This window comes from Bos indicus x Bos taurus, chromosome 5 (assembly GCF_003369695.1).
Source record: "Bos indicus x Bos taurus breed Angus x Brahman F1 hybrid chromosome 5, Bos_hybrid_MaternalHap_v2.0, whole genome shotgun sequence".
NCBI classification, from domain to species: Eukaryota; Metazoa; Chordata; class Mammalia; order Artiodactyla; family Bovidae; genus Bos; species Bos indicus x Bos taurus.
In genome coordinates this window covers 54,678,140-54,737,073 of record NC_040080.1, presented here as the reverse complement: position 1 = coordinate 54,737,073, position 58,934 = coordinate 54,678,140, and the positions used below count along the sequence as shown (strand labels likewise).

The window sequence follows — 58,934 nt, the reverse complement described above, 5'->3', positions numbered from 1 at the left end:
ATTTATCAAACAGGACCTCTCTATGGGCCAACGGATGGGGCCCTCAAACCAGTGACCCAAGATGGGCAAAAATCATGTTCTCACACAGTATCCCGCAGACCCCGGGTCTGCAGGCAGCGGCGTCCTTCAGTTTGGCTGAAGACCAAGGCGTTCGCCAAAGAAGAGAACCGAGCTGTGCACACCGCACGAGTTAGAGGAACCCGCTACCAACTGTCCCGCGGGCGAGACTTCCCTCCGGGGAGCGTCACCAGCGGTCCCGGGAGAAGAATCGGACCTTATAGGCAGGTGCATCGGGATCTTGGGGGAGTCTGGGCCCTTTGTGCGCCAATTAGAAAGTGACGGTCGGTGGAGCACCCCGAGGTGACCCGGAGGCCTGGGCGGACCGGTCGCGCCGGCTGGACCCCTCACGAGGCGGCCCCGCCCCCTCCCCGCGCACCCCCCCCAGGCCCCGCCCCCTGCGGCCGGCGGCTCTAGGGGCGGGGGCCCCGGGACCAGGGGCGGCCCGGCCTGACCTCGACCTCGGCCGCGGGCTGGACCGGCGAGTCCCACCCGGCCGGCGCAGGCCCGGGCCCGCGAGCCCCTCCCTCCACCTGTCCCCGCCTTGGAGCCCCGCGCGGGCTGCGCTCGCTCGCAGCGGCGGGGCCCGCAGGCGGCCATGGCGGCGGGCGCCGGGGCCAGGCCGGCGCCGCGCTGGCTGAAGGCGCTGACCGAGCCGCTGAGCGCGGCGCAGCTGCGGCGGCTGGAGGAGCACCGCTACACCGCGGCGGGCGTCTCGCTGCTCGAGCCGCCGCTGCAGCTCTACTGGACCTGGCTGCTCCAGTGGATCCCGCTGTGGATGGCCCCCAACTCCATCACCCTCCTGGGCCTCGCCATCAACATGCTCACCACGCTCGTGCTCATCTCCTATTGCCCCACGGTCACCGAGGAGGTAGGGCCCGCCGACCGCCCGCCGCCCGCGGGCCCCCAACTGCTGCCCACCTTGAGCCGAACCCCGGCGCAGGTGCGGCCCTGGAGGCTCCCGGGGCGCCGCACTCCGCCAACCCGCGCGCGCGGCAGAGCCGCCCGGGTTCGCGGAGGGGTGGACACCGCCTCTACATCCGCGCCGCGGCCGCCGCGAGCCTTCTCCGCTCTGCCGGGAGACTATCACGCCCCTACCCAGTCCCGCGTGTACCCCCAGCCTCCTCCGGACGGCGGAGGGGCTCTCAAGGTCACTGCCCAGTCCCGTCCACCCCCGGGGCGGCGGACGGGCTGTCTCGGCCACTGCGAGCGAGGGGCCTGCCTGTCTGGCCGCCGCCCCATTCTGCGCCAAGTTGGGGGTGGGGGTGGACAAGCAGTCGGTGACTTTGCACACTGGTCACTGAACACCCCCAGCTCCGTCCCGCCTGGCCTTAGGGCTTGTGGTTTGGTTGACCAAGCCCGAAATGCCCTTTGGACACTTTTATACTTAACCGTCTGTTTCTCAAAGGCTGTGCTAGTGATCCTGTAATTACTGATAGCGCTGATCAAAGATAAGTTACTTTTAAGAGATTAACTACTTCCTCTTTCTTCGTTGACACCTGTTAATCAGAAGCGTCCCTTGGACTGAGTGTGATGGGGGGAGCAGGAAGCAGAGGGGGCCACTCCCATCTATGGCTTTTTAGAATACCTGGAATAAAGACTACATTGCACGTTCTGTGACATTGCTTTCTTTTCTTTGCCCTCCACATAGAGATTCCGTTTATAATCGTATTTGAGTATAGGTCCTGGTTCGTTGGTTGTTTTAGTGGCTAAGTTGTCTACGACTCTTGCGACCCCGTAGACTGCAGCCTGCCAGGCTCCTCTGTCCATGGGATTCTCCAGGCAAGAATACTAGAGTGGTTGCCATTTCTTTCTCCAGGGAGTATAGATCCTGTGGAGAACTAATTTGACTTGAGGTTGGATAGGAATACAGTGCCCTCCATACATGGATCCTTTTTTTTTTTTTAAGTATTTGATGAAGCCTACATTTTAAACATAGATTGATGGATGTTAGTTATATTAATATTTGATTTTTCGGCAGACGTTCCCATTGTCAATTCATTTACATATTGTTTAAAAAATGTAAGTGGAAGCCTGTTTGCAGAATTCCCCAGAGGCAGTGTGCCAGAATGGAAGGTGCACTGGGCCAGAAGGGAAGGCTTGGTTCTAATGTGGCTTTGCCACACTATGGAATGACAGACAACGTGGGCATGCTTTCCTCATGTAAAATAGAAATAATACTTGCCAATACTTGCCAAATTTCACAAGAATGCAGTGAGGACTAAATGATATATTACATGCAGATAAATGTAGAAAATTAGAATTTGTTCAACCTGTTAAAAATATTACTTTTATGAAAAATGTCCTGCAAACCTATAATAAAGTTTAGTTTTTATTGGGCCTTGGTTTCGCTGACAACATTTGAATGTTTCTATTTGCCAGTTAAATCATGAACTTTTCAATATTAATTTAATAACCATCTGTTGAGCACTTCCAAAGAGCAGGACAGGCAGAGAAGTCCAGGAGATTCTGTTCAGGGATGACAGGGGATGGGGCCTGATGGAACAGGTTAAATTATTAATTTTTAGGCTATGCCTCATTCATTCAAAAAAAAAGGAAAAAGGTGGCAGATAGGGAGGATCTGAGGGACTTAAAAAAAAAGAAATCAGAATGATCTAAAAACAGGAAGTAAAGTTTGAAAAAACAAGATGAAACTGAGAAGTGTTTCTGAAATGTAATTAGATCCTGAACATGTTTCTAAGTGGCTGTAGCCGTGAGGGGAAACACCGTTACAGGAGTTACGCTGCCTGTCTGATAATATCCCGGCAAGACCACAAAAGGAACGTCGCAGTTCATAGGCCACAGAGACAGGGTCTGACAAGGTTCAGATCTAAGAAGGCCTGACTACAAAGCCCGATTCTTTTTACCATATACCACCACCGTCTCATCTGCAGTTCTTTCTTTTCTGGGTGATATGCAGGAAAAATACCTTGTGTTTTATGTAATGCTTATCAGGTGTGTAATATGCTTTCACATTCATTGTTGCATTTGTGTCTCATATCAACCCAAGGAGGCTGGCAAGTTTTCTCCCTTCCTAGAAAGGCCTTCGCACCATTTTAGTATTTCTTCTGTCCAGCCATCCTGAACTAATAGTGGCATACATTTTATTAAGAGGAAGTTGAGGCCTGGAATGTCTTTAACCTGGCTTGAAATGTGTTTTCTGATTCTTAAACTTAAGAGTTAGTACTTTTTCAGACTTGGTGGATTCCTTCCAGAAAGGGTCAGGGAAAGCCCATACAGTTGTTAGACTCTGATGCTTGGGTTAGTCTACCCATTTATGATTAATGCTCACTACATATCTATGTTAATAATATTTGATCTACTTTTTAACTGTATTGATATTCTAGGACATGACTGGGGATGACGAGAAATTAGGAGAAAAAAGTTAAGTGATTTACATTGTTGTGCAATGGTGCTCTGAACTGCATATCACGCCACCATTTCATTAAGGAACTTTCTACTCCAGCCAAATTGAACTACTTCCTATATCAAGGGTATTTCTTGGGACTTCTCCTGGCAGTCCAGTGGTTAAGACTGCATGCTTCTAATGGAGGCTGGGGCTGGAGAGGGGGGTTCAATCCTGGTTGAGAAATTAAGATCCCACATACCACGCAGTGCAGCCAAAAAAAAATTTTTTTTAAGATTTCTTTCCTTCTTGTCCCTCTCTTTTCTCCTTCCTCTTTCTTTCTCCTGTCCCACTTCATCTCTCTGTGTCCATTCCTAACACTACCTCCTTAGGAAATTTTTCTTCCTTCTCTGAAGTCAAATCAACTACTTAATCCTATGAACTTCCATAATAATAGCAATGATAACTAACATTCTGGAGAAGGAAATGGCAACCCACTCCAAGACTCTTGCCTGGAAAATCCCATGGACAGAGAGGAGGCTGGCAGGCTACAGTCCATGGGGTCGCAAAGAGTCAGACATGACTGAGTGACTTTTTAACTAACACTTACCGGGAATTACTTACGTACTTGGGGCTTCCCAGATGGCACTAGTGGTAAAGAACTAGCCAATGTAGGAGATGTAAGAGACATGGGTTCGATCCCTGTCGGGAAGATTCCCCTGAAGGAGGGCCTGGCAACCCACTCCATTATTCTTGCCTGGAAAATCCCATGGACAGAGGAACCTTGTAGGCTACAGCCCATAGTGCTGCACCGAATCGGGCATGACTGAAGGAACTTAGCATTCACACGTACACACTTAGGTGCTGGGCATTCACTTAAACTGCTTTTGTCTATTATCTCATTTAATACTCTCCACAACTTTATGAAAAGGTACTACTATTATCCTCATTTTATAGATGAGGAAACTAAAGGGAAATAAATTAACCTCTTTAAACTGAGTCCAGGATTCCAAGCTGGAAAACTATACTTCTGCTGTAGGTCTTTGTAGCTCTCCTGTGGAACTTCTCCATTTATTTTGGTTATGTGTGTGATGTGATGTTTGGTTATGTATGTCCTTATTGAGTAAGACAGTCTACCATATTTTAAGTTCAGACAGCAATTGCCCATTTATTTGAACATTCTTCACAGCATAGTGCCCTGTGTAAAGTAGACACTTGGTAAATATTTGCTAAACTATTGACTGCGTGCAGGAAATAGCAATTTATAATCTTGGGAGATTATGTTTTTCCATCCATATTCAGTTTTAGCTTGTTTCAGATTAAATACTTATCAATTTGGTCCAGGGAGTTTTGACATGAGTATGCAAGAGTCAGGGCAAACAGAAAACAAGAACTGAATTGCGTCCCCTCTCGATGAGAAAATTTGGTGATTCGAGTCTGGTTCTTTGGGCTCCAGCTTAGTAGCATTCTCTGCTTATTTTTGACTGGCATAAACTGTGGCTCCATTCCCTTTTCGGTTTTCTTGAGTAAATGTTTTTGCTCTGCCCTCTTGCTATCTGTATATAAATCCATGTGACTGCTATTAAGAGTGTGTTTATAGCAGATTGGTGCCCAGCATAGGGCTGGGTCAAAGGGCCTTGAATAATTTCTTTCCCTTATGATATGAATTGAAAGCAAGTGTATCTGAGGAGATATTTACAACCTTAAGAAATGGTTTGTTCCCTGTCTAAATATTTCAGATTCGAGTGGCCTTTGGACTATCAAGAATTATTTGTTGGAGGAATAATAAGAAAAGGCAATAACCTAGTCAAATTCTGTTACAGGTTTGGTTTCTTTGAAATCTAGAATATTTCCTTCTAGTTCAGTAACTTAAGAAGCATCATTTATGAAGGCAGGACTCTTGTGAGAGAGTGGCCTCTCATACTAAAACAAAATACCTCGCAGGAGGTGAAAGTTCTAGAAGCAGGGCAGGGAGTAGAGTGAGGCAGGCAGGCACAGACAGCCCTGAGGGTCGAAAATGCCTCCTTGAATCATGCACCCACAGTGCCTTGCTGGCCTCACCCTAATCCCAGTGCTGTCTAGAAGGAGCTTCTGCCGGTGATGTAGAAGTAGCTCTGATGCCTGTGGCTTTTCTGTGCTTGATTCCCAAGAAACAGACTGTTTCCCCTTTAGAATTCTGGTTCAAGTGTGGATAAAACATGGCCTTGTGAGTATGGAAGGAGCCTTAAATCCTGCTCCTGGTGGGTTTGACCTGGGCAGAAGCGCCAACCACCTGGGTTCTGTGAAGTTACAGTGCGAAACAGATGTGAAGGTACCCAAAGGAGTTGACGGTGACGATAGATCTGTCTAGGGGTTCTCTTCGCTCCCCTCCCTGCCTGTTTCCCTTTGCCTAGTGAGAGGCTGGCATTGTCAACAAGAATTCTAGTAAGTACTCAAAGAGGTTTTTAAAAAGAATACGACTGTTTACACTAAACTTAAGAGAAGGAATGCTGTCTTTCAAGTACAGCTTTCTACTGTCCTGAGAAAGTCCCTCTGGCCCTGAAGTTGGTTGAACGCTGTTGGGTGTTCGTGCCCTGCCTGGTTTCCACCCGCAGCTGGTAACCTGCCTCATTGTAAGAAGGTGGGTGTGTTCCTCTCAAACGCTGGCCCCTGCCCTGAGCTGAGGCCACAGGTTGGGGTAAACCAGTGAGCTGCTAGGGCCTTCCTGCTGGGAGGGATGGAGAGTGACTCTTGGCTTCCTGTCCACCAAGCCTCTGGAGCCTCCCCAGCCTTGGTTCCAGTGGGAACCCTCCCTTTGTAAACAACGAAATGCCTCTGGTCACAGGCTCAACTGTGTCACGGGCACATAATACAGGTTAGAGCAGTCAGATTAGCAGTCTATTAAAATTCCATGAGTTTTCTCTCAAAAATCACTGCTGCTGCTAAGTCACTTCAGTCATGTCTGACTCTGTGCGACCCCATAGATGGCAGCCCACTAGGCTCGGGTATACCCGTGGCTGATTCATGTTGATGTTTGGCAGAAACCAACACAATACTATAAAGCAATTATCTTCCAATTAAAAATAAATAAATTTATTATATTAAAAAAAATCACTAGACTCACCCAACTGGGTACAAAGTCCACCTTCTAACACTGTACCAGCATTACAGTTTTTCACACATGCCTGATCTTTGTCTAAACGCAGTTTTTATTTTTTATGGAGAGAGAAGTCAACTGATGTTTGGATAATTGAAGTCTCTCCATTACCAGCTGACCCAGTGGTTACTGGTTATGTAATATCTTTTGCATCTGTATCAACTTACATCCAAGGCCATTTAAAGCAAAGAGGACTTTTTAAGTGTGAAAATTCATATAAGCAGGCATGTATAGTTTCAGTATTTCCTAAATTTTAATTTGGGAACATTTTTGCTTTTGTGTATTACCTATACTGTTTTTCTTTACATAAACTTCAAATCTACTCCTTAAAAACTTAGACTTAAAGCCTTAATATCTGTACAATTATAGGTTTGATAGCTATGCTAGCTAGTTTTAAAATTATTATTTTTAAAATAGATTAAAGACATAAGTATTAAAATGAAAAGTTTACCTAAGAATCACTCAAAAAGTATCTTATATAGTATCAGAAATAATAATAACTAAAATTTACTGAGCTCTTCCCATAAGCCAGGCACTTTTCTAAGCACTTGACATGTAATAATTCATTTAATTCTCACAATGAGCTGAGAACAGTGATTATTCCCATTTTTCATAAAGGGAAACTGAAGCACTGAGAGGTAAAGTAGCTCATTCAAGGATCATTTGCAGGTGGAGTACAGAGTATATACTCCTATCCAGTCTGCAAAAAAGCCCCAAGACATGTATTTGTAAATTTGGAAACCATTTTACTGAATAGTTATGAGGTAACCTGTTACTTAATCATCAGTTGATTTTAATCATCTAGTTATTTAGCTCCCATGGTATATATAGCAGGTTTTAAAACCAGAGAACATACCTCCTACTCTGGAGAGGATTCTATTCTCATATTAAAGATGGGGCCTTGGAGACTACCTAGGTTAGCCTTTTCATTTATAGAAAAACCTAAGACTGTATTCCCCCAAAATCCAGTATTCTAGGGTCTGAGCCAAAAGTTAAATTTGTCCAGTGCACAGAAATGTGTTCACTGATCACTTTCTAAGTCTCTTTTTCCTTTTCCTGATGTGTGTGCTCATTCAAACACACAAATAAAAAGGAGTATGATACCTGGAATAAATAATTGATCTATATATGAGTGTTCTCTGATCCAGAGTTATTTTGAACAAAAACAGTTGCCACATGTTCTAATGTTTCTCTAATCCTTTAATTCAAGTAGCTAGAAGAAGTAAAATTTCCCAAATACTTAAGTTTTATATAGTTCTTTTTTTGTGGTGTAACTGACAAGCAATTTAAATTTATTAGTGTTTTTTTAATTACATGAAAGTGAAGGGGAACTAAAAAGCCTCTTGATGAAAGTGAAAGAGGAGAGTGAAAAAGTTGGCTTAAAACTCAACATTCAGAAAACGAAGATCATGGCATCTGGTCCCATCACTTCATGGAAAATAGATGGGGAAACGGTGGAAACAGTGTCAGACTTCATTTTTTTGGGCTCCAAAATCACTGCAGATGGTGACTGCAGCCATGAAATTAAAAGATGCTTACTCCTTGGAAGGAAAGTTATGACCAACCTAGATAGCATATTCAAAAGCAGAGACATTACTTTGCCAACAACAGTCCGTCTAGTCAAGGCTATGGTTTTTCCAGTGGTCATGTATGGATGTGAGAGTTGGACTGTGAAAAGCGCCAAAGAATTGATGCTTTTGAACTGTGGTGTTGGAGAAGACTCTTGAGGGTCCCTTGGACTGCAAGGAGATCCAACCAGTCCATTCTGAAGGAGATCAGCCCTGGGATTTCTTTGGAAGGAATGATGCTAAAGCTGAAACTCCAGTACTTTGGCCACCTCATGGGAAGAGTTGACTCATTGGAAAAGACTCTGATGCTGGGAGGGATTGGGGGCAGGAGGAGAAGGGGACGACAGAGGATGAGATGGCTGGATGGCATCACCGACTCGATGGATGTGAGTCTGGGTGAACTCCAGGAGTTGGTGATGGACAGGGAGGCCTGGCGTGCTACGATTCATGGGGTCGCAAAGAGTTGGACACAACTGAGCGACTGAACTGAACTGAACTGACTGAATGACATGCTGCTACTGCTGCTGCTAAGTCGCTTCAGTCGTGTCCGACTGTGTTCGACCCCGTAGACACCACCCCACCAGGCTCCCCCGTCCCTGGGATTCTCCAGGCAAGAATACTGGAGTGGGTTGGCATTTCCTTCTCCAATGCATGAAAGTGAAAAGTGAAAGTGAAGTCGCTCAGTCGTGTCCAACTCTTAGCGACCTCATGGACTGCAGCCTACCAGGCTCCTCCGTCCATGGGATTTTCCAGGCAAGAGTACTGGAGTGGGATGCCATTGCCTTCTCCGAATGACATGAACTTATGATTATTTCTTAGTAATTATTTTATTTTCTAGAATAAACATATAATCTTCCATACAATCATGTAAGATTCATCATTAGTGAAGGTATTATTTAAAATTGTGATTTACACACATCATTGAATACCATGCAGTCATGTAAGCAAATGGTGTAGATCTTTATGCTTGACTTGGAAAGATTTCTATGATGTATTATAAAGTTCTGATCTTAAAAGATACAGTAGATTTTTTTTTTCTTTTGGCCACACCACATGGCTGTGGGATCTTAGTTTCCTGACCAGGGATCAAACCCATGCCCCCTGCAGTGGAAGCATAGTGTCTTAACTGAACCATCAGGGAATTCCCAGATACAGTGGATATTATAAAGATAATATAATTTAAAACTTTAAATGTTAAGGAGCTTATATGATCTGGAGAAGTTTTACTTTTTGTAATAGCCTCCTTCTATAGAAGTATTCTGACATTAACATATTGCTTGCTGCTGCTACTGCTAAGTCACTTCAGTCATGTCCGACTCTGTGCGACCCCATAGGCAACAGCCCACCAGGCTCTGTCGTCCCTGGGATTCTCTAGGCAAGAACACTGGAGTGGGTTGCCTTCTTATGACTTTATAATTCTATAATTCATAATCCATGCCCTGATTTTCCTGGGTTTACATTTGAAATTTTTGAAAATAAGTTTTTTTTTTTTTTTTTTTTTTAACTGGAATTGAGTTGGGATAGCTCTGGAAATCCTGCATCCACCTGGAGAACTTTCTGGAGTGACCCGCATTTAAAGCAGACTCCTGGAAGGAAGAGGCCTGCTGTTCCTGGCAAGAGGATCTCCCCCCTGGGGCCTGTTTTACAGAGATAACAGATAATCTGCAAACTATTTCATAGCTCCCGGGTGGAAATGGAGGTGATGACTGCAGGGAAGAGAAAAGATAGGTCCAGCCCCTGTGGTCTTGGGAAGACTGGAAAGGGAATGAACTGGCAGCTGGTGGACTGGTGCGCCTTCGTGGGTTTAAAAGGAAGGAAGTCTCTCTCAGCTTGCAGCCAGTTTCCCACCGCTCGGGTTCACTGAACTTGAAATTGTATTACTCGGCCATTAAAAAGAATACATTTGAATCAGTTCTAATGAGGTGGATGAAACTGGAGCCTATTATACAGAGTGAAGTAAGCCAGAAAGAAAATCACCAATACAGTATACTAACACGTATATATGGAATTTAGAAAGATGGTAACAATAACCCTGTATACGAGACAGCAAAAGAGACACTGATATATAGAACAGTCTTTTGGACTCTGTGGGAGAGGGAGAGGGTGGGATGATTTGGGAGAATGGCATTGAAACATGTATAATATCATATATGAAACGAGTCGCCAGTCCAGGTTCGATGCACAGTACTGGATGCTTGGGGCTGGTGCACTGGGACGACCCAGAGGGATGGTATGGGGAGGGAGGAGGGAGGAGGGTTCAGGATGGGGAACACATGTATATCTGTGGTGGATATATGTTGATATATGGCAAAACCAATACAATATTTTAAAGTTAAAAAATAAAATAAAATTAAAAAACAAAAAGAAAAAAAAAAGAAATTTTATTTGTGGGGGCAGGAAAGTGCTTCTTAGCAGGTTTGAAAGAATAGATAAGAATCCAGATGGGAAGCTACACCTAGTCTGTGTAGCCTGCAGGGCAATAAATATGATAGATCTCGTCTCATGGGCCAGGTCATAAAACTAGGGTTTGCTTCCTGGATCCAGTCTAACTCTCTTCTTGATGGAACTTTATCACCCCTCCCTAAGTTTCACTTTTATCTGTAATAAAAAGAACATAATAGCTGCCTTGTCTCTGTGGATTGCTGTTTCAAACAAAATAATGCATTTTTGAAAGTCCTTTGTTGTACTGTTTAAGATAACATTACTACCTTTCCAGTCTCTCTTGTAATGACCTGTGGATCATCTGTTCCAGAAACATGAGCTGGTCATGGACTCATGAATAAACCTTTCACTTTAAGGACTCTACCTTCATTCCTGCTTAGCCCTTCTCTCTGTCTTTTCCTGTTGAAATTCCCCTGCCCCTCTTTCCCCATTTAAACTGTAAATCTTAACTCCATTGATATTCTAGTGAGGTCATGTTAGGCCAGCAAGCCAGTTTTCATTCCTTTCTCCAAATAAGGGGCAGAGTCCACCTCCAACCATGGTATCCAGGAGCAGCCAAATTTATTTCAGCATGGATTTCTGTTAACACCTTGACCTTTAGACTTACCTGCTGCCAGGCTCCCAGATCAGAAGTTAGAATCAGGAGCTTTTTAATGTGGACCTTTGGGAGTTGCTTCTTGAGAAGCTCCAAATTTTCCATATAAGAAGTTTCTGTATAAGAAGGGAGAATTGGAACATCTTCATGTAGATTATTTACTTTCTGTCATTTAGGGGAAAAGGATTCAGTGGAAAGGAGCTTCCCAGGTGGCACTGTGGTAAAGAATCCACCTGCCAATGCAGAAGATGCAAGAGACATGGGTTCGATTCCTGGGTTGGAAAGATCCCCTGGAGGAGGGCATGGCAACCCATGCCAGTATTCTTGCCTGGAGAATCCCATGGACAGAGGAGCCTGGTGGGCTACATTGCATGGGGTGGCAAAAGAGTCGGACACGGCTTAGTGACTAAACAACAACAGCAGTGTAGCTATTAACACTGGGTATCTGATATTAACAAATGATGAAATATTTGTTAAAGTTCAAAGTAAACTTTTGTTTACTTTGAAAGATTGAGGAATGAGGTGGCGAGTTGATTGGTTATTTGCAGAATTGCCACATAAGCCATACCCACATTGATATGTCAAATATCATTTTAGAATGTTTAATGACAATAGCTAAACTTCGTTGAGCACTTATTACATGCCTGGTGTGTGTAAAGAACTATCTTAAGAATTTTTTCATTGTGTACAACTACAAGTTTTATTTGCATCTTACAAATGAGGTAACCAAAGTTTAGAAGTTTAAATGACTTGCCCAGGGTCACTTGGCTATTACATAACAGAGCCAAGAACTCAAACACAGATCTAACTTTGAAACCCTATGTCTCAACACTTTTGCTGTACTTCATTTCTGAGGCAGAATTCTGGGTTGGCCATTGCTTTCATCACATGGGTCCCTGAGGAAGTAGAATACATTTATAAAGTGCTGAAAGAAAAGAATGGTTGTTTTAAAATCCTTTTTCTCAAAATAAATAAATAAATAAAATTCTTTTGCTCTCTTTTGTTGAAATTGCATCATTTCTATTGACCCACCTTCAAGTTCACTGACTCTCTGCTCTGTCATTTTTATCTATGGTTCTGTATGTAATGTGTCTTTTTCTTCTGGCTTCTTAAATGATTTTCTCTTCATCACTGGTCTTCAGTGATTTGATTATGTTGTGCCTTGATGGGTTTTTTAAAAAAATACTTATTCTGCTTGGGGTTTGCTGAGCTTCATGGATATGTGAGTTTATAGATTTTATCAAATGTGGACATTTCCAGCCATTATTTTTTCTTGTATTTTCCATGTCCAACCCTTTCTCTCCTTCTGAGACTGTAATTACATATATCCCACAGGTTATTGAGGCCCAGTTCAATTATTTTTAGCCTTTTTTTTTTCATGCACAATATTGGATATTTTCCTCTAATAGTCTGTAAATTCACTGATATTTTCTTCTGCAGTATCTAATATGTTGTTAATCTCATATAGTATATTTTACATTTGAAATATTGTACTTTTCATTCTAGAAATTTCACTGGAGTCTGTCATGCTTTTCTTCCATCTTCTTGAACATATGAGGCATATTTATCAGAACTTTTAATGTCCTCTTCTGCAGATTTCACTCTCTCTGTTATTCCTGGGTCTGATTGTTTTGATTGATTTTACTCCTAGTTGTCAGCGTATTTTTCTGCTTCTTTGAGTGACTAGTAGTTTTTTAATTAGATGCCAAACATTGTGAATTTTACATTCAGGGGTACTAGGTTTGGTGGGGTTTTCCTTTAAGATGTACTTTGTGTTGGCTATAGGTAAGTTACCTGGAATCAGTCAGATGCTTTTGAGGCTGGATTTTACATCTGTTAAGGCTATCAGAGAAACCTTTAGTCTAAGGCTAATTTATCCCCACTGCTAAAGCATTACAGTTCTGAGAACTCTACCCAGTGCCACAAGTATTACAAGGTCTTTCTGCTGTACCTGGTGGGAATGTGGTTCTTTCCCTGGCCTTCATTAGTAGTTTTTTCTCATTAGGCACAGGTCACCTCTCAGCCAAAGACTCAAAGATCCCCTCTGTAGATCTCCACAACATGTGCCTCTCTCCTTACCAGTGCCCTGAGCCACAGATTCTGTCTGCCTTGACCTTCCTGAGCTCTGCTCTGTTGCTCCTCAACACAGCAGGATCACTGGGCTCTTCCAGGTCCCCACTCCTGCACTGCGGGCTGGACACTGCCCGTCGGCACTAAGCTGGAGTACTTGGAGGGCTCATGTCACTTACTTCCCTTCTGTCAGGGATCACAGTGCTGCGCTGGCTGCAATGTCTGAACATGGTTGTTTTGTTTATTTGATCGCGTTTCTAGTTATCCAAGGTGGGAGAGTAAATCCAGTCCCTGATATTCCATCATAAATGGAAGCAGGGGTCTGTGGTTTGTCTTTAAGTTCTTCTTTCACAGTGGAAACTTACCGAATAATTTCAAATCCAGTGCCATATATGAATAGTATTATATTAAAGGAGCTGTGGACTAAGAATCAAAATCAGGGTCCTAATCCTCATTCAGTTGTTTAACTTCCTGCTTCCCATAATATATTCTGTGACCTCCTACCCAATCTAGAGCAATTCATTTCTTAGTTTAATTCATATCTGTAGAAAGAGGGTTATGAATGTTCTTTATATCATGCTGAGGTGCTATAAAGCGAGAACATAAGCAAATGTGTTGGTTGGCTTGGTTGAGCTGTTTTCAAACAGAAGCTGGCTTATTGTCACTCACCAGTCTTCATTGTTAACATTTCATGTTAGGCACCATACTGGACATACCTTTTATGTGCATTAGGACTCTTCATCTACCAGTCACTGGATGCTATTGATGGGAAACAAGCCAGAAGAACAAATTCTTGTTCTCCTTTAGGGGAACTTTTTGACCATGGTTGCGACTCTCTTTCCACAGGTAAGTTAGTGGAGATTTTTTTCCTACAGTTGTTTTTTGTTTGTTTGTTTTTTAATGATGGCTTAAAAAATGAAATGAACTGAGCTGTTTGGTTTGTTTTGGTTTACATTTGGGAGCAATTTTGCAAAGTGTATTTTTTTGTAAATACACTAAAAATGTATGTTCAGTAATTTATTCTTGCCTACTTTTAATGCCAAGATTATGCACCTTAAAACTCTACATTGCTAAACATTCAGTGGCAATTATTTAACTTATTTTAAATACTTAATGGTTTCTAAACCTTGTTTCTCTCAGTTTTTATGGCAGTTGGAGCTTCAATTGCTGTTCGCTTAGGAACTCACCCCGACTGGTTGTTTTTCTGCTCTTTTATTGGGATGTTCATGTTTTATTGTGCTCACTGGCAGACTTATGTTTCAGGCGTGTTGAGGTTTGGAAAGTAAGTATGTATTTTAAGTTGTATATTTTAAGATATAATCAAATTCATTTTCACTGTCATACTTCATTTATTCATAATAAAGGGAACAAACTGTCAATCATGAATTTAAATTACCTTTTAATTTATTGAAGCATCCATAAATGTTATATCTTAGGTTTAGTCTTTTAGGTGTTCTTCTTGTTATAGTTACATACTTGATGATAATTTTATTTTTTCTCCCTCTCCAACTTACTAGCCCAAGTTTACATTGACAAGAGAAAAAGAAAAATAAGGGATGTGAATAAAGTAGGAAAAGAATATAAAGTACCTAAAAAAGAAGCATTTGGCTAAAAGATAAAATATTGAGATATGGAATCTAAAGGTCCTTTATGGTCAAATTTTTGTGTGTCCATAAAGGGGAACCCCTTTACAGCAGTCCCGAACAACAGTAGTCATGAGAATCTCAGCTGTGGTGTACAGTTGGTGAGATAGTGTAAAAGCATCTTGTACTGTTTGCCCCTGATGCTTTATTCTTAGACACCAGGAAACAGTGCACAAGACTGGAACTCTGTTCTCTCTCTTTCTCATCAGCTGCCTCTTTGCCTGACCCTTTAGTAGCCATCTCCCTTTGGCTCATTCTCAGCTTTGGCTTCCCCTGTCTTCAGATTCTTTCCTGCAGCACTTTAGTGCTTCCTGGGAGAAGCAGTAGCTCTGGAAAAAAAAAAAAAACTTCTGATAATGATAACTGAAAGGAGAAGCTCAAAACAATGGATCATTTAACAGAGTGAAAGCCACTGGCAGTTTTTCACATTGACTTTAAATTACAGAATAGTCACAGCTGTCAGCTGTTGAGCACTTGTGTGGTTCTGGTGGTGTACTCAGTGCTTTACATGCCTTTTCTCATTTATTCCTCACATTAACCCTGTTGAGGGTATTACTGCGACTGTACCAGTGAGGCGGAGAAGTTCTGTAACTTCCTTATACTTCTAAAAAAGTGTGGAGCCAGGGTTAAACTCAACTCTCCAAACCCCACACTCTTAACGACTGCTGTTCAGTAGCAGCAGTTATTTAATGACTTAGACTTTACCTCTTTGACTTTTACTTCATTAAAAATCTTTCTGAAATGAATTATTTTACATTCCTGGCCTAGTTGTACACTTTATACTCATTTACTGTTGACTGAGAGTGTCAGTTGAGTGTCAGTTGACTGAGTGTGCCTAGAATTGGACATAGAAAGATGAGTCACTTGTGGGTGGGATATGCCAGACAGATTGGGGCAAAAGCATTGTAGGCAGGAGGATGAGGAACAGAAGTACTCAGAACATTAGGGAAGTGGTTGCTGTGGTTGAGCACCAGACATGTGAAGGACTGGAGGAGATCTTGCACTGCCCAGGGTTTGAAGCATGTAAAATGCTTACTCTCTGTGGCACAGATCCTCCTCTGTATGGTTTCACTTTATCAAAGTAAAAGCATCATTGAGCATTGAGTAGGATACACATGGATGGTCCAGCTTAACACTATAAGAAGGATCTATATGTGGGACATCAGCCAAGCTTCTGTAAATACTTCCAAAGTCAGTCAGTATCAACTGTCAATTGGCTAGGATGGATGTCCTGAAAAATCTGTCAATAAACAATAATAAATTTCCAAAAAAATTTAGTCATTTATATAGTTTATCCTTAAAAGAGGAAGAATGACGCTTTCTGTGGTATGAATGATGCATGTGTGAAACCAAGGTTCCTAGCTCAATCCCTGTATATGTCATTTAGTTACTGAAAGTTTGTCCTGTAATTTCTGTCAGCTTTCCTAGTTGCTTCTGGTCACTAGTCATACCCTGGAAAAATTACAGATTAACTTAATGGAATTCTGTACTGTTACTTGAAAAAGAGTACAAAATCCTGATAATAAATCATAGGTGTAGGGGAAAGAATGTTGGCTCTGAAGTCATTTTTCTATAGCAGTATCCAGCTGTTTTCAATACAAGCGTGGAAAAATCTTTTCATTTTCTCTTTCCCAAAAGACAGGTATAATGTATATATAGCTCATAAGACTCAGATGCTCAGTAAATGTCAGTACTTCTCCTCTTTTTTCTTCACAAAATACCATACATTATATTACTTAGTTTACCTTTTTCAACTAACTTGACTATTTCTCCATGCAGTCTGGAGGCCTTGATTTGCCTATCACTGATCTTACAAATACTGGATGTCATTACATTTTCCTTTTATTTGTGCATTAATGTTCCAGTCACCTTCTCCTTCTGCTGCTGCTAAGTCACTTCAGTCGTGTCCGACTCTGTGCGACCCCATAGACGGCAGCCCACCAGGCTCCCCCGTCCCTGGGATTCTCCAGGCAAGAACATTGGAGTCGGTTGCCATTTCCTTCTCCAGTGCATGAAAGTGAAAAGTGAAAGTGAAGTCACTCAGTCGTGTCCGACCCTCAGCGACCCCATGGACTGTATCCTTCCAGGCTCCTCCATCCATGGGATTTTCCAGGCAAGAGTACTGGAGTGGGGTGCCATTGCCTTTTCCCTCTAAATGCCCTTAAAATAACTCAGCTGAGAAGTCTTTTCTTCCATAGCTGGATCTATTTTATCATCTAATCCCTACATTTTTTGTATTTGCAGAGCAGTAAGTATTCCTCTAGCAGGGCATCTAAGAGGAGATGCAAAGGAGATAGACACATAACATCTGAAGCTCAGAAAAAAATATATGGATTTGGAGAAATGGATTTAGAGGTCATTGGCATATAGATGGTAGTCTTAAGTATAGATATAATATTCAGAGAACCTAAAAAGAGAAAAGAGGAATCCTGGAAACAGTAGCATTTAAGATGTGGAAGAAGGAGCCTGGGAAGATCTTCCAGAAAGGCAGGAGAATCACGAGAGAACATGGCATAAAAACAGCAAAGCTTTTCAAGAAAGAGGGGTGTGGTCAGCGATTTAACTATTGAAAGGAGTTATGTGAGATAGTAACCAAAATGTATCCCTTTCATTCAACAAATTGAAAGTCACTGTTTACCTTAAACAGTTTTAATAGAATGAGGCCAAAAACTGGACTGTAGTGGATTATGCAGCAATATGAAGAGAGGAGGAAATTACAGATGTGGACTATTTGCTAACCTGTTTATGGAGCAAAGGAGAGAGGAATCGGTAGCTTCAGAGGATGCAGATTAGAGACTGATGTTGCTTGGTTTAATGCGTTTTTAAAAGAAGTTTATGTTTAGGGCTTCCCTGTTGGCTCAAACAGTAAATAATTGCCTGCAGTGTAGGAGACCTTGGTTTAATCCCTGGGTCAGGAAGATCCCCTGGAGACGGGAATGGCTACCCACTCCAGTATTCTTGCCTGGAGAATTCCATGGCCAGAAGAGCCTGGCAGGCTACAGTTCATAGGGTCGCAAAGAGTCAGACAAAACTGAGTGGCTAACACTTTTACAAGTATGTTTATATAGAGAGGGGAAATGTCTGTGGAAACCAAAAATTATAATGACTATCAGCAACATAATGAGAAAAACTATTGGAATTTTCCCTACTTTTTAATGAAATTGACTTGAGAGTGTTTATGAATTTGCCTTAAATCATCTGGTTGTTTTTATGTTACTATTAATTTTTCCTGATTACAAGAGTAATACATGATTATTATTAAAAATTCAAACTTTGCAGAAGTATATAAAGTAGAAGATAAAAGCTTTCTGTAATCTCAGCGGTAACTGTTACTAGCAATTGTATATATGCTATACAAGTTTTTTACCTATATGTGAGCACATTGTTCCTGTAGGCTTTTTCACTTAACAGTGTAGTTAATTGATGACTCAGTGATGGAACTAAAGGTAAAAATAAACTAAGCCTATGTAGATTTTTACATCTTTGATTTCAATATATGGTTAATGAACCTTCATATTCAGGGATTTGATTTACAAACCTCTATTATTTATCTTTCCTTTTTAGAGTGGATGTAACTGAAATTCAGATAGCTTTAGTGATCATCTTTGTGTTATCTACATTTGGAGGAGCAACAATGTGGGACTACACGGTAAATCTAAGTGTTTAAATTTATATTTAAGTACTTTTTTTTAAACATTTGGGGAAAATATTGTATTGTTAATTTTCTTCAGATATTCTTAGAGCTACATTTAATATTCATTACATTTCTTAACCTTTTTTCTTCATTTTATAATTTTACTATTCTATATACCTTATTACAGCATGACTATACTACCCTATTCATGAATGTACTACCACATAAAAGAAAACGACTCCATTTCCCAAATACACAATTAGACTCACTAGTTGAACTACCTTTTCAGGCCAAAATTTATTTCATAAAATAGATTTATAAAAAATAAATTCAGTCAAACACTTTATGTTTGAAACTTGCCCCTCAATATTAGGAAAGATGCTAACTTGTATTTTTTATAATTTACTATGAGTGAAGTTTCTCATGTTGAATGTTTTTTTATTTTCTGCTTGGTTGGAGACCTCAGATAAAAGCTGACTCTCAAGGAGGCCACTGTTACAAATTCATGCTTTCCACAGGAAGGAAATTTATGAAGAAAAATTATTTTCTCACTACAACCTAAGTATACACTATTGGCTGACTCAAAACTTCATGCCCGTCGAGTTAAGAAGAATAATAAGGATAATATCAGCTGTCAACAACTAATGCTTATTCAATACTTACTATGTTCTTAAATATTTTACTGTCACTCTTTTCATCTGACCCCCAGAACAACTCTATGAAGTAGATACTGTCATTTTTCTGATTTATTAATAAGTCTTAGAATGATTAAGTAATTTGTACAAGGACACATAGCTAGTAAGTACTGGAGCTAGAAATTAAACAGACTAATTCCAGACTCTGTTTTTAATCACAAAGCAATATACCCCTGGTAATACAAACAGTAAGAAATACAAAGCTAAACATATTCTTACCATAGGATCTAGTGACTATGCTCTTTAGTATTTACCCAAATACATTAAAAATTATGTCTATGCAGAGAATTCCCTGGTGGTCCAGTGGTTAGGATTCACTTTCACTGCTGTGGGCCGGGGATCAATCCCTGGGCAGCGAACTAAGATCCCACAAGCCACATGGCATAGCCAGAAAAAAATTATGTCTATACAAAAAACTGATTACGGATATTTATTGCAGCTTTATTCATAATTACCAGAACTTGGAAGCAAGTAAATGGATTAACTATGGTACATCTAGGCAATGGAATATTATTCAGTGTTAAAAAGAAAGAGCTATCAAACCATGAAGAGACATGGAGGAAACCTAAATGCATATTATTTAGTGAAAGAATCTAGTCTGAAAAGGCTCCATGTTGTATGATCCCAATTATATGATATTTTAGAAAAGGCAAAATGATGAAAACACTGAAAAGATCTGCTATTGCCAGAGGTTATGGGGTTAAGGAAGGATGAATATTTTAAGGGACGTGAACCCATTCTGTGTGATACTATAATGGTGGATACCTGTCCACCTGTCATTATACATTTGTCATTTATACATTATGCATTATCACAGAATGTACAACACCAAGAGCAAACCATGATATAAACTAGGGTGATTATAAGCGATAATGATGTCGGTGTCAGTTCATGGATTGTAACACATGGATTGTATCGCTCTGGTGGAGAATGTTGATAGTAGGGAAGCATGTGTGAGGGCAGGGAGTATATGGGAACTCTGTGTACTTTCCGTACAGTTGCTTTGATCCTAAAACTGCTTTAAAAATTATATCTATTTTTAAAAACTGTAAGAAATTTCTCTGTGTCATTTAGTTTCAGAATTGCCAATTGTAATTCATATTACTAGGCTCAGAAATAGACTTTGAGCATATTTTTAAGTAGTGGAACATTCTCTGTGATATTCACATTCCTTCTTATCATGTAAGAATAAATAATAGAATCAAGGATGTGCTACATAGGCCTCTAAAATATGTAGATGTGTCTTTCGTGGTAGCTGCTCTGCCAATACCCATTAGAAGGTAAATGTGGACTTACAGGCAGTTAGGCAACTCTGGTCATTGTCAGATGTGGTTGTTTTAGTTTGGAATTCTGATTTAATTATACTGTGGAAGAATTTAATCTTAAAATCATTTCATTCAATATTTTGGCAATACCATAGGAAGAAAGCATACCTATTTATTCTCATCAATAAGAATACTTGTTTTAGATATAGATTTTCTAAATTGAATTATTAATCTGTAGTTTTCACAAATTTTGGTACAGTATTTCAAAGTATATTTTCAAACACAATAGCCTATAGCTTTTGGCAATTCATTGTTACTGTTTTTTAAATCCTTTGCTGCCTTTGGAAGTTTTCTTGAACAGCAATTGACCAACAGGTAAATATATATTGCTAAAGAGATTTAATCCTGGATGTTAACTACACAAAATTTTTGCATGCACACACATGGTGATATTTGTCACATTTGTGATACAGATCACAGATCACAGTGTCTGACTCCTAAGATGCTGCCTTTTAGAGGTACTAGAGTCAAGTGAACATCCTTTTTCATGTTTCCTCTAAGTCAGATGAAGGCTTGTGAGATGAAATGCTTCATCACAGTTATTTAAGAAGATTTAGCTAAATTTGGTGCATTCATTTAAGAGATAAAACCATTAGAAGAAAAATTAACACTTCAGATTACATTCCAGAAGTTAAGGTTTGATTATAAGAAAATGGGTAGCTTATTATATAGGGTTCTATCGTAATGTTTCTTTACTGTTTAATAGGAAAATAAATTTTGTTTTCTTAATGAAGTGTTTCTTTCCTCTACCCTAAAGATACCCATCCTAGAAATAAAATTGAAGATCTTACCAGTTCTTGGAGTAGTAGGTGGAGCAATATTTTCCTGTTCAAATTATTTCCATGTTATCCTCCATGGTGGTGTTGGCAAGAATGGATCCACTATAGCAGTAAGACATTAATTTCATCATCATTCAGTATTAATTTTATGATACATTTTCTTAACACCCAGCTATAGAGATACTAAAAATATGATGAATTTTAAAAATAGGGAAGGAAACTAAATATCTTAAAAGAATCCTTTTTAGGCACATAATACAAAAAGGCATTTTTGAAACAGTTCAGACTGATTTTACAGCATTTTTCCTCTTTCTATACAGCCTTTCTTCGAGCAGGCTTTGGTGACATTCCACGTAATCGTCTGCTGTTTATTGTACATAATTAAGAGCTGCCATTTGTTTTCTTCCTTGTTGTGCCTGGCCCTGATATAGGAGAGGAGGAGGCAAGAGTGAGTTCCTGACTGAATGTCAGGAAAGCAGTCCAAAGTCATGGTTTCACATATGGGACAATTTATTATGCATGAAGTAAATTTAATTGAAATTTCATCACTGAAATATAGTTTTAAAACTACCCTAATATTTTAAAAGGTAAAAACTTCAGCCTCAGTTCTTGAGTGGGTACACCTTGCATTTGTTGTGTTATTTACACTTTGCTCATCTATAATTCTTCTGTATTTATTCATATTTGTTTTTTAAAAAAAACTCCTTCAGTACTTTTGCAGAGAAAAGAGGCAGAAAGAATTCTGCTCAGTTTTTAAACAAATATAATATCTATGTTTTTTTTTAAAAATGTCATCTTCAAGGTAGTTGAACATTATGAACTTATTCCAGTGATGCCATCTTCTATCAAAACATAGCTGGAATGCCTTTAAGCTGTAGTTCATTCTCTTTAATTTGCTGTAGTTCAGAATTTCTGTCCTGTAAGGATGGGTTTGATTTTGAGAAAAATCAAAGTCACTTGAAGCCAGACCTAATAAATAAGAGGAGTAAAAACCTGAAATATAGCATTTTTACTTAAAAAAAAACACCTCATTCTTTTAAATGACATATACTGGCTCTTAAAACAATTTGAAAGGAATCATAATTCATATATTATTGACATTTATGAATATATTTTATATACATAATTCAAAGGCAAAGTATAGAACTCAGATACATAAGTTCTGATATATTTGGAAAGTTAATTGGTTGTTTTTTGAGGTGTTTTGTCAGTTGACTTCAGAATTGTTTTAGAAATGTTAGAATACTCTGCATAAAGGGCTTAAGAGTACTTGTTGCTTGACCATGGATGATAAAATACAGCACTAGCTGGAAAGTGAGTTCCACTAAAAATGATAAACTTAGCGAGGATCAATGTCCATTTTAGAGAATATTTTACTAAGAAATAATTGATTAAATATTTGAAGGGAGACAAGAAATCAAACACTATTTCTAAGAAGTGGTTGATTTCAAATTCTTGAACCAGTGGTTTTTCAGTGTTTTTTTTTAGCAGCAGATTTCCCTGAATAAAATTAACAGATAAAAGCACCATTTTAAGGGCTTCCCCTGGTGGCTCAGTGGTAAAGAATCTGCTGCCAATGCAGGAGACACAGGTTCGATCCCTGGTCCAGGAAGATCCCATGTGCTGAAGTACAGCTAAGTCCGTGTGCCACAACAATTGACCCTGTGCTCTAGAGCATGGGAGCTACAACTACTGAAGCCCACATTCTAGAGCCCGTGCTCTGCAACAGGAGAAGCCACCACAATGAGAAGCCTGTACACCCCAGCTAGATAGTAGCCCCCACTCCCCGCAACCAGAGAAAAGCCCACACAGCAACAAAGAACCCAGCACAGTCAATGATTTTAAAGCAGCATTTTAGTAGCATAAATATTTATAACATTACTATATAGTGTTTTATTGACATGACTTTAAAATATTCATAACAGTGTAAGTTCTAACTTATTACATATAAACTTAATAAAGAATAAGGCAGTTTTAACAGATACATTTAAATTGATGGTTATGTATTTAGTAAGCCTTAATATCAAATTTATTACAGTATTTTGTTCAGAATAAGCAATCCTGACAGAATCCCGATTCATATAGATAAAAATATAATGGGTTCAGTTGTACAATGCTACATAAGAGGGCACTTGTGGTCTAAATGTAAAAGGCTGGGCAGGGTGGGATGTTGGTATAGTGAGTGACTAGAATTAAAGTCCTCCTAATCAATGATTAAGATATTGTATAAAAGTGGCAGGTTAAGCTTTATTTCAGTATCTCACAAAAATATGTTAACTTGGCAACTGGACTGTTGATGGGCTTTCACATGGTAAAATTTAGTGTAAGATAAATGATGTCATTTTTTTAGTGATTATTAGCTTAAAATGTATATTCATATAAAATTGGAATGAAACATCTGTAGCACTGTATTACCTCTTTGTAACCCTTGGTAGGGTTCTGTAGAAGTTTGAAAAGCACAGCTAAGGTCTATATACTCCTTTAGGCCATATACCATCATACTCTTCTCTAGGTCTCTAGTTCCTAACACAAAGTAGATGCTTAGAAAATATTCGCAGTGTAATAAATGCATTGTTAAAATGTGGTGCTGATTTTCTGCTTTATCCCTTAGGGTACCAGTGTCTTATCACCTGGACTCCACATAGGAATAATTATTATACTGGCAATAATGATTTATAAAAAGTCAGCAACTAATTTGTTTGAAAAGCATCCTTGTCTTTATACCCTAATGTTTGGATGTGTCTTTGCTAAAGTCTCACAGAAATTGGTGGTAAGAAATTCTTTTATTATTCATGGTATAAATAATGTATTTGTTCCTCAAATACAAAACTGGAAACTCTTTCATATAATGGGTAGGTTTTTTGTGGTGTTATCACAATAAATAGTTAGCTATTTGTGCTCCAAGTAATACTGTAAATGAACGTTTTATTCAGAGACAAGACTCCTTAGTGTAAGTTCTCTTTTTTGTTTTAACAATTATTATCAGTTATAACCTTTTGATATCAAGGAATTTAAATATTGGAAACTTTAACAAGCTACCTGTCCTGAATTTGAGAGATTTTAGATTCAATATTCCCATATCAAATGTGAGATTAAATGGTCTCTTTGGTGGTGGTGGTGGTAATGGTTTAGTTGCTAAGTTGTGTCCAACTCTTGTTGATACCATGGACTGTAGTCTGCCAGGCTCCCCTCTGTCCATGAAATTTCCCAGGGAAGAATACTGGAGTGGGTAGCCATTCCTTTTCCAGGGGATCTTTCAGACCCAGGAATCAAACCTAGGTCTCCTGCATGGCAGGCAGATTCTTTACTGACTGAGCTATGAGGGCAGCCCAAATGGCCTTTTTATCCTTATCTTAACAGTAAATTAAAGATTTAGTTATTTCTATCCTGAAAATAAAACATTTAAAATAGTGAAATTCTTTTGTTTACTTTTTTATAGATAGCTCACATGACCAAAAGTGAACTGTATCTTCAAGACACTGTCTTTATTGGCCCAGGTCTTTTATTTTTAGACCAGTACTTTAATAATTTTGTAGACGAATATATTGTTCTATGGATAGCAATGGTAAGTACCTTTTTGCTAAGATTTTTTATTTATTTTCAACAAATGTCAGATAATACTATGCTTAAGAGTCATTTCAGTGAGGTATTAGGTAGCCCTGACTTTCTAATCTGTTAAGCATTTCTGAACATTTAAAATTATTTCTTTAAAGTTCCTTTTATATGTTTGAATATGGCCCACATATACATCAAGATACAGTTCCAACAATGTAAATCCTTAAAAACAAAACTGTGTGCCTTAAAAAATATAGTACCAGAAAACAGTACAAATGGCCTGAGGTGACCGCTAAAAATGGTATACTATTCACTCAACCCAGAAAACCCCACAAAATCATGCAGATCAAGAGGTTCAAATCTTCGTGTTCACTTTAAGAACACTCGTGAAACTGCCCAGGCCATAAAGGGTATGCATATCCGACAAGCCACCAAGTATCTGACGGATGTCACTTTAAAGAGGCAATGTGTGCCATTCCGTCGTTACAATGGTGGAGTTGGTAGGTTTGTACAGGCCAAACAGTGGGGCTGGATTCAGGGTTGGTGGCCAAAAAGAGTGGTGAATCTTTACTGCACATGCTTAAAAATGCAGAGAGTAATAATGCTGAACTTAAGGGCTTAGATGTAGATTCTCTGGTCATTGAGCACATCCAGGTGAACAAAGTCCCCAAGATGCAGCGCAGGACTTAAAAGAGCCCACGATTGTATCAATCCCTACATGAGCTCTCCCTGCCACACTGAGATGATCCTTACTGAAAAAGAATAGATTGTTCCTAGACCAGAAGAGGAAGCTGCACAGGAGAAAAAGATATCCCAGAAGAAACTGAAGAAACAAAAACTTATGGCCTGGGAATAACTGCCGCAAAAAATAAACGCAAATAAAAGTTAAAAAAAAAGTACAAAATTGTCAAAAATCACTTCACTCTCTGGCAAAGCTTTACAAACATGAATTAGTGTCTTATTTAGTCCAGGTTATTAGAATTACTCTGAACTTACAGCAGATAACAGGTAAATTAAATGGAATTTGGGTTAGCAGAGGGCACTACTTCATCAAGAAATGTAAGCTAATACTGAGGAAACAGAACAGACGGTACAACCAAGTACAGGATTCCAGGACCATTTGTGCTAGAAGTAAACAACCATATATATGTGTATGGCCCTTGAGGATAGTGCAAAATTTATATTAATAATGATGATTCTTATCAAGCAAATTCAATTCTCATAGCTTGCATCCTGCTTAAAAAAGTGATACAGATAATACATAATTTCTATTTAAAAATTATAAAATATAGGATTATGGTGCGTAAGAAAGCAGCTTTAGCCATCTAAGGAAAAGAAAATCATTGTTTCTAACATTTTAATCACAAAGAAGGCAATTTTAACATTTAAAAAATTTTTCTGAGACATTTATGGCTAGGCTTCAACTAGTGCTATTTCTGGACAATTTTGCCTCATTTTTCCTCACCTCCAGACCTCACTAGACTTCACCAAATTGTTAGAGATATACAAAAATGAATATTAAAGTGAGCTAAAAGAAACATTGAACCTTTTGATAATTTGAATGATCTCACACTATTTACTAGAGACAGGTGTTTTTTAAAACCTATCTGTTCTGTGCATGGATCAATGGGGTACATGTGATCATCCTTTATTCTAGGTTTTATAGTATACTTTTTTGGAGTAAATTAATAATATTTATTCAGAAGTCTTCCATTCTTCAAATAGTGGTGAGATATAAATCTTAATCCTTGAAAGGTTCTCAGGCAATATTCTAAAAGATGTTTGAAAGAATTATTTCTTTAAAATTACTATCCACTATAAATATTATTAGTGCTACAAAATAATCTAAATTTAAGAAATAGGGGGTGATTTTTCAAAGTATCTGAAAATTCAATGTAGGGTTCCTTTTGGTGAACTTAAATAAGTATTACCAAATAGAATGAGTGTAATTAAAATATCAGGTGTTAAAAATTCAAGCACCTAACTTGTAATGAGTGAGTTGGCCTGGTTTTACATCAGTGGTGGAGATTATGCTAAGGAAGTTTAATTCAGTTTAATTGTGGTTAACAAAGTGTTAACCACAATTAAAAACAAGCAAACAAACACCGGGTGGACCAAAACCAACATATTGTGCCCTTTGGCATCCTTAAGAGAAAAGGTTCTTGCTTCAGAGAGAGAAAAGTCAGATGGAGTTTTTCAAGTAAATAAGATTTTCCTCTTATCAGTGAGAATATTCTCCCAACAGAGCCACGAGGCTCCTTTCTATGAAAGGAAGCATTTGCCCCCAGTCTCTGGGAAAGTTCTTAAATAGTGTGCCTTCCTCCTTAATTTTGTAAAGAACACAATTTTTGTATGCCTTCCCTCAACTATGGTGTCTTTTCCAGGCCTTTACTGTCTTACAACTACTTTCACAGGAATAAGAACAGTATATGATGGAGTGATTTCAATTTTAATGACTGACAGCCCCTTCTAGTAGAAAACTGGTGGCTTTGTTGCACAGCAGAAAACTGAAAGAATGTGGAGTCAGAAGACTTGAGTTCTGTTGTTTTTCAGCTTTTGTAATTTAGTTAAGACCTTTTATCACTCTGAGCTCAGTTTCTGAATCTGTGAAATACCCTGCATATTCCAGAGGACTACAGTGAGAGCCAAATAGAAACTATAAAATGTAATATTTTTGATGAAGAATTTTTGGCTAAGGTTTGAGATTAGGGGATGGAGGACAGAAAAAAATAGCTGCTACTTCAGAAAAGATAGACCATAATCCATTTTATATTTTCTTTTTTTGTTTCTAAAGGTCATTTCTTCACTTGATATGATGAGGTACTTTAGTGCTTTGTGCCTGCAAATTTCAAGACACCTTCATCTAAGTATCTTCAAGACTTCATGTCATCAAGCACCTGAACAGGTTCACAAGCATATTGACTAATATCCCAAGGAAAAGAGGAGAAGCAGTTAGGGGAACCTATGAGTGAAGGAATCCCTCTTTGCAGGAGGCTAGTATATTATCAAATAAGGTTATATTTTAATATAAAAATTAAGTCCTATAGATCCATTGTATCTTAGTTGCAAAGCCCTCATTATCAACATTTCTTATCAAGGTATTATCAGAGTAATACAACCTATAAATTAATTCTAAACAAAACCAAAGAAGGAAATTTCAATTTTCTAAGTATAAGAAAGTGAACCACTACAGTTCTAAAGAGCAATCTGTTTGTCTCAGAAATCCTTATCAGACAGTTGGGGTTTTCTCTGCCAAAGGATTACATAAAAATTCAGGACAGAGGATTTTAGCCATCTTGAGGGAGATGGTTACTTTGATTGCTAAGAATTGATAAATGAATTCATAATATTGCATAAGTGCATAGACTTGTAATTGAGTCAAATGTAAGCATCTTTACAGTGAGAGCCAATTATTCCTTGATATTCTAAGTTTCATTGTCACAAAAAAGTGGATATTAAACATTTCCATTTGTGAAAAATAAAAACAGTAGCCTAAGCACAATTGACATATAAGAAAATCAGTAATTTATGAAACCATGACAAAAGTATCTTTCCTTTAGAATATCAGCTAAAGCTACTTAAAGTACACTTTCACTCAAGATAAAATGGGGATAAAATAAGTATCTTTTATTCAGTCACTAAGTACATTAAATATTGATTCTTATCTTTCCACTCTCAAAATGTTTCTATTGCTCATTATGAATAATAGAACTGTCATATGGTTCTTTGGTAACCCAGATCCTCAATTCTCATCTTACCTGTTTGTAATTTTTATCTAACAGTTCTGTAGACCATAAGCCATATGTTGAAAACATTTCTTTAAAAAAGAAATAATGAACATGTACTGTATCTTAAGCAAGAAAAAGGCATGTTGTAAAAAGAGCAAAAGTTGATATTCCTTAAAAGGAAATATGTTAAGTACAATGAATATACTCTGGAGTACTTATTTTGCTTCTAAAACAATTGGTAAAAATTCAGTACGAACAGCTTAATTTGAATAGTACTTAAAATTTATAATCCAACATGTACTTTGGCTTAAAAGGGAAATCCTTTACAAAATGCAAAAATTTAGGAAGTAAACTGTCCCTAATGTCAGATATTTGTTAATGATGGAGGACTAATTTCTTCCAATATAACTGATCACAGAAGAAGAGAATCAGTATGTATTTGTTTTTTAAAATTTGGAAAACCTAAAATAAAGGTGGATTATGAGACAAAAATTAGAATTTTAAATATGGAGAAACAAGACAAAGTCACTCTTCTCTCCTTCTATTGGGCATATTGTTTTGAATAACTCAGGGAAAGTATTTTCAGCAAAAAATACTAAGTTTAACCCAAATATTTAAAATTTATTTTGCTGAAACAATATTTATTAAGTGTTCAATATGTTTTTCTCTGTTTAAAAAGTGCACATTTTAAAATACCAGGTATAAGAATTAACTGTTAGTTTGGAAATAAATGTAAAAACTTCCATATATTTACTGAATATTGAAACTGGAAAACAAAACATTCTATGTAATTTATAGTTAAAGACCGATGTGAAGTACTTAAACCATAAGTAATTAGGTATGTTAATGAAATGCTCTTAATCCTTACTAAGGGCATATGTCATTTAATTATGGACTGAGCCCAGTTAAATGGCATTTTGATGTCATTGTAGAAATGACATTCAAAAATCCATGCCTTAAAACAGTATTTATATATCCTGTTTGGTTTTTTAAAATGGATTTTAGCAGTTTAATTTATTCCAGAAGGGAAACTTAAGTTGCTTTTAATAAGTTTTATAAGTCAATAGAATATATTTTTGAAATCTTATTTTCATTAGAATTGGCAGTGTAACTTCATGAATATGCATGAAAGGATGTACATATAATAGATTTTATGTTTTTTTTCCTTAAATAAGAACATTAACCATCTATACTTGTGTTTTCTACCTTTTGGAAGTGATACAAATACACGAAGCCAAAACTTGCAATTAAATCATTTTTATTGCTAAAAGTTAAATGACAAATGTTAGAAAAATTCACTATTGCTATATTATCACTAGCACTATTAAAGAGCTGAAGCAAAGTGGTACATATAATTTAGGGATTGCTGCTCCTCACACAAGTTCATATTTGGAGGTGAACAAAAAGAATGGTCTTGCAATGATTAATACTATATAATATTTTAAACCAGAATCTTAAATCACTCTAACGACTTATTAGCTAATGTTATAATTGTATCATGTTACTTAGGTTCAAGTTCTTCCTCCAAAGAGTCATCAGAATAACATGGATTGAAGAGACTTTCGGACACTTGCCATCTCTTGCTGCTGCTGTTACATGAGAGAAGATATTAAACACTGGTTTAATTTTTAGATAAGTGTTAATACATATTTCAGCAAATAAAATATTTCAATGCTTACATTAATACTTTCTTTTACAGTTCTGAATAACAACTTACAGTTTCCATCATAATTTTTTTTTGCAACAAAGCCATTTCTTTTTTAAGTTCATTTTGTGCACCAGTAAGTAGATTTTCATGATTCTTCTCCAAGTCCTCCATACTCTAAAACACAAAAAGCTAGGTCAGTTACAAACCACCACTTTTCATCTCAGTTTCAAAACTTATGCAGTTAATTTTCAAAAGTAGGAACTTTTTAATATTCAACAATGCACATTATTTATCTCAAATAAAAATATTCTAATACATGAAAACCAAAATATCCACTAAAGGAACAGAAAATACCATCATAAATCAAATATTATTAAAGGAGTTACAACAGTGGTGTACCTTCTCACTGGAAGAAATAAACAAAAAATAACAAAATTTTATAAAAGGAATAGAAGCACAACTTGCTGTAGCTATGTAGTAGAAAATGGGGATTAATTCCAATTTAGTTGCCAAAAGAATAAGATTGAAAAGGTAAGGGAAAAGGAGTTAAAAGTATTCTAGGGCAAGCACATAAACAACAGCACCAAAGTGCAGAGTTCAGAGAAAGCAATTATGTGAAAGGGTGGAAGCAAAGGATGAATGTAGTAACTGAAGCATAAAAAAAGGATCATATTATTGGGGGGTGGGGGTAAATCTTGAATACCTAAGAATTCAGTATGAGAATCTACTGACAGTTTTTCAGGAGGGAAAAGATAATGTTTTCAGAAGACAGTATGGCAGACCCATGAAGGATGGGTTGGTAAACAGAAAAATCAGTTAAGAGTGTTTATAGTATAAGCAAAGAATAACAAGGTTCTGAACTAGGGCAGTAGCAGTGGTGAAGAATAAGGGAAATGGAGGTGTCAAATATAGTACTAAAGTTCCTACACCAAGTGATAATGTCCAGTGATAGCATTTAGCACTTATATAATGAATTCAGAATGGAAAATAGTTAAGAATTTAAAATGTGTAAGCAAAATGTTTTCCCCTTAAACTGAGAAAAAAATTATATTCTACTTCCACATATAAACTATATTTTATAAGAATGTATTATGTTAACAAATACAACAAACCTTTATGAACTGCTCATATAATTGTCTAATTGTTTTCAGTCTCTGGCTCTGAACAATTCTAGATTGTTGAAAAACCTTTTGTTGCTGTCGAAACAGATTCTGCAAATGTAAAAGAAAAAATTATGTAATAACTATTTGGATAAAATTTAGGAAAAAATAATTCTATGTTAAACTTAAAAGGAATAGTTTTTAAATCAGTATTTTTCAGATTTTATCTTAACATTTACTATGAGTTTAGATAATGTGTTCACCACTTACATACAATAATAATCCAGCTAGTCACTGAATAGGAAATCTCAACAGTGCTCAAAACATGTCTTAATTCTTCTTGAGTTCTACGTCAACACAGATGATCCTTCCAATATTGCTGATCTTTCAATTTCTTGGCCTGTTTTCAACCAATGGTTTTTGCCCTTCACCCTACTTTATCTATTACTTACATATTCATAACCTAGATTTTGTCATTATCAATAACTATAACCTCTACATAGTATTAATAGCAAACTTCATATTAACAAAGTGTTAGGTAGGAAGCAAATACCAACAGCTTTTATATATGGTATGTGCCTGTACTTATGGTTTACCATTCAGCAGAACCAAACTCACAGCCAGCAATAGGTAATGGAACCTGACTGAGTTCCATGAGTGTACTACAAGGCCAGGCTCTCCACTTCTACTTGAAACTTGGTTATAATAGATTAATTATAAAGCTACAAAGCTAAGCATAATACTAACAGCAAGTTTTTCTTCTTGTTCCTCAGCTTTCTGCATATCCATATCCCACTGCTGGAACAAAGTCAGAAACTGCTGAGAATATTCTTGGTTAAGCTTCTGCCTGTAAAACAATATTATTATATTTCATATCAACGTGGAACAACTATCAAAACAAAATTGATTTGACGTAATTATTCTATAATAAAAGAGAAAGTATCAAATTTCCAGATGTGAAATCAAGAAGTATGACTTATGCTGATTCCAGAAATATTTATTTTCCTAACCAACTAACAGAAAAACCCTCAAAATCCTCTCATGCACTTTAGCTCTTGAAAACTAGTGGAGTTTTATTATATATATACATTTTCCCAGAAAAGTCCATTTTATCTCCAAGCAATTTACTTTTCATTTTCTCCTACTGAATACAGGTTATGATATGATAGATTCACTGAAGTTACTATAGAAGATTTTCAAATAGAAATATTTCACTTAATTTTTCCCCATTTTGGTACAATGATTTTGTACAAAAGAACAGTTAATTCAGCTAAAATATACAAATTGTTTATAATATATAAGGTGATCATTTTATATATTGTTAAATAGTTAACTGTTATAAGATCAATGGTTTATATGACACTTTTATTCAGCTAGCATATTTTTAAAATGAAAATAAATTACTTTTATTGTTTAAAAAAAGTCTCAATCATTATTTAAAAGGGGAAAGAGGTCACCTTTATTGATTTCTAGGAAATGTATTTCAAGTCTGTGAAGAAATAAAGTTATAGGACTAAAAGACTTAGAGGAAAATCAAATATAATTTTTACTAGAGATCCCAATAAATTGAAGATGATAATACTTCTCATAATTTGTACCCATGAGTAGTAAGGAATGATACAAATGTTGTGGCAGTGAAAAAAACCAACAACTTTACCTTTGCTCTTGTTGGATTTTCCAAACATTTTCAAGTTTCTGGTTACTGGTTTTGAGAGAAGCCTTGGTATACATTTCTAGTCTCTTTCTCTTGGCAAGAAGAGACTTGTTAATATCAGCTATAATGAAAATAGATATTCATTAAATTTAATGTGAAAGTATGTTATTTATTCCCACATATTCAAATAAATATGGATAAAGCTGGTTCAAGAATTTTGAAGATATTAAAAAAAAATACACATACTATCAAAAAGCATGATTAGTTGCTTGCTTTTTTTCCTGAGAAAAATTTTAGTTATTGGTATCTCAATTCTTATTTTCTTAACTAGAGATAATTTTAATTTAGAGATGACTAAAAAGAGCTAATAACTGAAGAAAAAGGTCTCAAGGACAGACTAATTTTTTCATAAGACACTAGACTAAATTTAGAACTCATTATATAAAACACAAAACTTTTTAAAAATCCTAAAAAGAATAAAAACAGTTAAAATGTTTTTAAAAACATAGTGATACTATTAAATATATTTTTTACTAAGAGAGACAAAGCATAGGAAAATCTTAATTTAAGTAGGTATCTAAATAAATTAATTCAGGAACTCTTTTAAATATGTCCATGGAGCTTTTTACAGGCCATTTTTTGCCAATAAGTACTGCATTTCATAAAAATTTTAATACTTCTAATAATTCTTTGCTAAGCACATGCATATGGATCTACTATCAATAGTCATTTTCATCAACCATGATGAGGTTACCTATACTATCAGATATTTGGTATTTCCAAGTGAAAGTGAAAGTCAGTCAGTCGTGTCCAACTCTATGCGGCCCTGTGGACTATACAGTCCATGGAATCATGGAATTCTCTAGGCCAGAATGCTGGAGTGGGTAGCCTTTCCCTTCTTCAGGGGATCTTCCCAACCCAAGGATCGAACCCAGGTCTCCTGCATGACAGGTGAATTCTTTACTAGCTGAGCCACAAGGGATTTCCAATATCCATCTCCAATAATACATTTATAAGGTCAAGTATTTTGCTACTACCAAATAAGGCAAAGCTTTAAAAAAATATTTGATTATATGAATGATCTATAGGGAAGAGCCAAATATTTATTCTTTTTTCAGAATACTATCCCCAATATAGTTAATGTAACTAATATTTGACATACAATTTAATGATTTTTTTATTTGATTATACATCTCTTTGGAGAAGGAAATGGCAAACCACTCCAGTATCCTTGCCTAGAAAATCCCATGGACAGAGGAGCCTGGCGGGCTGCAGTCCATGGGGTCACAAGGAGTTGGGCGTGACTGAGCGACTAACACTTTCACATTTTCATACATCTCTTACTAGCAACACTGTCTTTAATTCTCAATTACATAGTTTGATAATGTAAAAATAACAATAAAGTTATTTTAAAGGTTTCAGTTTACACTGCATTTAGTAAAGAACACAAGAATGTCATAGAAAATAACAAAAGAGAGAAAATGAAAAACTGACACATATACAGATATGCGTGTGTTTGCATCACTTAGTCAATGAAAGTCATACAAAAAGGGATATTTTTCCCATCCATTTTTGTTCTAAAATTCCATAATCTATTAAACCCACACATGTATAAAGTAACAGGACCATTCCTAACCCATTGTTAGTACCATTCTCTTTTCATATCAACAAATGGAAAAGGTTAATAAGGAAATCTATGAAGCTGAATCACATATATCTGTGCAAAATCTTACATATAAGAACAAAGCATTAAAAAAGTCTTACAGTCCACTGATTATTATTTACTATTATACAAGTTATATGGTTTAAAACAATGTTGAACACATATATCTCCTAAAACATACCTCCAAATCTTTCCAGCATATTCTGTACTTCACCCCTATGAAAAAATTATATCAGAAAAGTTTTAAGGATCCATAAAATATTTATTGTTTTGGAAGGAATATCACATACCCAGTATTTTACATGCAATACTCTTGGGACCAAATAGATGGTTCTTAAAGTCTAACAGGTGAAAATTGTTTGACCATATTACCCCATATCTTCAACTGCTGCAGAAGTCCTTTTCTTCCCTTGTTTCTCAAGTGTTGGGGTCTTCTCTGCATGACAATAAAAAAAATATTTGAAATTAAGTGTGTTATTTTGGTAATTTTTTAATGGTATATCTTAATTTTGAGGGTTTGTGCTTTTTTTAAGCTTTCTGCCAAGACAAGTTTTTAAAGCAGATTTATAAATGCAATACTTTCTCTGCAGGTTTGTTGTGTTGTTGTTTAGTTGCTAAGTCATGTCTGACTCTTGCCATCCCATGGACTGCAGCCTACCAGGCTCCTCTGCTCATGGTATTTTCCAGGCAAGACTTACGGAGTGGGCTGCCATTTCTTTCTCCAGGGGATCTTCTCCTGACCCAGAGATCAAGCCCTAGTCTCCTACATTGGCAGGCAGATTCTTCACCACTGAGCCACCAGGGGAAGCTGCCTCTATGTAGGTTGCTGCTGCTGCTGCTAAGTCGCTTCAGTCGTGTCCGACTCTGTGCGACCCCAGAGATGGCAGCCCACTAGGCTCCTCTGTCCCTGGGATTCTCCAGGCAAGAACACTGGAGTGAGTTGCCATTTCCTTCTCCAATGCATGAAAGTGAAAAGTGAAAGTGAAGTCGCTCAGTCGTGCGGGACTCTTAGCGACCCCATGGACTGCAGCCTACCAGGTTAGATGGAATTAAATCAGGATCCAAGACCATTTTATACGAACAATTTTGCAAGTCTTCCTGTGTTAATGTCATAATAATCTCTGTACTATTTATCAGACATCAGGTGAAAGATGCTATAGAAGCTTCACTAGCCCCCAAACAGAAACATGAAATACATGAAAATGCAGGACGTGGTCAGTAAACGTTAGGTTTACTGTACCTTCAATGGCATCCTCCTCTGAACCACTCAGATCTTTTTTGTCTTCTTGCTCAAATTCATAGGCTCTTATAGCCTGATCCCCCACGGATGGTTTTGCCAACTTCCCGGAATGTTTTCTTCCAGAGGGCACCATTTTTCAATGTTTTCTGATTTAAAAAACAAACAAAAAAACACGAAAAAAAACCCTTCTGAATCCAAAGACACTATTTACACAGACTGGCAAATTTCAAAATGAGAGATATCAAATAAAGATAATTGAATTCCACTTTAGGATTCTCTTCATTTACTTTGTTGGAGCAAAAATTAACAAGATAATGACAGCACTGCCCCTGATCCCTGGGGTGCCTTAATGGAGAGTTCTCCTCTGAGGATGGGGAGGGCGGCAGAATTCTAGATCCGCTTTTGCCAGCTTCTGGCTAAATAAATTGAGGCCCATCTAGATTTTGCATTTCAGTCACAGAGTGAAATCAGCGACTGACAGGATCAACCACGACCCCACCCCAAACTGCCAGCAACAGAAATACAAAATAAAATCCGCAGAAAAACACATCCAGTAAGAATTCCACGACCCAGGCCTCAAGGATCAGTGAAGGGGAGCCCTGAGTTAATCTAAATGGTTTCTGTGGATTAGCGGCGGGGGTGGGGGCGGCGGGGGGGGGGGGAGGCGCGTGTGCGCGGAGACTAAAGACCACCCTCTTCTCCTGCGGTCAACCTGTCCACCCGCCACGTTCAACCCAAGTTGCCCAACCTGGGCCTTCCCGCCCGCTCCCCGCCATTCACAGCTCTGCCCACTAAGAGCTTTAAGGCCTTCAAATTCCTGTCAGAGGCTCCCGGGAGAGCCAGCATGAAAATTTTACCTGGTCAAGAGTAGCCCCTGGCTCAGACTCCCACTCAGGATAAACGCTTCCCTCCTCACGCCCGAAAAACACCCCAATAGCCGAGGACCGCAGTTAATGTCTCCGGACAGGCGTACCCTCCACTCCTGCTGCCCAAGTACCTTACCTGAAGTGTTCACTTCGCAGCCGCGACAGTCCTCTGAGGAAACTCCGAATTCCGGCGGGAGAAAAGCCAGCCTCGCCTCCCAGGAGCGTCGCTGATTGGCTGGCTGGAAGGCGCATGCTTACAGTGGTCCCGGGGCTCCGCCCCCTCAGGTGACGAACTCTGTGAGGCTGCTGACCCTGAGTGCGTTCTGAGCGGCAATTTGTGGCTAGTAAAAATGAGGCGTGGCGCTTTCCAGTAGCTTTTTGTAATTTAAGTTAAAATTTTTCCGAATATTTTAATAAAATGGCGAAAGAACAAGTAAATTATGAAATGTGAAGCACATACGTCTTAATTTGCAAAGTAAAATTTTACCAGAACCCATTGAATCGTCTCAGGAAGTCCTTTCCATCCCACTCACACCCTCATTTTCTACTCAGAGGTTTTTAAAAACTTACCTTAAATTCTGTGTGAATCATTGGACCCTCCCATTTTCTAAGTTTTCTTACCACATATATGTGCCCATAAACAACCCTTCTAGGTTTTGTTCGTGTTGCTGCTGCTGCTGCTAAGTCGCTTCAGTCGTGTCCGACTCTGTGCGACCCCAGAGATGGCAGCCCACCAGGCTCCCCCGTCCCTGGGATTCTCCAGGCAAGAACACTGGAGTGGGTTGCCATTTCCTTCTCCAGTGCATGAAAGTGAAAGTGAAGTCGTTCAGTCATGTCCGACTCTTAGCGACCCCATGGACTACAGCCTACCAGGCTCCTCCGTCCATGGGATTTTCCAGGCAAGAGGACTGGAGTGGGCTGCCATTGCCTTCTCCTTGTTCGTATTGGCATAGTACAAAAAATTGTACCATATTCTATAGTTTTCAGTCACTCGCTTTTTTACTTAACATTGTCACTAAGAGAATCTAGATGATTATACCTAACCAAAGTTCTTTCATTTTCACTGCTGCAATACCCCATTGTGCCTCTATTCCACAATTTATTAGTTTATTTTCTTGTCTGTGGACTTGTGGGTTGTTTTCAGACTACAGCCTATATAAACAATACTACTATGAATATTCTAATCTCCTGTGTATATGCTAAAGTTTTTACAGAGGATCTGGGTGTGAAGTTGTTTGGTAATAGGCTAGATGAAATAAGGCCAAAGTGGTTTCCAATTTATACTCCCACCAACAGAATGAGTTTCCATTGTTCAATGTACTCATCATCAGTTGGTATACTCAGATTTCTTAATTTTGCCATTCTCAGAGGTGTAAAATGATATTTCTTTAGGCTGTTCTTTTGTATTTCTCCAATCACTCATAAGATTAAGCTCTTGTTATGCTTATTGGCCATTTGCATTTCCTTTATCCTAAAATATCTATTTTAGTTTCCTGCTCATTTTTCAATTGGGTTATGTGTTTCCTATTGATTTGTAACTTTTTATATATTGGGTGAGTGTTAATAAACATTTGTGACTGCTTTCTGTATCTTTTATCCTGAAGCCATAAAAAAACAAAAGTTTGAAGGCTTTATTTTTCATTTTTAAGCCTTTATTCATATGGAATTTTTGTGCCTGACAGGTAGGATCCAATTACTTTGCCTCACTCCTCACTGTGGAAAACAGTTTACTGAATAGTGCATCCTTTCCCTCTAACAGCTACATCATCTGTCAAGTTTCCATATGTCCTTGAGTCCGCTTCTCTAGCCAGTTCCACTGGATCAGTTTGCCTATCTCTGTGCCATCATTCCAGCTTTATTAAAGGTTTGGCATCTAATAGGGTAAGTCACACCTAATTTTTTTCTTCAGGAGAATCCTGTGTATTCTTGAACTTTGCTTTTCAAGCACATTTTATAATCAGTTTTCCAAGTTCCAGGAAAAAACAAAACCAAACAACTTACTGGATTTTAATTGGAATGGCAATAAATCTATAGATCAATTTAGAGAGAACTGAATCTTTCTATTCTTGAATGTAGCATATTTTCCATTTATTTAGAACATCTTAATATAATTCAATAAAGTTAAATTTTTTTCTCTGTGCACAGTTTTGACTTTTATTGAATTTTTTATACATAACTTATTTGTCTCTATTTTGCTCTAATTGTTCAGTTGCTCAGTCGTGTCTGACTCTTTGCAACCCCGTGGACTGCAGCCTACCAAGCTTCCCTGTTTTTCACCATCTTCCAGAGCTTGCTCAAACTCATGTCCATTGAGTCACTGATGCCATCCAACCATCTCGTCCTCTGTCGTCCCCTTCTCCTCCTGCCTTCAGTATTTCCCAGCATCTAATATCCAACTGATTTCTGACATGGGTCTTATTTCTTTTAAAATCTGCATTTTAAAAGTTTATTTATCTGTTTATATACAACACTGTTCCAGAAAGGGATTAAGGTGGCTTAAAAGACTCCATAAAATACATGAAGGAATTAGTAATAGAAGAACCAGGAATGAAGCATATACAAAATGCATATACAATCCTACTCCTTTACTCTGGGTGAACCGACCACAGATTTGGCTCTAAGGTTTTTATCAGGCAGTCAGAAAAAGAAACTTAATTACATCATTTGCAGTATCCAAAAAAACAAAAATAAACCAATTACTCACGCAAAGCAGTGTTATTCCTAATATTAAGACAGAGAAAAATTTCTCTTGAGAGGGTTTATAAAGAGGTCAGTGAATGATGTAATTAATAATCAGTGTTCTCAGTAGCAACCTGATGGGAGACCAAAAATTAATTTCATAGGGTTCTTTCTTCAATACAGACTGATGGCATCACATCACATCAACTCTTTCTTTTTTCTTCAGGGAAAGCAATTTTATCATGACTCCATAGAAGTCCTGAAACCCTAAAATTCTATTCAACACTTTCTAAATAGGTGTGTTTATTCTTCTAGGCAGAGCAAACATAGTTTATAAAATGCACGCAAGTTAGGAATCATTTCTTTAGACAATTGAGAGAATTAGACTACAAATCATCCATGCTATTCAGATACTTAACGGTTTTTTCTTAACAGCCAAGCTTTTTTTTTTTTTTTCCCTCTGCAAAAGGAACATTTCTTGTTCCCATTTGGTGCCACGGCTTGGGTGAAGGTTTCAGAGTGGTTAAAAAGTTGCCTCCTGGCTGGAGGCAGTGGCTCTGGCAGAGATTTTGGGACCGGGGAAGGCAGAGGGGTCCCCCCAAGGCCACCAGATTCCGGAGATGCCTAGTCGCGCTGGCAGGAGAGCCTCGGGAAGAGATACTCGCCCAGCCTGGCCTGGGGGCGGCCAGCCTGCACAGGTTGGTCAAGTGGACGTCCATCTTGACGAGCTTCTTGACGAGCTCCTCCTCCAGGAAGTGGTGCTCCAGGAACTCGGAGAGCTGGGCGTCTGCGTTCGCAGAACCCAGGACGTGTAGATCCTAGAGAGAGCCTGGTTCGGGCTCTTCTCGGGGGCCGTGGCGGCTTCTGTGGCTTCCAGGGAGGTGCTCCACTCCTCCGGGGCCAGCACCTGCCGGTCCTGGACCAGGGCGCGGCCACCCCACTGCTTCCGCCCCTTAAGGAAAAGCTCGGCACCCTTGCACTTCTCTTCGGCCAACATCCAGAAGAAGCGGCCCACACCTTCCGGAGCCACCTTGTTGCCTTCGAAGTAGAAGCTCCGAGAGGTAGGTGGACGAGGCCCAGAGGTGTGGCTGACGGTGGCCTCCTCCTTGGTGGAAGAATTGCGCCGGATCTGGGTGCTCACAGTTAGTTAGCTGTGAGGGCTTCTCTCCACTGTGTGCTGTGAAGAGCTGGTCCTGGAAGCAGGGGATATGGGGCTTATTCTTCTATCCAGCATCTTGTTAACTGCCTGTGTTACTTTTAATGATTTGTTTGTAGGGTCGGGACTCATATCTGTGAATAGTGACTTTTTTGTTTCTTTCTAGTTCTTAAGCTTTTTTTTTTCCCCTCTCACTTTCTGCTGGTATTGATTAGGCTCTTCAGTAGAAAGATGAATAAAAGTATCAATATTACACATCCTTTCTAATTTTAAAAGGCATATTTCTAAAGTTTCTATTAACAATGATGCTACCAAAACCAACGTTAAATCCGTTTCACCTGCCATCACTAATTAAGGTCGTTTTGAGACTCGAAGGTCTTCTTGGCTACACTTATCCCAAACAGTAAGGTGTCTGCCCAAGTTGTTTTCAGGAATTTGGAGTCAGCTGGGGATAGTTTGAGCTGAGCTGGATAAGTCTGGACCACTGACCTGTCAACTAGGCATTCACGAGTGGTTGCTTGGTGACATTTTTGACATCAGAGGAGTGAAAACACTACCCTTAAAACTTGCAGAGGCCTGTAGCCTAGTTAACAGATGCTCAGAATGGCAGATTCTATACCTCTTTCCAGTCATCTTTCTCCACACTCCCCACGCCTTGGACTGCCCTGTGTTTTTATTCTTTATCCCATAAATAACTGAGCTCCTTGCCTTGGGGAGGCAGAGTTGAGACTGGTTTTCCTGTCTCTTAGCTTGGCTATCTTGTGTATAAAGTCTCTCTCGGCTGCAAACCTTGGCATCTCAGTGTTTTGTCCTGCTGGACTTCAGGCAAGACAAACCATGTTCAGTAACAGTACTGTTTGTGTGACTTTGGTAGTTGCCCTTTTTGAAAGCTTAGTTTCTATTTTCAGTTGCTAAGAGCTTTCTTGCTTGTCTATCACTTTGTTTTTTAAAATCATGAGTAAGTGTTGGATTTTATTAAATTATTTTTCTAAATCTATTAAAATGATCCTTTTAATTGGTAATGTGATGAACAAAATGTATATATAGTTTTCTAAGGTTAAACCAAATTTACATTCCTGTGATAAAACCAAGTTGATCACGAGGTGCTAACTTTTTTAAGCACATTACTATATTTGGGTTGTTCAGTGTTTTGTGTCCATTTTCATGACTAAGGTTGGCTTGTGATTTTCTCTAGTCCGTGCTTCTGCTCAGTCGTCTCTGACTCTGTGACCCTTTGGACTGTAGCTTGCCAGTCTCCTCTGTCCATAGGATTTTCCAGGCAAGAATACTGGAGTGGGTTGCCATTTCCTCCTCCAGGGGATCTTCCCTACCCAGGGATCAAATCCACATCTCCTGTGTTTCCTGCATTACAGGCAGATTCTTTACCACTGAGCCATCCAGGAAGTTTGTAATTAAGACTATGCACAAAGCTTGCTGCCTCTTCAGGTCTTTGCTTAAATGTCACTGTTCATCTCAATAAGGCCTCTCTGCCCCCATTTTTAGATATTGTAATTGTAAACTCTGCACTGTGATTCTTCTTCTTTCCCTAGACCTCTTTCCCAGGTACCTTTGTTAGGCACATATCTCTTTTTAATGTAATAGTATATAGTTTGATAATTTACTTAATTGTTGGCATCTAGTCCCATCACTTCATGGCAAATAGATGGGGAAACAGTGGAAACAGTGTCAGACTTCATTTTCTAGGGCTCCAAAATCACTGCAAATGGTGATTGCAGCCATGAAATTAAAAGACACTTACTCCTTGGAAGGAAAGTTATGATCAACCTAGACAGCATATTAAAAAGCAGAGACATTACTTTGCCAACAAAGGTCCATCTAGTCAAGGCTATGGTTTTTCCAGTGGTCATGTATGGATGTGAGAGTTGGACTGTGAAGAAAGCTGAGCATTGAAGAATTGATGCTTTTGAACTGTGGTGCTGGTTAAAACTCTTGACAGTCCTTTGGGCTGCAAGGAGATCCAACCAGTCCATCCTAAAGGAGATCAGTCCTGCATGTTCATTGGAAGGACTGATGTTGAAGCTGAAACTCCAATACTTTGGCCACCTGATGCTAAGAGCTGACTCATTTGAAAAGACCCTGATGCTGGGAAAGATTGAGGGCAGGAGGAAAAGGGGATGAGAGAGGATGAGATGGTTGGATGGCATCACTGACTCAATGGACATGGGTTCGGGTGAACTCCGGGAGTGGTTATGGACAGGGAGGCCTGGCGGGCTGCGGTTCATGGGGTCGCCAAGAGTGGGACACGACTGAGCAACTGAACTGAACTCCCATTAGAATATAAACTCCAAAGGACCAACAGAATTGTCTATATTGTGAGGAAGAGATCTAATTTCATCTTTTTGCAGATGCCTATCCAGTTATCCAAAAATCATTGGCTAAAAAGTCATCTTTGCCCCCAGTGACTAGTAACACTTCCTTATTAAACACACTAGATTTCCATAGAGTTGGGTCTGTTTCTGGATATTCTATTACTGGTTTATCTGTTCATGTATCAGTATCACACTGGATTATACAAATTTATGAGTATATAATTGATGCTTTTGAACTGTGGTGTTGGAGAAGACTCTTGAGAGTCCCTTGGACTGCAAGGAGATCCAACCAGTCCATTCTGAAGGAGATCAGCCCTGGGATTTCTTTGGAAGGAATGATGCTAAAGCTGAAACTCCAGTTCTTTGGCCACCGCATGTGAAGAGTTGACTCATTGGAAAAGACTCTGATGCTGGGAGGGATTGGGGGCAGGAGGAGAAGGGGACAACAGAGGATGAGATGGCTGGATGGCATCACTGACTCGATGGACGGGAGTCTGAGTGAACTCCGGGATTTGGTGATGGACAGGGAGGCCTGGCGTGCTGCGATTCATGGGGTCGCAAAGAGTCTGACACAACTGAGCGGCTGAACTGAACTGAACTGATGAATATATTTTAATATCTCGTAGGCTACTTTCTTCCCCTCAGAGCTATTCTTTTTCAGGGTTTTTTCTAACTAGTATTGGGTTGTTTTAAAAACACGAATTTTAGCATCATCTTGTCTCTCTCCAAAAGAGCAGGGAAACTTTGGATATTTTATTGGGATTATATTAAAATTTGTAAATTAAGGAAAAATGACATTTTGATGATGTTGAGATGTCCTAAAAAGGAAAAGAGATGTCTTTCCACTAGTTCAAGTTTGCTTTTGCATCTTGACAAAGCATTCATAGTATTTTGAATATAGATTTTGAATGTTTCTTATTTAGGTTATTCCTAAATATTTCATTGTTTTTGTAGCTAGTATAACTCAGGTTTGTTTCCATTATAGCTTCTAACTTGTAATCATTTGTGTGTATGAAGACTTGTGAGGTTTTTAAATTTTTTATTCTTAATTTTTATTGGAGTATAGTTGCTTTACAATGTGTTAGTTTCTGCTGGGCAGCAAAGTGAATCTATATTATTTTTTATTTTATTTCTTTTTTTGAAGACTTTTGAGTTTCGTGTGTTACTTTCATGTCCTGCTACCTTAAAAAATTAATGTTTGAGTTTATTCACTGAGTCTCTAGCGTTCTCCAGATGTATTTTCATGTTATCTGTAAGTAGAGATAATTTTACTTCTTTCTGATTCCTATGTCTCTGTTTTCTCTCATATAAATTTATTGGCTTCTGTACAATGTTAAATAGTAGTGAAGGTGCTGGTCAATTTTTCTTTGTTGTTTAACTTAGTAGGAATGCCTCAGGCATTTCTCCATTATTTTTTTAATTTTAATTTCTTTTAACACCAAAAATATTTCGTACTGGGGTATAGCCGATTAACAATGTTGTGGTAGTTTCAGGTGAACAATGAAGGGACTCAGTCGTATGATGACTTTACGGTTGAATTTTTTTTAATTTAAATTTATTTATTTTAATTTTAGGCTAATTACTTTATAATATTGTATTGGTTTTGCCATACATCAACATGAATCTGCCACGGGTGTACACATGTTCCCAATCCTGAACCTTCTGTCAAAAGATTTTTTAAACATCCATAGAGATAATAATACATTTTTTCCCTTATACCATTATTTTGGTAAACTATATTAAAATGTTAATATTAATCTATCTTTGCATTTCTGGAATGAATTCTAATTGTATTATTTTCTTGTAGTATTGGAGTCTATTCAGAATTTTTGCATTAACATTCGTAAGCGGTGAAAGTGAAAGTGAAAGTCGCTCAGTCATGTCTGACTCTTTGCGACCCCATGGACAATAAAGACTATTGTATTCTGTAGGCCAGAATCCTGGAGTGGGTAGCCTTTCCCTTCTCCAGCAAATCTTCCTAACCTAGGAATCAAACCGGGGTCTCCTGTCTTCTTTACCAACTGAGCTATCAGGGAAGCCCAATGGCCTGTAATTGTCTTTTATGTTTGCCCTTAACAAGTTTTGATAATAATGTTATACTTGCTTTATAAAAAGAATTTAAAATTTTTGTTTTTTCATTTTCTATGCTCTGAAACAACTTATTAGTATTGGAACTCTTTGGTGCCAAATGTTTGAAATTCTTTTGTGAAACTTTGTGAACCAGATGACATCATATATATAATGACTCAAAAAAAATTATTTCCGTTGTAACAGTACTGGGCAACAGGTCCTTGGGGTAGTTTCCATCTATGTGGTCAGTCGGGGGCCCATGCTGGTGGAAACTGGAGTCTTCAACATGTGACTTACAAGTTTGCCCTGGAAGTGGTCACCATCCCAGACATCTAGAAGGGGAAAAGAATATGGAGGTTGTTATGAGCGAGGCTTGGAAGTGGCACAGATTATTTCCGCTCACATTTTATTGGTTAGAGCTCAGTCACCTGGTCAACACCTAGCAGCTGGGAAGGCTGGCAAATGCTGCCAAGCTGCAGACCCAGGAAAGGACGAATAAGTATTTAGGTGAGTAGCAATCACTGCTTCCTACTAAGAGGAATTCCAAAAAGAATCTTGGAAGTGAAGTATAATATTATTCAAGGGGAAACTCCATAAAAATGTTTTAAAATGTGACATGAAAATCTAGGACAAAATTAAATTTGGCTCTGCCATTTATTTGGAGGAAATGGCAACCATACTCCAGTACGCTTGCCTGGAAAATCTCATGGACAGAGGAGCCTGGCAGGCTACAATCCATGGGGTCACAAGAGTTCGACACGACTCAGCGACTAAACCGCTGCCACTTATTAACTGTGATACCGTGGTCAAATGACTTTAAGCCTCCATTTCTTTCTTCACTAACATAATGGCTGTAATAATAGTATTTATATCATAGAATTTTTTGTTTTAAAAAGTGAAATAGGGGGACTTCCCTAGTGGTCCAGTGGTTAAGATTCCATGTTTCCGCTGTCTCTGGTCAGGGAAGCTCCACATGCCACAGGCTGGGGCAAAAAAAAAAAAGGGAAATGATGCATAAAAAATCTTAGTAGGCACTCAGCACATAGCAAATAGTGGATATGAGATATAAACACTGATAATATAATGGGTACTTGAGTCTCTGGTATGCTATTTCCTGAATATCAAACACCAACACCGGAAATATTTAACATAAAAAATAAAATTTTTATTTTAAAAATTAGAATATTTTCTCAACAAATAGAGATTACTTTTAGATGTAAAATATAAGAGTTGTTTCAATATGAGTTACTTAGATTATATAGAATGTCACAAGGAATTTCAGTCTTTGAGGAAGTATTTCTCAAAAAAGATCGAGAAATTGGCAGCTATTTAATGAAAAGGAAAATTGCTTGCATGGTCTGGTTTGGAAGAACCCTATGGTAGTCACCCTGCTCTCACAATCTTAAAACTAGTCTCGCACACGTTGTCCCATCCAGTTCCACCTATGATTGGCAAGTTTATGTTGATTTGTATTATTTAGTGAACTGACTCTTTGCACATCAAACAGAACAACTTCCTAGATATCCCTTTAACTGGGGAGTGCTTCTCCCCTAAGGCCCTCTAGGAGAGCTTCAGGACAGCTGCCAGGCCGCTCCCACTGTGTCTCTTCTTGCTCACCTTCCCATTATACCTCAGGTTTTCTGTTTCCCCATTACCCTGGCTCTTCCCTTTTCAGTCCTTCTGTCACTTTCTTCTTTACAGCATTGGTCCATGAATCAAGGCAGATGGAAGTGGTCAAGCAGGAGATGGCGAGAGTGAATGTCGACAATCTAGGAATCAGCGAACTAAAATGAACTGGAATGGGTGGATTTAACTCAGATGACCATTATATCTACTACTGCGGGCAGGAATCCCTTAGAAGAAAAAGAGTAGCCATCATGGTCAACAAAAGAGTCCGAAATGCAGTACTTGGATGCAATCTCAAAAACAACAGAATGATCTCTGTTCGTTTCCAAGGCAAACCATTCAATATCACAGTAATCCAAGTCTATGCCCCAACCAGTAATGCTGAAGAAGCTGATGTTGAACAGTTCTATGAAGACCTACAAGACCTTTTAGAACTAACACCCAAAAAAGATGTCCTTTTCATTATAGGGGACTGGAATGCAAAAGTAGGAAGTCAAGAAACACCTAGAATAACAGGCAAATTTGGCCTCAGAGTACGGAATGAAGCAGGGCAAAGGCTAATAGAGTTTTGCCAAGAGAACGCACTGGTCATAGCAAACACCCTCTTCCAACAACACAAGAAAAGACTCTATACATGGATATCACCAGATGGTCAATACTGAAATCAGATTGATTATATTCTTTGCAGCCAAAGATGGAGAAGCTCTATACAGTCAGCAAAAACAAGACCGGGAGCTGACTGTGGCTCAGATCATGAACTCCTTACTGCCAAATTCAGACTTAAATTGAATAAAGTAGGGAAAACTACTAGACCATTCAGGTATGACCTAAATCAAACCCCTTATGATTATACAGTGGAAGTGAGAAATAGATTTAAGGGACAAGATCTGATAGATAGAGTGCCTGATGAACTACGGACGGAGGTTCGTGACATTGTACAGGAGACAGGGATCAAGACCATCCCCATGGAAAAGAAATGCAAAAAGGCAAAATGGCAGTCTGGGGAGGCCTTACAAATAGCTATGAAAAGAAGAGAAACGAAAAGCAAAGGAGAAAAGGAAAGCTACAAGCATCTGAATGCAGAGTTCCAAAGAATAGCAAGGAGAGATAAGAAAGCCTTCCTCAGCGATCAATGCAAAGAAATAGAGGGAAACAACAGAATAGGAAAGACTAGAGATCTCTTGAAGAAAATTAGAGATACCAAGGGAACATTTCATGCACAGATGGGCTCGATAAAGGACAGAAATGGTATGGAGCTAACAGAAGCAGAAGATATTAAGAAGAGGTGGCAAGAATACACAGAAGAACTGTACAAAAAAAGATCTTCACAACCAAGATAATCACGATGGTGTGATCACTCACCTAGAGCCAGACATCCTGGAATGTGAAGTTAAGTGGGCCTTAGAAAGCATCACTATGAACAAAGCTAGTGGAGGTGATGGAATTCCAGTTAAGCTATTTCAAATCCTGAAAGATGATGCTGTGAAAGTGCTGCACTCAATATGCCAGCAAATTTGGAAACCTCAGCAGTGGCCACAGGACTGGAAAAGGTCAGTTTTCATTCCAATCCCAAAGAAAGGCAATGCCAAACTACCGCACAATTGCACTCATCTCACAGGCTAGTAAAGTAATGCTCAAAATTCTCCAAGCCAGGCTTCAGCAATACATGAACCATGAACTTCCTGATGTTCAAGCTGGTTTTAGAAAAGGCAGAGGAACCAGAGATCAAATTTCCGACATCCACTGGATCATGGAAAAAGCAAGAGAGTTCCAGAAAAACATCTATTTCTTTCTTATTGACTATGCCAAAGCCTTTGACTGTGTGGATCACAATAAACTGGAAAATTCTAAAAGAGATGGGAATACCAGACCACCTGACCTGCTTCTTGAGAAACCTATATGCAGGTCAGGAAGCAACAGTTAGAACTGGACATAGAACAACAGACTGGTTCCAAATAGGAAAAGGAGTACGTCAAGGCTGTATATTGTCACCCTGCTTATTTAACTTCTATGCAGAGTACATCATGAGAAACGCTGGGCTGGAAGAAGCACAAGCTGGAATCAAGATTGCCAGGAGAAATATCAATAACCTCAGATATGCAGATGACACCACCCTCATGGCAGAAAGTGAAGAGGAACTAAAAAGCCTCTTGATGAAAGTGAAAGAGGAGAGTGAAAAAGTTGGCTTGAAGCTCAACATTCAGAAAACGAAGATCATGGCATCTGGTCCCATCACTTCATGGGAAATAGATGGGGAAACAGTGGAAACAGTGTCAGACTTTATTTTTGGGGGCTCCAAAATCACTGCAGATGGTGACTGCAGCCACGAAATTAAAAGATGCTTACTCCTTGGAAGGAAAGTTATGACCAACCTAGATAGCATATTCAAAAGCAGAGACATTACTTTGCCAACAAAGGTTCGTCCAGTGAAGGCTATGGTTTTTCCAGTGGTTATGTATGGATGTGAGAGTTGGACTGTGAAGAAGGCTGAGCGCCAAAGAATTGATGCTTTTGAACTGTGTTGTTGGAGAAGACTCTTGAGAGTCCCTTGGACTGCAAGGAGATCCAAACAGTCCCTTCTAAAGGAGATCAGTCCTGGGTTTTCATTGGAAGGAATGATGCTAAAGCTGAAACTCCAGTACTTTGGCCACCTCATGGGAAGAGTTGACTCATTGGAAAAGACTCTGATGCTGGGAGGGATTGGGGGTAGGACGAGAAGGGGGTGACAGAGGATGAGATGGCTGGATGACATCACCAACTCGATGCATGTGAGTTTGAGTGAACTCCGGGAGTTGGTGATGGACAGGGAGCCTGGCGTGCTGCAGTTCATGGTGTCGCAAAGAGTCAAACACGACTGAGCGACTAAACTGAACTGATCCTTTTCTTTCATAAACAAAATAACTTTCTCATGCTTTTGCTGCATCCCCACCATAACTCCACTCACCAAAACAAACGAGCCTCCTAAGAAGGTTTGAAAAGGACAAGATTATAAATAACTAGTTGATATTTTTGCAATCACAGTTTAAAAGAAAGCTTAATTTGGAAAATTAAACTTCTTGGCAGACATTCCAATCAGCCTTGATAGTCGGCCTCTTGGTCACCCCTGTTCATTCACTGAGTGCTATGACATCTGGCACAGTCTTCTCAGCTTGACTCTTTTCCTCTTCCTTTAGCCTCTCAGTTCCTTAAACTGCCCCCTATCCCTGCACTCCACACAAAGTCCTCCAACTCCTATGGCCGCACCTGAAGCAGTTCCACCTTCAAAATTCCTTTCAGATATCCTACCCTCAGACCAATTCCTCCTACCTTGCCAGCTCATTCAGTTTCATTTGTTCCCACTGTAACCATTTGCCAGATTCACCAGAACTTCCAGTCCTTTACCTTTTTACTTTTCCTCTCTTCATGTCTTCGATTCAGATTCCATCATTTCACTCAGTCTCTTGCTAATAACTACCTCTGCTTCCACTGCATTTGTCTGGCAAAGTGTTGCTTCTGCAGAAATCCAGTTATCTTTTCTCTGTGCCTACCTCAGCTTGGGCATCTCGGAATAAACTTACCCAATGGGGCAAATGTGTAACATATAAATTTACGAGTCCTAGCTTCAACTGAGCCCTCAGCATTGCCCCCAGATTCTTCCACTTCCCTCTAGCTTATTCATTCTCTCCAGTAAGCCTTTTCTACTCCATTTCACGTTCAACCCTGTCACCTCACTTCATGCTTAGTATTTGATCCTCTTCATATTTTTTTTTTCCTGAGGAAATAGTTCAGACTGAAACCCCCAAAACTCCTGCCACTCAACTACAACCTACCTGCATCTTGGCCGTCCATTCTTCCTCAGACTTTTCTCTGATCTGGGACTTCCTGGATGGCTCAGGAGTGAAGAATCCACCTGTAATGCAGGAGACACAGAAGTTGTGGGTTCAGTCCCTGGGTTAGGGAGATCCCCTGGAGGCAGAAATGGCAACCCACTCCAGTACTCTTGCCTGGAGAATCCCATGGACAGAGGAGCCTGGCAGCTACAGTCCATAGGGTCGCAAAGAGTCAGACATGACTGAAGCGACTTAGCATGCATGTCTGCCTGTGATCTGAATTTTATGGCATCTTATCTTCCAAGAATCTTACATTATCCATTATTTCTCTTTTTCTCGGCTTAGTCCCTCCTATTAACATTTGTTGTTTTCAGTTGCTAAGTCATGTCTGACACTTTGTGACCCCACAGACTATAGCACGACAGGCTCCTCTGTCCTCCATTATCTCCTAGAGTTTGCTCAGATTCATATCCATTGAGTTGGTGATGCTATCTAACTATCTCATCCTCTGCTGCCCCCTTCTCCTTTTGCCTTCAGTCTTTCCCAGGGTCAGGGTCTTTTCCAGTGAGTTGAGTCTTCGTATCAGGTGGCCAAAGTATTGGAGCTTTAGCTTCAGCATCAGTCCTTCCAATGAATATTCAGGGTTGATTTCTTTTAGAATTGGCTGGTTTGATCTCCTTGCTGTCCAACAGACTCTCAAGAGTCTTCTCCAGCACGACAGTTCAAAACCATCAATTCTTTGGTTCTCAGCCACCAACTCTCACATCCATACATGATTACTGGAAAAACCGTAGCATTGACTATATGGACCTTTGTTGGCAAAGTGATGTCTCTGCTTTTAATATGCTATCTAGGTTTGTCATAGCTTTTCTTCCAAGAAGCAAATGTCTTTTTATTTCATGGCTGTGGTCACCGTCTGCAGTGATTTTGGAGCCCAAGAAAATAAAGTCTGCCTCTGCTTCCATTTTTTCCCCATCTATTTGCCATGAAGTGATGGGACCGGATGCCGTGATCTTCATTTTTTCAATGTTGAGTTTCAAGTCAGCTTTTTCACTCTCCTCTTTCACCTTCACCAAGAGGCTCTTCAGTTCCTCTTAACATTTACAAATACTCAAATCTCTCATCTTAAAAAATTCCTGAGCCTTATTTCCAAACTGCTGTGCTCCTATCTCTTTCTCTTACCTGCAGAGATCTTTGTAAGATCTCTTACAAAATTCTAGAAAGAAATGGTGTTCACTCAAATGACCTCCATGTTGCTGAATCCAGTGGACATCCTCTGGTCCTCACTCACTTGACTCTTAACAATAGTCAAAGTAAACTTCCACTCTTTTCTTCCCTCATGCTGTCTTTCTTTGATTTCCATAGTTATACATTCTCTTGTTACTCCTCTTTTGGAAACTTCTCAGGACGTTGCTAACTCTTCCTCCTCTAATGGACCTTTAGATGTTGGAGTTCTCCAGAAATTGGTTTTACTTGTTTTTTCCCTCTCAGTTTGCACTATGCTAAATGTTTTCGTATATACATATGAGTTCAAATACCAGTTTTTCAAAGTATGGTTCATAGGCCAACCTGTACCAGGAACACTTGCAGAAGATGAAGTGGGGCATGTGCTGGAGTGGGAGAAAGGAGTGTTAAAGTCCAGATTCCCAGGCCCCATCCACAGGCTACTAAACTGTGTGGGTGGAGACTGGGAATCTGCATTTTAAATTCATTCTCCAGGTTATTACCATGCTAACTAAAGTTTCGAACCACTAATTTGATTTGTCGCATTAACAAGGGCAGCTCAACATCTCCATCTGCTGACTTATTAAAACCATTGCCTATTTTCTCAAATGTTAGGAAACTTAAAAATGTGGGGAAAAAAATAAGAACAAAGGAGGTGAAAGAATTATCTGCTTTGTGAATAATCAAGATTGAGTTATGTCATCTTTTGACTTTCCTAGCTCCAAATGAGATCTTGTCTATATTTGGGTTTCAATTTTTAATCCATATCCCACTGTTAATAAATATGTAAGCACTAGAATGACTGTTTCATCATATAGTCTCCTAAAATGGACTAGGCATTTAAAGGATTTTCAAAATTAGCTTTCCTGGAATTGGCTGATAAACAGCATTGTACTTTCCACAAAAAAATTTAACATGGGTCATTATAATTCTACCTAATATTTACTGTTAAATTATTCTAGTTACAAAGTATTCATTCTAAAACAACTTTTAGAAAATAAATGATTTATGAAGGAAATGAAATTCACTCATAATCTCACTACCAAGAGACAATACACAATTTTAAATTTGGGGTATTATTTCCTTTCTTCTCTACATATATGCATTTTCCCCCAAATAAATTAAAAGTATGTTTTGACTTTTGTACCTACCAGTTCTCCAACTTTTTTTCCTGGTTTTAATCATGTATTTTTACCTCTTTAAGATTTGGCAAAGACTTCAGGATTTTATTGACTGATCGCACTTAACTAACAAGTTCAAGTCTCAGGGCTAATCTTATATGACGGCATTGTTAATACTTCTCCATATATGTTGTTGTTGTTGTTCAGTTGCTAGTTTGTTTCTGACTCTTTGTGACCCCATGGACTGCAGCAGACCAGGCTTCCTCCTTCACCATCTCCCTGAATATCATTGCCCAGTTATTCCAATTACCTGGATTCCTGACAAAATGTTTCCTCATTTTCTTTTTTGTAATTGTTGCAAATGGCAACCCACTCCAGTGTTCTTGCTTGGAGAATCCCAGGGATGGGGGAGCCTGGTGGGCTGCCGACTATGGGGTCGCACAGCGTCAGACACGACTGAGGCGACTTAGCAGCAGCATAGTTGATTTGTAATATTGTGTTAGTTTCAGGTGTGTAGCATAGTGCTTCAGTGTTTTTGCAGCTTATATTCCATTATAGGTTATTACAAGATAATAAGTGTTGTTTCCTGTGCCATACAGTATATCCTTGTTGCTAATCTATTTCATTTATAGTAGTTTGTATCTATTAATCCCGTACCCCTAAGTTGTCCTTTTCCCCTCACTTCTTCCCTTTGGTACAAGTTTGTTCTCTGTATCTGTGAGTCAATTTCTGTTTTGCATATACATTCATTGGTATATGTTTTTTTAGATTCCACGTATAAGTGATATCATATAATATTTGTTTTTCTGTCTGATTTATTCTCTTCTTGAGAGCACATCTTTTTTGGGGGGTGGGGCCATGCTGCTAGGCTTGTAGGATCTAAATTCCCCAACCAGGGATTGAACCCAGGCCTGTGACAGTGAAAGCATCAAGTCTCAACCACGGAACCACCAGGGAATTCCCTACACCACATCTTCTTTTTTATATTTATTTAATGTTGGCCTTGCTGGGTCTTCGTTGCTGCTCCGGCTTGTCTCTAGTTGCAGAGAGCAGGGGCTACTCTCTAGCTGTGGTGCTCAGGCTTCTCACTGGGACGGCTTCTGTTGTTGAAGAACACGGGCCGTAGTGCCCTGGCTTCAGTAGTTGCAGCTTTGGGGCTCTCGAGCACGGGCTCAGTGGTTGTGATGCATGGCTTAGTTGCTTTTTGGCATGTGGGATATTCCTGGACGAGGGATCAAACCCTGCACTGGCAGGTGGATTCTTTACCACTGAGCCACTGGGGAAGCCCACCACATCTTCTTTATCCAGGTGTCTGTTGATGGGCACTTGGGTTGCTTCCATTTTTTTTTTTTTAACTATTGTAAACAGTGCTGCTATGAACATTTTGATGCCTATATCTATTTGAATTAGTGTTTTCATTTTTTTCTGGGTGTATACTGAGGAGTGCAATTGCTGGATCATATGGTATTTTGATTTTTAGATTTTTAAGGAACTTTCATACTGTTTTCCATAAGGGCTACACCAGTTTACATTCCTACCAACAGTGTATGAGGGCTCCCTTTTCTCAAAAATCAAAATTTTGTTATTTGTAGACTTTTCGATAGCTATTCTGACAGGTATGAGGAGATATCTCATTGTGCTTTTGATTTGCATTTCTCTAATTAAAAGACGCTTACTCGTTGGAAGGAAAGTTATGACCAACCTAGATAGCATATTCAAAAGCAGAGACATTACTTTGCCAACAAAGGTTCGTCTAGTCAAGGCTATGGTTTTTTCTGTGGTCATGTATGGATGTGAGAGTTGGACTGTGAAGAAGGCTGAGCACCGAAGAATTGATGCTTTTGAACTGTGGTGTTGGAGAAGACTCTTGAGAGTCCCTTGGACTGCAAGGAGATCAGCCCTGGGATTTCTTTGGAAGGAATGATGCTAAAGCTGAAACTCCAGTACTTTGGCCACCTCATGTGAAGAGTTGACTCATTGGAAAAGACTCTGGTGCTGGGAGGGATTGGGGGCAGGAGGAGAAGGGGATGACAGAGGATGAGATGGCTGGATGGCATCACTGACTCGATGGATGTGAGTCTCAGTAAACTCTGGGAGTTGGTGATGGACAGGGAGGCCTTGGCGTGCTGTGATTCATGGGGTCGCAAAGAGTCGGACACGACTGAGCAACTGATCTGATCTGAATAATTAGTGATGTTGAGCATTTTTTCATGTGCCTATTGGTAATCTGTATGTCTTCTTTGGAAAAATGTCTATTCATATCTTCCCATTTTCTTGATTAGATTGTTTATTTTTTTGATAGTATATATTTTGGATACTGACCTTTTGTCAGTTACATCATTTGCAAACATTCTCTCCTGTTCAGTTTTGAATGGTTTCCTTGGCCGTGCAAAAGTTTGTTTGGTTTTGCTTTCACTTCTTTTGCCTTAGGAGACTGATCCAAGATAACACAGCTACAGTTTATGTCAGAGTGTTCTGCCTGAGACTTCCCCAGTGGTCCAGTGGTTAAGACTCCTTGCTTCCAAGGCAGGGGACTAGGGTTTGATCCCTGGTCAGGGCGATGGCACCCCACTCCAGTACTCTTGCCTGGAAAATCCCATGGACAGAGGAGCCTGGTGGGCTGCAGTCCATGGGGTCGCTAAGAGTCGGACACGACTGAGCGACTTCACTTTCACTTTTCACTTTCATGCATTGGAGAAGGACATGGCAACCCACTCCAGTGTTCTTGCCTGGAGAATCCCAGGGATGGGGGAGCCTGGTGGGCTGCCATCTATGGGGTCGCACAGAGTCGGACATGACTGAAGTGACTTAGCAGCAGCAGCAGGGAGCTAAGATCACGCATGCCACAAGGCACAGACAGTGTTGCTTTTAGGAGTTGTCTATGTTCTCTTTTAGGAGTTTTATGGTTTCAGGCTTCGCATTTAGGCTTTTAAACCATTTCATTTTTGTATATGGTGTAAGAGAATGTGCTAATCTCATTGTTTAGTTTTGACACCTGTAAGTCTGTTTGTTTTATATTGGTTCATTTGTGTCATATTTTAGATTCCACATATAAGTGAATATCATATGGTATTTGTCTTTCCCTTTCTTACTTCACTTATTATGATAAGTCCATAAAAGATCTAGTTTCTATTCCCTTCCTCCATGTTTTGTTTTTCATATCATATTTTATATCTTCATGCTTATCCCTTTACAGTTTATTGTAGTTATAGTTGCTTTTTGATTTTTAAAAATGTTTAAATCTATGTACTGACTTATTTAAGTGGTCTTCAATCCTTACTACATATATGTCTTTCCTATTAGGATTTTTTTCCCTTTCAGAGAAGACCCTTCAACACTTCTTTCGGGGTAGGCTCAATATTGCTGACTACTTTGTTTTTGCCTGTCTGAGAAATTCTTTATCTCTCCATCTATCCTAAATGATAATCTTGCAGGGTAGAGTATTCTTGTTGCAGATTTTTCCGTTTTAGACTTTGAATGTTTTGTTACTCTCTTCTGACCTTCAAAGTTTCTGCAGAATAATCAGCTGATGGCCTTAAGTGACTTTCATTGTGTATGCCTCTCTTCCTCTCTTGCTGCCTTTAGAATTCTCTTTAACTTTTGCCATTTAAATTATGATATGTCTTGGTGTGGGTCTGTTCGAGTTCATCTTTTGGGGGACCCGCTGTGCTTTTTGTACCTAAATATGTTTCCTTCTTTAGGTTTGGGAATTTTTCAAAATTTCTTCAAAAGTTCTTCAAATACATTTTCAATTTCCATCTCTCTTAATGGCAACCCACTCCAGTACTCTTGCTTAGAAAATCCCATGGATGGAGGAGCCTGGTGCAGGCTACTGCCCATGGGGTCGCAAAGAGTCGGACATGACTGAGTGACTTCACTTTCACTTTATAATGTGGATATTGGCATATTTTATACTATCCTATAGATCTCTCTTAAGGAGAAGGCAATGGCACCCCACTCCAGTACTCTTGCCTGGGAAATCCCATGGATGGAGGAGCCTGGTAGGCTGCAGTCCATGGGGTTATCTGAGTCGGACATGACTGAGTGACTTCACTTTCACTTTTCACTTTCATGCATTGGAGAAGGAAATAGCAACCCACTCCAGTGTTCTTGCCTGGAGAATCCCAGGGACAGTGGGGCCTGGTGGGCTGCCGTCTATGGGGTCGCACGGAGTCGGACACGACTGAAGCGACTTAGCAGCAGTAGCAGCAGCATAGATCTCTTTATGTTGCTATGGGTTTTTTTTTTTTTTTTTTTTATCTGTGCCTTTCTGCTGGCTGTTTCAATTAGGTGATTTCCATTATTCAATCTTCCAGATCACTTATGTGTTCTTGTGCATTATTTAGTTGTCTATCATTACTTTGAGTGCTTTTTATCCCAGAAATTGAATTATCTGTTTTTTATAAGCTTTAAGTTTCCAGTTTCTTGTTAAAATTATCTGTATTTAGATTGATTCTCCTAATTCAGTTAGCATTTTTATTACCAACATCTTGAATTCATTGTGTGGTAGACTGATTATCACTGTTGCATTATTTTTTCAGGGGTTTTCTCTTACTCTTTTAGGAGTAATCCCTCTGCCTTATCATTTTACTTACCTTTGTCCATTTCTATGAATTTAGGTTAAACAGTTATCTGTTGTCTTGGGATGGGATGTTTTTATTTGAGAGGATCCCTGGGTAGACTTCATGTGCCCAGTGTCTGGTGTGAGGGCTGGATTTGACGTAGATGCCAGCCACACCTTTCCTCAGTGTTGTACTGTCTACTTGATAGGGAGTATGGCTGGTGTTGGCAGAGCCAGAGCTTGCACAGATGAGGTAGACTTCCTCTCTGCTCAGTGGCAGGGGTGGGGGTCTGTTCCCAAGTGACTGGAGTGGGTGCCCTGAGGGTCAGACTTGAGCTGGCTGTGTTCCATTTAAGGGTGTGTTTTTCCTTCTCCCTGCACTGGGGTCTTTGCCCCAAAGGAGGGTACAGCTGATGTAAGTGAGTGTAGCTCACAGAGGCCCCATGTGCTGCCTGTATAGGTGCCTGCAGCTCTGCTCAAATGTAGCCTAAGGTCGCATCTTCTCCCCGACTCTGGTTGTCACCGATCTAGAGCAAGGTTATGGTGTGGAATGGGCAGGGTAGAGCATTCGCTTGGCTGGGGCTTGTGGTATTCTGGTTGTGGGAATTGAAGCAGCTGGGCCACTGTCAGAAGTGTGGCTTGCATCTATGATGCTGTTTGAGCAAATGCCAGTGGCCTCCACCTACCTGGCCCATACCATAATCCCTGGACCACTTCTCCACCCTAGATCCTTTCCCAGGACCTGGCTGCCCTAGCCCCAATACCAACTGGTGGTGTGGAGTGATAGAGGCTGGGGTGGTCATTCAGCTTAGACTGGGGAGCACGGTGAGACAGCAGCCATTAGGGTAGACACAACTGGGTCTGGGGACACGCCAGTGCCCTTGTACTTCTCAGGAGTGGAGTCTAATCTACTTCTCTCCTCTGCATGAGATGCCTAGCTTGCGGCTCGACCCACTCACTCCCCAGGCAGGGCATGTGTCTGCCCTTGTGATCACCCCTCCCCTTCTGAGTCCCATCCCAGGGCAACAGGTCTCTACCCGAAGCTTTCTTTTTCATACCACCCCACCATGTGGGAATCCTTCTTGCATCCTTGGTGTATAGGAATTATTCTGCCAATTCTGTTTTCCATGAGAATTGTTCTATACATAGATGTATTTTTCAGGCGTTTGTGGGGGGAGGTGAGCTCCACATCTTCTTACTCCATCTTGATCCCCCTCCCTCTTATTTAGTCAGTGGGGCTGTAGAACCTTGTCAAGGTCATTTGAAAGCTTAAACATTATATCCCTTATTCCTTTAGTCATAGTCATAGCTAGTCTTATAGAAAATTTCTTAGTAGATCAGCTATTAGTGACAGAACCTGGAGGTACAAGGAGGTACAACAGGTAAGGAAAGCACAGGTAAAGCTATAAGAACAGCATCTATAAGGGAACAGAGGCATAGAAGTGCACAACATGTTTTGGAAAATGAGATGTGTGTGGCCAGGGTAGGGGAGGAAAAGGCAGCAGGAAGATCAAGAACTTGAGACTAACTGTGAACCATTTTGGACAGCTACTGTATTCTGCATTGATGTATTGATGCTTTCCATACATTTCTTTGAATCCTTTTAATAATGAA

General features: G+C 39.2%; 2 protein-coding genes and 2 pseudogenes across 4 annotated transcripts; 2 read left to right on the top strand and 2 right to left on the bottom strand.

Annotated features, from left to right (window-relative positions):
- Positions 1–468: 468 nt before the first annotated feature.
- CHPT1 (choline phosphotransferase 1) lies at positions 469–31,033 on the top strand. 2 transcript variants are annotated; one of them, XR_003511115.1, is made up of 9 exons: positions 469–928; positions 13,913–14,060; positions 14,355–14,496; positions 18,422–18,506; positions 21,269–21,400; positions 23,902–24,060; positions 24,730–24,855; positions 27,640–27,838; positions 30,083–31,033. XR_003511115.1 is itself a non-coding variant. In XM_027541982.1 (9 exons), the coding sequence occupies exons 1-9, from the start codon at positions 656–658 to the stop codon at positions 30,125–30,127; spliced, it is 1,221 nt and encodes a 406-aa protein (XP_027397783.1). In that variant the 5' UTR covers positions 469–655; the 3' UTR covers positions 30,128–30,633. The 2 variants fall into 2 exon arrangements, 1 of the variants encoding a protein (XP_027397783.1); XM_027541982.1 differs by having other exon boundaries at positions 27,640–27,750; positions 30,083–30,633.
- On the top strand, positions 24,862–27,633 carry LOC113892741 (annotated as a pseudogene).
- SYCP3 (synaptonemal complex protein 3) lies at positions 29,815–36,980 on the bottom strand. 2 transcript variants are annotated; one of them, XM_027541984.1, is made up of 9 exons: positions 36,881–36,980; positions 35,879–36,024; positions 35,011–35,074; positions 34,820–34,854; positions 32,979–33,096; positions 32,069–32,168; positions 31,334–31,432; positions 30,291–30,395; positions 29,815–30,162 (listed from the first exon to the last, which is right to left on the bottom strand). In XM_027541984.1, the coding sequence occupies exons 2-9, from the start codon at positions 36,009–36,011 to the stop codon at positions 30,109–30,111; spliced, it is 708 nt and encodes a 235-aa protein (XP_027397785.1). In that variant the 5' UTR covers positions 36,012–36,024; positions 36,881–36,980; the 3' UTR covers positions 29,815–30,108. The 2 variants fall into 2 exon arrangements, with proteins under 2 accessions (XP_027397785.1, XP_027397784.1); XM_027541983.1 differs by having other exon boundaries at positions 29,819–30,395; positions 36,881–36,978.
- A 3,002-nt stretch (positions 36,981–39,982) lies between these two features.
- LOC113893452 lies at positions 39,983–50,420 on the bottom strand (annotated as a pseudogene).
- Between the last annotated feature and the right edge of the window lie 8,514 nt (positions 50,421–58,934).

Coding starts and splice junctions, on each gene's coding strand:
- CHPT1 (XM_027541982.1), top strand. CDS start 656: ATGGCGGCGGGCGCCGGGGCCAGGCCGGCGCCGCGCTGGCTGAAGGCG. Junction 929..13,912: donor GCCCCACGGTCACCGAGGAG/GTAGGGCCCGCC, acceptor ATTTCATGTTAG/GCACCATACTGGACATACCT. Junction 18,507..21,268: donor CAACAATGTGGGACTACACG/GTAAATCTAAGT, acceptor TCTACCCTAAAG/ATACCCATCCTAGAAATAAA.
- SYCP3 (XM_027541984.1), bottom strand. CDS start 36,011: ATGGTGCCCTCTGGAAGAAAACATTCCGGGAAGTTGGCAAAACCATCC. Junction 31,433..32,068: donor AACAAGAAGAAAAACTTGCT/GTTAGTATTATG, acceptor TTACATTTGCAG/AATCTGTTTCGACAGCAACA. Junction 30,163..30,290: donor AAAAAATTATGATGGAAACT/GTAAGTTGTTAT, acceptor CTCATGTAACAG/CAGCAGCAAGAGATGGCAAG.